General features: G+C 45.1%; 1 long non-coding RNA gene and 1 pseudogene across 1 annotated transcript; both read left to right on the forward strand.

Moving 5' to 3' along the window:
* The first annotated feature begins 17,461 nt into the window (after positions 1-17,461).
* On the forward strand, positions 17,462-21,053 carry LOC140458704 (cyclic AMP-responsive element-binding protein 1 pseudogene; annotated as a pseudogene).
* An 8,762-nt stretch (positions 21,054-29,815) lies between these two features.
* Positions 29,816-60,548, forward strand: LOC140458781 (uncharacterized). Its single transcript, XR_011953697.1, has 5 exons — positions 29,816-29,884; positions 34,582-34,664; positions 36,418-36,517; positions 56,864-56,993; positions 57,529-60,548. It is a non-coding gene; the product is annotated as an uncharacterized lncRNA (long non-coding RNA).
* Positions 60,549-67,940: the final 7,392 nt, after the last annotated feature.

A 67,940-nucleotide genomic window follows, 5' to 3' on the forward strand; every position in this document is an offset into this window, starting at 1 on the left:
GGGGGGGAACAGGGTTGTGGGGAGAACGGGGTTGGGGGGCAACGGAGTTGGGGGGAACGTTGTTGGGGGGAACGGGGTTGGGAGGGGAACGGGGTTGGGAGGGGAACGGGGTTGGGAGGGGAACGGGGTTGGGAGGGGAACGGGGTTGGGAGGGGAACGGGGTTGGGAGGGGAACGGGGTTGGGAGGGGAACGGGCTTGCAAGGGTTTGGGGAGAATGTGGTTGCACGGGGTTGGGGAGGAATGGGGTTGGGGGAACGGGGTTGCAGCGGGTGGGGAGGAACGGGTTTGGGGGAACGGGGTTGGGGGGAACGGGGTTGCACGGGGTTGGGGAGGAATGGTGTTGGGGAACGGGGTTGCACGGGGTTGGGGGGAATGTGGTTGGGGTTTTCACGGGGTTGGGGGGAACGGGGTTGGGGGGAACGGGGTTGGGGGGAACGGGGTTAGGGGGAACGGGGTTAGGGGGAACGGGGTTAGGGGGGAACGGGGGTTTGCACATGGTTTGGGGTGAACGGGGTTGCACGGGCTTTGGGGCGAACTGGGTTGCACGGGCTTTGGGGCGAACTGGGTTGCACGGGGTTGGGGGGGAACGGGGTCGTGGGGGGGGACGGGGTCGTGGTGGGGGAACGTGGTTGGTGGGGGAACGTGGTTGGGGGGGGAACGTGGTTGGGGGGGGAACGTGGTTGGGGGGGGAACGTGGTTGGGGGGGGAACGTGGTTGGGGGGGGAACGTGGTTGGGGGGGGAACGTGGTTGGGGGGGGAACGTGGTTGGTGGGGGAACGTGGTTGGTGGGGGAACGTGGTTGGTGGGGGAACGTGGTTGGTGGGGGAACGTGGTTGGTGGGGGAACGTGGTTGGTGGGGGAACGTGGTTGGTGGGGGAACGTGGTTGGTGGGGGAACGTGGTTGGTGGGGGAACGTGGTTGGTGGGGGAACGTGGTTGGTGGGGGAACGTGGTTGGTGGGGGAACGTGATTGGTGGGGGAACGTGGTTGGTGGGGGAACGTGGTTGGGGGGAACGTGGTTGGGGGGGAACGTGGTTGGGGGGGAACGTGGTTGGGGGGGAACGTGGTTGGGGGGGAACGTGGTTGGGGGGGAACGTGGTTGGGGGGGAACGTGGTTGGGGGAAGTGGTTTGGGGGAACGGGGTTACACGGGTTTGTGGGGAGCAGGGTTGGGGAGGGAACAGGGTTGTGGGGGGGACGGGGTTGGGGGGGAACGTGGTTGGTGGGGAACGTGGTTGGGGGGGAACGTGGTTGGGGGGAATGGGGTTACACGGGGTTGGGGGAACAGGGTTGGGGAGGGAACAGGGTTGTGGGGGGGAACGGGGTTGGGGGGGAACGGGGTTGGTGGGGAACGGGGTTGGGGGGGAATGGGGTTGGGGGGGGAACGGTGTTGTGGGGGGAACGGGGTTGTGGGGAACGGGGTTGGGGGGAACGGGGTTGGGGGGGAACGGGGTTGGGGGGGAACGGGTTGGGGGGGTACGGGGTTGGGGGGTGAACGGGGTTGCATGTGGTTGGTGTGGAACGCGGTTGCACGGGGTTGGGGGAACGGGTTTGCACGGGGTTGAGGCGGTAACGGGGTTGTACGGGGTTGGAGGGGATGGGGGTCGGTGAACCGCGTTGCACGGGGTTGGGGGGAACGGAGTTGCACGGGGTTGGGGGGATGGGGGTGGGTGAACCACGTTGCACGAGGTTGGTGGGAACGGAGTTGCACGGGGTTGGAGGGGATGGGGGTGGGTGAACCGCGTTGCACGGGGTTGGGGGGAACGGAGTTGCACGGGGTTGGGGGGATGGGGGTGGGTGAACCGCGTTGCACGGGGTTGGGGGGAACGGTGTTGGGGGGAACGGGGTTGCACGGGGTAGGGGGAACGGGGTTGCAAGGGGTTTGGGGGAACGGGGTTGGGGCGGAACGGGGGTGATGGGGGTGGGTGAACCGCGTTGCACGGGGTTGGGGGGGTGGGGGTGGGTGAACCGCATTGTACAGGGTTGGGGGGAACGTGTTTGCACGGGGTTGGGGGGATGGGGGTGGGTGAACCGAGTTGCACGGGGTTGGGAGGGAACGGGGTTGCACGGGGTTGGGGGGGAACAAGGTTGCACGGGGTTGGGGGGAACGGGGTTGCATGGGGTTGGGGGGAACGGGGTTGGGGGGACGGGGTTGCACGGGGTTGGGGGGATGTGGGTGGGTGAACCGAGTTGCACGGGGTTGGGGGGGATGGGGTTGGGTGAACCGTGTTGCACGGGGTTGGGGGGGCAATCGCGTTGTACGGGGTTGGGGGGGCAACCGCCTTGCACGGGTATGGGGGGCAACCACCTTGCACGGGGTTGGGGGGATGGGGTTGGGTGAACCGCGTTGCACGGGGTTGGGGGGCAACCGCGTTGCACGGGGTTGGGGGGGGATGGGGTTGGGTGAACAACGTTGCACAGGGTTGGGGGGGCAACCGCCTTGCACGGGGTTGGGGGGGAACCGCGTTGCACGGGGTTGGGGGGGAACCGCGTTGCACGGGGTTGGGGCGGAACCGCGTTGCACGGGGTTGGGGCGGAACCGCGTTGCACGGGGTTGGGGCGGAACCGCGTTGCACGGGGTTGGGGCGGAACCGCGTTGCACGGGGTTGGGGCGGAACCGCGTTGCACGGGGTTGGGGCGGAACCGCGTTGCACGGGGTTGGGGCGGAACCGCGTTGCACGGGGTTGGGGCGGAACCGCGTTGCACGGGGTTGGGGGGGAACCGCGTTGCACGGGGTTGGGGGGGAACCGCGTTGCACGGGGTTGGGGGGGAACCGCGTTGCACGGGGTTGGGGGGGAACCGCGTTGCACGGGGTTGGGTGGGAACCGCGTTGCATGGGATTGGGGCGGAACCGCGTTGCACTGGGTTGGGGGGAAACCGCGTTGCACGGGATTGGGGCGGAACCGCGTTGCACGGGATTGGGGCGGAACCGCGTTGCACGGGATTGGGGCGGAACCGCGTTGCACTGGGTTGGGGGGAAACCGCGTTGCACGGGGTTGGGGGGGAACTGCGTTGCATGGGTTGGGGTGAACCGCGTTGCACGGGGTTGGGGGAATGGCGTTGCATGGGGTTGGGGGACGGCATTGGTGGGGATGCCATTGCATGGGGTTGGGGGGACGGCGTTGCGTGGAGTGTGGGGGAACGGTGTTGAACGGGGTTGGGGGAACAGCATTGGGGGGAACTGCGTTGGACGGGGTTAATGGGAACGGCGTTGCACAGGGTTGGGGGGGATCAGCATAGCACGGGGTTGGGGGGAACGGTGTTGAACGGGGTTGGGGGAATGCGGTCGGAGGGTTGGCATTGCATGGGATTGGGGGGAATGTGGTTGCACAGGGTTGGGGGAACGGCATTGCACGGGGTTGGGGGGAATGGTGTTGCACGGGTTTGGGGGGAATGGCATTGGGGGGACAGCGTTGGAGAGGGTTGACGGGAACAGCATTGCACACAGTTGGGGGTAACAGTGTTGCACAGGGTTGGTGGGACGGGGTTGTGGCGAACGGCGTTGCACAGGGTTGTGGGAATGGGATTGGGGGAACGGCGTTGGGGGAATGGCGTTGCACGGGGTTGGGCAGGGGTGGGGCTGCATGGGGATGGGCGGGGACGTCGTTGCACAGGGTTGGGGGTAGGGCGTTGTGGGGGCGGGTTTGGGGGGGACGGTGTCAGATGTGGTTGATGGGAGCACCGTTGGACGCGGTTGGGGGTGGGTGGGGGGACAGGAGCTCCCTGTAAATTGATGTACATCCCACCCAGCCCCTGAGAGCCCCTGTACACATTGACACATTCCCCCCACCTCACCCCCCCACCCCAGATCCCCCTAGAAACACTGACACATTTCTCTGGTGTATTAAGCCGTTCCTGAAAGTTTGTATAAACATCCCCACAACCACGCTAAATCAGCTTATCTCAAGCTCCCACTCACAATGAAAGCTATAGTCCCCTCCACAAATGGGTAAAATGAACAATCCAAATGATACCCTTACATTCCCTACATCAAAGCAGCGACTACTCTTCAAGCTGACCATCTGGGCCTCCAATCAATCTCTCTGTTCTCGGAATTCACTGAGCAAATATTAAAGAAATATCCATTATGAACCTGACTGACCACCTTTCAGGGATTCCCCCTGAGGGAGAATGTGCATTGTGGGTATCTCCTGAATTGTCCCAATGGCTGGAAGTGTTTCTCCATCGAGATCCTCTGGTTCAGAGTCCAGAAACTGGGGTGTGCGGAAGGACAGGACTGTGTGAGCTAGTGTATACCACATCTGACTGTGTCAGTCACAAAAATAAATCTCTCGGTTTGAGTCCTGTCATGGTCAGTGTGGATCAGTAATGGACGTCTGATTCCCTGTCTGGGAGAAAATATTCCTGTTTTGCAAGATCAACATTTTAAATTGAATATTCCCACGTATCAGAACTACCTCCAGAGTCAGCGATGAACAACGGACCCTAATTTACACCCAGACATCAATGAGACATAGAAAAATAGTCCTTGCTCTTTCAATAGCATAATCACAGCGCCACAGTCAAGCAAATGAGGGGATTGTTTCTCCCAAAAAAAACTTTAGCAACACAGACAGAACGATACCATTTAGGCCCAGGAGCCTGACTGCAGCTTAATAACATTTTTTGTTCTGATTAAAAGTTTGTAGGCAGCACGGTGGCACAGTGGTTAGAACTGCTACCTCTCAGCGCCAGAGACCCGGGTTCATTTCCCGCCTTAGGCGACTGACTGGGTGGAGTTTGCACATTTTCCCTGTGTCTGCATGGATTTCCTCCGGGTGCTCAGGTTTCTTCCCACAGTCACAAAGATGGGCAGGTTAGCTGAATTGGCTGTAGTGTTAGATGTAGGAGAATGGGTCTGGGTGGGTTGCGCTTCGACGGGTCGGTGTGGACTTGTTGAGCCGAAGGGCTTGTTTCTATACTGTAAATAATCTAATCTAATCAAATGGAAAACATTAACTCTGCTTCTCTCTCTCTACTTTACCTGCCAGTCTGTTTCAAATTTCCAGCAGCCACAGCATTTGTGTTCATTTTAGTAGCATCATCGTTAACTTTTCAGAACTCACCCAGTTTCTGCAACATCTTTTGATCCACTTTGTATTGCAAACATTGCAAATTATTCTCTGGAATGTAGTCAGTGATTCCGTTCTTGAAGTGGAAATGATCACAGATTCCCATGTGTTTGAGTGAAGTCATTTCTCCTTATCTCAGTCACTCAGGCTGCTCTCCAGTCCTGAGACTGTGACCCATTGTTCTCGATTCCTATCAGCAGAGACAGCTGCCAACATCAATCCTGCCAATCTCTTTGGTCATAATATCCAGTTCAATGAAAACACCTCTTATCACATGCAGTACAGGATCTCTGAATCTCACCCACTTAGTCAACAATCTCCGGAACCAGGAATAAGCCGGTGCCCCTCAGTTACAAACACTCTGATGGCAACGTGTGCTTCCTTCAGTGAGGAAAACAAATTTGCAACCATCTGTGTCCGTCTGTCTGCCTGAGGTTCCAATAAGTGCATTGATGGAAATCACACTGGAAAACCAAATCCCTTTCCAGGTGTTCAAATCACTTCATGCAGAATTTACAGACAAAGGAAATCTGTGTTATCGGGAGCATAATCTTATTAGTGACAGTCTGTTGCACACAGCAACATGATCTTCTCACAAACACAAGCCATTGTTCTATGTTGAAATTGAAATGTGAAGCCAAAAAGGTCATGTAAACAATCCGCTGCTCGTCACTTTAATAAATGAACTTGCTGATAAGATAATGCTCAAAGTGTTATAAAGTTGAAGGTGTGTACTGTATCTTTAAGAGGGAGAGAACACTCTTCTGAACTGAGAGCTTATAACTGCCTGTGTACCGTATATGACTGGCCAGCAATCCCAGAGTGTACTGGGAAAGCAAACAAATGTAACATTTGGCTGTGAAATATAGACCTGAGTTGGTTGCTATTTTGACAATAATTCAAATTTAATCTATCAGTTTAAATTATACCCCAAGATTCCAAAACCCAGTCGAATTTGTATTTATTGTTTTGCCAGCATCAAGCCAATGAGATGATCTGTTGGGGGCATATAAAGTGCAGACATTTTAAAAATTGGTCAGAGAGTAACTGCTGTCTGGGAGAGTTAACATCTTGCTCGCCAAGAAATTAGGAAAGTCTCTCAATCAAAGGGTACCTTTTCATATGAAACATACTCAGAATAAAAGAAGACAACGGCCCAGGGAGATTCTCAGACAGACGAAGAAAGACACAAAAGACAAGAGCCGCTATGTACTTTTGAAATTAAGTTGATGTAATTTTAATAAGTGTCTTATTGAAATAACATATTGTTATATAGCTGGAAGCAGATAATAAACAGTGAAGAGAAAGAGGGAGCTTAGATTTATGATTAGTTGTTTAATATTCACTTTTCAAGTTAAAAATAATTTGATGCTATTTTCTTTAAATAGTGGAATTTGTGAGTTTTCTGTCACTCAGACTTTAACAGATTACGTGGGGAGGTGAACTTTTCTGGGTGTTTGGTTTAATTAACAGAGGGGTTCACCGTCATGTTGTAACAAAAGAAACACAACAAAGTACAGCACAGGAACGGGCCCTTCAGCCCATAATGTTGTGCTGAATGTGACACCAAATTAAACTCATCCTTTCTGCCTATCTTTGTTCCACATCCTTGCATATCCACATGCTTACCCAAAAATCCCTTCAACACCCCTCTCATATCTGCCTCCTATACCATCCCTGGCAGCATGTTCCAGATTCCTACCAATCTCTGAGGAAAACATATTAGCCCTCACATCTCCTTTGAGCTCTCCCTCTTTCACCTTAAATGCATGTTCCATAGTAAAGATATTTTAGCTCTGGGTACAACATTTTGACCGTTAACCCTGTGCATATCATGACGCTGCGCTGACTGTCCCTAATTAGGTCATTCTTTCCCAAATGCGCATAAATCCTATCCATAAGAATTCTGTCCAAAGCTTCCCAACCACTGAGATGAGACTCACTGGGCTATAATTTCCTGGATTGTCCCTATTTCCCTTCTTGAAGAAAGGAACACCAGTCCTCTACGACCTTTCCAGTGGCTAGCGAGGACTCAAAAATCTTGGCCAGGGCCCCAAAAATCTCCTGTCTTGCCTCTCTCAATAACCTGGGGTAGCTATCATCTGGCCCTCGGGATTAATCCACGTTAATGCTCTTCAAGAAATCCAACGCTTTTTTCTCGACCTCAAAATTGCCCGAGCACATTAGCCTGCTCCACACAAATCTCAGTATCCTCTATATCCTTTTCCTGGGTGAATGCCGATGCAAAGTAATTATTTAGGATCTCGCCCACTTCCAGTGACTTCAAACACAAGTTCCTTCCTTTCGACTTGACTGGCCTGACCTTCTTCCTAGTTATGTGGAAGCTGTGGAAAGGGTTCAGAGGAGACTTACTGGGATATGGCCTGGTATGAAAGGAAGGTCTTAGAAGTAAAGGCTGAGGGAATGGAGGCTATTTTAGTTGGAGAGAAGGTGGTCGAGAGGTGACTTAACTGAGATGTATAAGATAATCAGAGGGTTAGATCGGGTAGCTATTTTTTCCGCGAATGGTGAAGGCTAACATGAGAGGACATAGCTTTAAATTGAGGGGGGATAGATTAAGGACAGATATTAGGGGTACTTTCTTCACTCAGAGAGCAGTAGGCACGTGGAACGCCTGCCTGCAACAGTAGTAGAATCACCGACGCAAAGGGCATTTAAATGGGCATTGGACATCCATATGGGTAATATTGGAAGGGTGTCTGTTAGATAGGCATCAGATTATTTTCACAGGTCGGTCCCACAGTGAGGGTCAAAAGGCCTGTACTGTGCTGTAACGATCCATGTTCATATCCTCTTGTGGGTAATTATCTCCAGAACGATTTGGGATTCACTTTAACCCTACTTGTGAAGGGCATGGCTCCTCCTTGCTCTGCTCATTCCCTGTTTGGGTTCCTTTGAGCTTTTGTTTTAAACATTTCTCACATGCCATGCCAATTCTAGCTTCCCAAAATTTGCATAGGCTTGTTTTTTTCTCCCTTCTGACTAAATTCCCAGCCTCCGTCGTTATCCAAGGAGCCCTTACATTGCCAGCCTTGTTTCTCCTCCCTCCTGAAACATGCTGGTCATGAACTCCGATCAGAAAGCTTTAACTAACTCCCACGTGCCCAATGTGGCATTGTCTGATGACAGCTGCTCCCAGTTAACACTGCCTAGCTCCTGTCTAATACTGACATCATTTTCAATCCCATAATTTAGAAACATCCCTCAGGGTCCTGTCCGTATCCTTATTCGTAGCTACCTTAAAAAAACTTAAGTTGTGATCACTGTTTCCAAAATGGTCTCCCTCTAAAAGGTCAGTCACCTGGCCAGGCTCATTCTGAAACAATGAAACCCTGAAGTGTTGAGCAGCCAGGTCTGTGCTTCTCCCAACCACATTTCTGGAATGGCCACAATATCGGATCGGAGTTTATCTACCTTAGCTACGTTGCTCCTTGTGTTGAAATTAACACACTTCAGCCCATTCGTACTATGGTGTTCATTTCTCTGTACTCCCTTTCTGATTGACTCGTTTACATCTTCCTTCCTTCCTTCTTCATCCCCCCCCCCCCCCAACGTGCTGCCCTGCTACTGTGGTTCTCATGCCCTTGCCATTCTAGTTTAAACCCTCACATGTAGCAGGAGCGATCCTCCCTGTGAGGATATCAGTTCCCCTCTAGTTCAGGTCACCCCCTGCTTCAGAAGAGGTTCCAATGATCCAAGATCCTGAAACTCTCCCCCTCTACCAGCTCTTCAGCCATGCATTCATCTCTGCTATCTTTCAATTCCTTATCTCACAAGCACATGGGACTGGTGGTAACGCAGTTATTACTACCCTCAAGGTCCTGCTTTTCAGTCGTTCCCTACTTCCTATGCTTACTGCTCAGGATCTCATCCCTCTTTCTACCCGTGTCGTTGGTAGCAATGTGCACCATGACCTCTGGTCTCCCATTCTCCCAATTCAGATGCAAATGCTCAGAGATGTCCTTGACCCAGGCACCAGGGATACAAGACCCCATCCTGGAGTCTTGGACACAGCCACAGTAACACCTGTCTATGCCCCCAACTAGCAGCTCTCCTCCTATTTTCGCTCCCTTGGATTTTGCCCGACCTTGTTCTACAGCAGAGTCAGTTATAGAGACATAGAGTCCTACAGCACAGAGAGAGGCCCTAGGAGCCAGACTGATCCCTGGCAACCATAATGTCCATCCATGGCAACCCCATTTCCCTGCCCATGCCCCATATCCTTCTAATCCTTTCCTACCCATGTATTTGTCCAAATGCCTTTTAGATGTTGTTAATGTACCTGCCTCAGCCACCTCCACTGACAGCTCATTCCGTATGAGAATCAGTATCTGTGTAAGAAAGTTGCTGCTAACGTTCCCTTTTATTCTTTCCCCTCTAACCTTAAGCTGATGCGCTCTAGTCTTCAATTCTTCAACCCTGGGAAAAAGACTGAATGCATTCACCCTATCCATGCCTCTCATGATCATCTACATTTCTATAAGATCGCCCTTATGTCTCCTATGCTCTGAAGAAAAATGTCCCAGCTTGTCCAACCTCTCTCGATAACTCAGGCCATTGAGTTGTGGTGTTATAGACCTGGCTACCGCTGTGCTACTCCCCTGAGAAGCTATTCCCAACAATACACCAGCTCTCTCTTCTTAAACATCCGCATCCAACCCCATCTTTATCCCCTGTATGATCCTCAGTGTGTCCTGCTGTTGCTCCAACCCGACCACGCGGACACCCACCTACCTGATGGAACCTGGATGTTTGGACTGGACAAGATCAGGGGTGTATTTAAACACAATGAATGGAATTCTGAAATTACATTTGGAGTGAATGTAATGTAGAGCAGCGTGAAATGGAGGTGGATGACCTACGTGACTCGCTGTAAGGACACAGACAGTAGAATCTGAGGTGATCATGAATATATGGAGGTAGAATGTGGGAGACAAGCTGGGACTGTGTTGGGTAGTCATGGTCAGAGGGAACAAATGCTGGCTGGAGGGTTTCAGCAGCTGATGGACTGACACTGAGGTGAACCATCGGAAACTGAGCAAGTGACCACCATCTAATAGGACAGAGAAACTGATCCATCAGCCTGAAACTGACTGACCACGTGGCTGTCAGTGACTCCAACACAAGTGAATGGAAACATTGCTCAGAGCCTGTTTCTGTAACATTCAACACAACCAGGAAATGGAAAGTGAATAATTAGCTGAAAACAAGGCCACTGCTCTGTTAGAGTCAAAATCATTCAATGTTCAGTCACTGAATATTCTAACCTGCAGAAAGGAATCTCCCAGAATCACAGCAGAAGGAGAAAACAAGCTTGGCAGAGACAGAATGAAGCCACCGCCTGCATCACAACAGCTCAGAATAAAGAGGCTGAATTCTCCACCAACTGACACGCAATACAGATACTGTCAGAGTTACAGATCGAGTTCAGAATTATTCTGGAAACAGACTTACCAGATACACTGGTCGGTGGGGTGTGCCAAAAATCCATGAAATAGCCTTGTGATGTGCCATTTTTTCATTGAGAAATGATTCTTTGTTTTCGCGAAGAAGAGTGGATGTGTAGTTCACTGATCACTAGATTTACAGACAAAGGAAACCTGATCAAGGATTCACAGGTCAATTACACTGTTAGTGACAGTCCATCGCACACAACAACAGCCTGTTACACAGAGAACAGAACAGATTCTAGTTTAACAGAGACACTCTCACAATGAACATCTGTTGCTTTAATAAAAATGTTACCTGTTTGAAGAAAAGGAACATATCACCAATACAGCGAGACTTTTAAATTGCCCAATGTAACTGCGGAGATTTTAACCAATTCAGTGATCACATTTTCTATGTACTTTGAAGCTATTTTGAGCAGTGTATGTATCGTGGGTCGGTGTGGACTTGCTGGACCAAGGGCCTGATTCCACACTGGAGGGATTCTATTCAATACAATTGTCAACCTGTCCCACAGCAGGATGGGTAAGGCCCGAGGGGACTCATTACCGGACAGGGGTTGTGTCCCTCAGCAGGATGGGTATGGTCCAAGGGGACTCTGTACCGGACAGGGGTTGTGTCCCTCAGCAGGATGGGTAAGGCCCAAGGGGACTCTGTACCGGACAGGGGTTGTGTCCCACAGCAGGATGGGTATGGTCCAAGGGGACTCTGTACCGGACAGGGGTTGTGTCCCTCAGCAGGATGGGTAAGGCCCAAGGGGACTCTGTACCGGACAGGGGTTGTGTCCCACAGCAGGATGGGCAAGGCCCGAGCGGACTCTGTACCGGACAGGGGTTGTGTCCCACAGCAGGATGGGTAAGGCCCAAGGGGACTCTGTACCGGACAGGGGTTGTGTCCCACAGCAGGATGGGTAAGGCCCAAGCGGACTCTGTACCGGGAAATGGTCATGTCCCACAGCAGGATGGGTAAGGCCTTGGACAAGTCTGGAACCGGGATGGGTAATGTCCGAGGGAAATCTGTACCGGGGAGGCATTGTATCCCACGTTAGGGTGGGTGAGGCCGGACGGGAATCTGTACAGGGGAGCGTGTCCCCCACAGCAGGATGGGTAAGGCCCGAGGGGAGTCTGTACTGGGGACGGGTTGTGTTCCACAGCAGGATGGGTAAGGCCCCAGGGGAGATTGCAACAGGGAGGGGTTGTGTCCCACAGCAGAATGGGTAAGACCTGAGGGGAGTCCAACCCGTAGAGGGGTTGTGTCTCACAGCAGGGTGGGTAAGGCTTGAGGGGAGTCTGTACCGGGGAGCGGCTGTGTCCCGCAGCAGGATGGGTAAGACCCAAGGGAGGTCTGTACTGGGGAGGGGTTGTGTTCCATGGCAGGATGGGTAAGGCCCGAGGGGAGTCTGTACCGGGGAGGGGTTGTGTCCCTCAGCAGGATGGGTAAGACCCGAGGGGGGTCTGTACTGGGGAGGGGTTGTGTTCCATGGCAGGATGGGTAAGGCCCGAGGTGAGTCTGTACCAGGGAGGGGTTGTGTCCCTCAGCAGGATGGGTAAGGCCCGAGGGAAGTCTGTATCGGGGAGGGGTTGTGTCCCACAGAAGGATGGGTAAGGGTCTGTGTCCCACAGCAGGATTGGTAAGGCCTGAGGTGAGTTGTACCGTGGAGGGGTTGTATCCCAAGCAGGATGGGTAAGGCCCGAGGGCAGATTGCACCAGGGAGGGGTTGTACCCCACAGCAGGATGGTTAAGGCCAGTCAAGAGACTGTACCGGGGAGGGGTTGTGCCTCACAGCAGGAAGGGTGAGGCCCGAGGGTACTCTGTACCAGGGACGGTATGCGACCCAAAGCAGGACAGGTAAGGCTCAAGGGTAGACTGTACCGGGGAGGGGTTGTATCCCCCAGCCAGACGGTTAAGGCCCGAGAGGAGTCTGGACCTCAGAGGGGATGTGTCCCACAGCAGGAAGGGCAAGGCCCGAGGGGAGTCTGTGCCGGGGAGGGGTTCGGTCCCACAGCAGGATGGGTAAGGCTCGAGGGGAATCTGTACTGAGGAGGGGTTGTGTCCCACAGCAGGGTGGGTAATGTCCGAGGGGAGTCTATGTGGGGAGGGGTTGTGTCCCACAGCAGAATGGGTAAGGCCTGAGGAGTGACTGAGAGCAAAGATTTACTTAGAGAGCTGAGGGGCAACATTTTCCACAGAGGACGGTTCATATACGGAATGGACTGCCAGTGGCGCATGGGAGAAACAAGAACAATTACAACATGGAAAAGACATTTGGGCTGGAACATGGAGGGGAGAAGGTTTGAAGGGCCATGGGCCAAACGCAGGGAAATGCAACTCATTCAGTTCAGGAAACCTGGTCAGCATTGATGACTTCGGCCAGAGAGTCATGCAGCACAGAAACAGACCCTAAGTCTTGGGTTATTGGGGGAGTGGACTATCGTGACAAGGCATGTTGTCGAGCCTGAAGTAAGTTAGAGTGATATGTATGGTCGTCTGGACTGGAGCAGGTTTCAAATGTGTGAAGTGATTGCTAAGAGGGGAGGAAAGTACAGAGATAGGAACTGTTTTTGGCATTAGAATGATTGAAGACACTGATCCACAAGACAAGCCATAGATACAGTGTGGGAGAGGGAATACAGAATGGAACATTCCCAGAGAGCATTCCCACCCACTCGTGGAAGGTCTGCTTTCCCCTCTTTTGTACTGATGCTCACTAAGACAGCACAGGCTTGGATTGATAACTGTGACACTCCCGATGTTATCTTAGTACAAGAAAACTTGCAGTAAAGGCAGTGACTGAATCTGGGGTGTGTCTGTACTGTGCTCCCCCTCCAGCACTATAGCTATATCATGTCCTGTTAGCTGATGTTTGGAGCCCTCTCATTGCTCTCTGCTCTGTGCACTGTGAGTGATCTTACCTCACTGCAGGATTTATTGAAGGCTCCAGATCTCCCTGCCCTGTGTCTCTCTGGCTGACAAATCATCTTCAATGAGGGATGGATGAGACACCCAGCAGCTGGGAAGTCTATTAGTCAGGACCTTCCTGAGTACCTACAGACAGATTAGCAGAATGGGAAATTAGACTGTTGCAGTGAGGGCTACTCATGTCAAATGGCACTGAGTCCCACAGAAATCTGGAACATCCCAGTCTCCATCGTCTATCTGGAGTGGAGAATTCTGTTTGCTCAGGATCTGGAGGAGCTACAAGAGCGAGGGACATTGACAGAGGCAGCAATTAGACCCACACAGTGAGGGATACCACATGGAGAGATACTAAGTGATATCACCAGAGTGCAAGATCAAACAATTGTGCAGGAAGAAAGGGTTTTGATTCATGTTGCACTGGGATGGGCAACCTGTGAGCAGGCGAAGTGATGGTCGAGTGGCATTAAGTGAGACAATTTATCCAGAAACTCAGCAAATGTTCACTGGACACAGGTCCAAATCCCACCATTGCAAATGAGAAAATGAGAATTAAATGCTTCAAAAAAGATGTAATTAGAAACCTGTGCATATTAAACAATTGCTGATGTTAAGAAAAATCCACCGGGTACATTCATGTCTTTAGTGAAGTAATCTCAGGTGGGTCTTTCCTCCGATTGTCCTGGACCCCGATAGCCCCGCCCTCCTGCACATTGACCTTCTCAAGATGGCGGCTCTGAAGCCCGCGCTCCCTCTTCCCTCAAATAAATGGCGGCCGTGACCCTGGGCCGCTTTCCCGACAGAGACCATCATCTCCTTATCCGGGTCTGGAGGGTCTTTTTCGGATTTTTTTTCACCTATATCCGCGTCTTTTGTATTCTCTCCGCTCCTTTCTCCCAGCAAGTCTCCCACACACCGCTCTCTGAAGCCGATCGTAGCCACACCCGGAGAAAGCTGCTCCATGACTCGCCGTGTCTTGGTTAATGTGACACTGTGCATGCTCTTCATAGAAACCAAACTGCGCGTGCGTCGGAGGTTGTCAGTGAGTTTATAGAGAATATTCATATCTACACAGAATCACGGGGGAAATATCCGACATTAACAAGTGCTCTGTCGAGTTACAGTCATTGAGATGGTTAATATGCAAATAGATTATTTGGTCCAATTTAACCAGACCAGCCAGGTATGTAAATTACCAATCGTTCTGGGAGTTTGAAAATAAGTTTGTTACTCAAGTTGTATAAGTCGATTGGAAATATGTTCATTGTCAGATTTACATCTGAACTATTTCTTTAAAATCTCACATTGGTTTATGAGAGGTGTTTAATGCTCCGCTATGCCGTGGCAATGATCAATCCTGCAAAGCAGTTTGCTTTCTGACCAATCCTGAAGCGTTCACTCCACAGAATGCATTGGCCCGCTCCTCCCTCACTCTGGTTGGAGGACCGGCCGCTGCTCGGTCCTTCAGTTCCGCCCCTTCCTTCCAAAAGCAGAGGTGATTCAGGTGCGACTCAGCAGTTAAGCAACAGAAACATTAAGGGACAAGGGAAGTTGGAGTCGATGCCTTGTGATGCAGGGAAAATATCCCGAATCTTGGACCGAGAGACCGGCGTTCAATTCACAGGTAGTGCAGGTGTGTGTAAAAACAACTTTGAACAGGTTCATGAGGGAAAATAAGGGAAGTCAGGAACCGAGTAAAAACAATAGAAAACCCATACAATGTGGTGGTGCTCTCAATAGTCAGATGATTTTAGTCTTTACCAAGTGTTTCAGGGTCCCAATACAGTCTGTTCCATTCCTCCTTGTGCACATATACCACGATTGTGGGGTAAAGTGTTGTGGTGGGATATAAAGGTGCTTTTCTAGAACTCACTCGGTTTTGGAGTTAAAAATGGGTGAGAAAGAGTAGGGTTTTGGATGGAGTTACCTGTTCCCCTCCGGCTGCAGCATCTCATTATTGTGCTGACTCTACCTCGTACATGTTTGGTAGAGAACACTGTCATTTCATCAGCCCACAATACAAGATCCGTCACTCTGTTTAAGACAGCAGAAATCTCTTTTAGCACTATAGTCATGACATGCATGAACCTGTTGCAGTGCTTCAAACTCCATGACAGGCTCGGTCTGGAACCTCCTCTATCCTTAAGACTTTATGCACTGCTTGCACTTTTCCATTTCCCCTTTGCATGTTCTCTTTCCAACCCACCCCACCTGTATCATTCCACAGCTGGAGCTGTCAAGGGCAGAAGTCTGCGGAATAGCCTCCCTAACCTTCTCTATCTTCCTTTTAAGATGTATCTTAAAATCATTCTCTTTAATCAATGTTTTGATCATCCATGAAGCACCTTGGGAGATTTGCCATTGTGAAAGTTCCATACAATGCAAGTAGTTGTTGTTATTGCCATACATTAGGTGAAACAGGAATGATGCAGTCAAAATTCTAACAAGAAAATCACTGATAGGCGCAATGTAAAGGCCACCAAATAACTACATCACATTGGCATGGGCAATAAACAAATAAATAACTAATGCCTGTACAAATGGTACAGCTATTATCGTCGATGATTTTAATCTATATGTAGATTGGTCAAACCAGCTCAGTCAAGGTAGCCTTGAGGAGTTCACTAAGTGTATTCATGATAGTTTTTTGAACAGTATGAAATGGAACTGACAAGGGAGCAAGCTATCCAAGATCTGGCCCTGTGCAATGAGGCAAGAATAATTAATGACTTCAGAGTTAGGGATCCCCTGGAAAGAAGCGATCACCGTATGGTTGAATTAGAGAGTGTGAAGATAAAATCTAATAACTGGGTCCTGTGCTTGAACACTGGGAACTACAATAGAATGAGAGAGAATCTGGATAACGTAGACTGTAAACAAAAATTTTATGGTGGGAAGATGATCAGCAGTGGAAGATTTTCAAAGACATTTTACAAAGTGCTCAGCAAAGATATATTCCAGTGAAAAGGAAGGACTGTCTGAAAAGGTATTCTCGGCAATGGGTATCTAAGGAAACTGATCAAATTAGACCCTAAGAACAAAAGACATAGGAGTGGAAGTAAGGCCATTTGGCCCATCGAGTCCACTCCGCTATTTAATCATGGCTGATGGGCATTTCGACTCCACTCACCCGCATTCTCCCCGTAGCCCTTAATTCCTTGTGACATCAAGAATATATCAATCTCTGCCTTGAAGACATTTAGCGTCCCAGCCTCCACTGCACTCCATGGCAATGAATTCCACAGGCCCACAACTCTCTGGCTGAAGAAATGTCTCCGCATTACTGTTCTGAATTTACTTCCTCTAATTCTAAGGCTGTGCCCACACGTCCTAATCTCCTCACCTAACGGAAACAATTTCCTAGCATCCACCCTTTCCAAAACATGTATTATCTTGTAAGTTTCTATTAGATCTCCCCTTAACCTTCTAAACTCCAATGAATACAATCCCAGGATCCTCAGCCTATCCTCGTATGTTAGACCTCCTATTCCAGGGATCATCCATGTGAATCTCCGCTGGACACGCTCCAGTGCCAGTATGTCCTTCCTGAGGTATGGGGACCAAAACTGGACACAGTACGCCAAATGGGGCCTAACCAGAGCTTTGTAAAATCTCAGTAGCGCATCGCTGCTTTTATATTCCAACCCTCTTGAGATAAATGACAACATTGCATTTGCTTTCTTAATCATGGACTCAACCTGCATGTTTACCTTTAGAGAATCCTCGACTAGCACTCCCAGATCCCTTTGTACTTTGGCTTTATGAATTTTCTCACCATTTACAAGGTAGTCCATGCTTGTATTCTTTTTTCCAAAGTGCAAGACCTCGCATTTGTTCACATTGAATTTCATCAGCCATTTCCTGGACCACTCTCCCAAACTGTCTAGATCATTCTGCAGCCTCCCCACTTCCTCAGTACTACCTGCCTGTCCACCTAACTTCGTATCATTTTCAAACTTCGCTAGAATGCCCCCAGTCCCTTCATCTGGATAATTAATATATAACATGACCACGCAGGTAACCATGCCTGGGATCCAATCAACGACAAGTCCAGCAGTAACTTCAGTGCATTTGCCGAATGGGCAGACTCTTCAAGTGCAAGGAGTTATCCAAGCAGCTCAGTCCTCAGTCATACAGTCCCCTCCAGTTCAGACTGTCCAGATCTCTACTATATCTGAATGTGAGGACTCCAAGGAATCTGTGGATAGCATGACTGACTCTCAGAAATGTAGAGAAACCCTATCGAGATGGCCTTCATTCAGGAAAATCCTGAATGAACTTTCTTCTGATCCCCTGGTGTGCCAAGAAATTGATGAGGAAAAATCAGAAGAAGAGTCTGTCTCAACTGTTACTACAATGACGATGCAGACACCCATCTATCAGACTATCAGCAGACAATACATTGCTATCACACAGCGGGGGAGCAATTCAGCTGGCCAACAATGGTTCAGATGGAGTGCAAGTACTCCAGACACTAACAATGACCAACGCAGCTACAGCCAAGGTTTGAGCAGCCATTGTACAGTATGCACAGAGCCCTGATGGACAGCAAATCTTTGTTGAAAATGTGTTGCTGGAAAAGCGCAGCAGGTCAGTTAGCATCCAAGGAACAGGAGAATCGACGTTTCGGGCATAAGCCCTTCTTCAGGAATCAGGCAGCATCCAAGGAATAGGAGAATCGACGTTTCGGGCATAAGCCCTTCTGTGCCAGGCAGCCAAGTGCTTGTACGAGGTGCTGCTGAAGATGTCCAAACCTATAAGATCCGTACAACTCCTAACTCCACTGCTGGCCAGGGAATGGTTATGGCATCTTCACCAGTCCTGCAAAGCCAGTCCCAGAATGCTGAAGAAACCACTCATAAATGTGAAATCTGCCTCATGAAAAACAGGGAAGCAGCTCGAGAGTGCCGTCGCAAGAAGAAAGAGTGTGTGAGATGCTTGGAGAATTCAGTTGCTATTCTGGAAAATCAAATTGAAAGAGAAGGTGTACAAAGTGGTCAAAAACAGCGTGAAACTAGAACTGGGAAAACGTTAAAGGTCAACTGAAAGCCACAAAAGAGCTATAAAGAAAAGTAATATAGAATATGAGAAAAATAAACTCGCACAGACTATAAAGACAGAGAGCAAATGTTTATATAAATATATATAATGAGAAAAGAATGGCTAAAGTAAATGTTGGTCCTTTGGAAAATGAGAAGCATTTAGTTATGGGATATCACAGTGGAGGATACTAATATCTTTCCGGTAAGTAGCAAAGAGACAAAGGTAGGTGAGGATTTGGAAACTATCATTATTACGGAACAGCTAGCTTTAGACTGTTTGGAGGTAATTGAGCTAATGATAGAAAAGTCTTCTGACCTTGATGGAATGCCTCCCAGGGTACGAAAAGAGATGCCAGGAAAAATAGCAAATGCACTGGCAGTAATTTTCTAAAATTCACTGGACTCTGTGGCAGTCCCAGCAGATTGGAAAACAGCAAAAGTGATACCACTGTTTTAAAAAGGAGGTGGACAAAAAGTGGGGAATTATATACCAGTTAGTTTATTCTCTGTAGTGGGAAAGATGCTTGGGTCTATTATCAAGGAAGAAATAACAGGGAATCTCGATAGAAATTGTCCATTGTACAGATGCAGTATGGGTTCATGAAGGGCAGGTCATGCTTGACCAATCTTTTGGAATTCTATGAAGACATTTCAAGCAAGGTGGACAACAGAGACCCAGTGGATGTAGTGTACCTGGATTTCCAAAAGACCATCAACAAGGTGCTGTGCAAGAGGCTGTTGCACAATATAAGGGTGCATGGCGTTAGCGGTAGAGTATTAGCATGGATAGAAGATTGGTAAACTAATAGGAAGCAAACTGTTGGGGACAAATGAGTATTATTCTTGCTGACAATCATTGACACGTCGTGTGCCTCAGGGATCAGTGTTGGGACTGCAATTATTTACAACTGATACAGATGATTTGGAGTTGGAACTACATGTAGGGTGTCAAAGTTTGCATGTGATACTAAGATGATTAGCAGGACAAAGTGAGCGGAGGACTGTGAAACTTTGCAGAGCAACATAGATACATTTGAGTGAGTGGGTAATGGTCTGTCAAATTAAATAGAATGTTTGTAAGTATAAAGTTTATACTCTTTGGTTGTAGTAACATTTAAAAATAAAATCACTTGAATGTTAAAAAGTTGCATCATTTGCTCTGCAGAGTGACCTGAGCATCCTTCTGCATGAAGGTTGGTCACCAGGTACAACAATCAGTTCAGAAAGCAAATGGAATTTTGTCCTTCGTTGCTGAAAGGAATGTGTTTAAAGGCAGAGGTTATGTTCCAGCTGTATTTGAGTGCTGGTGAGGCCACCCCTGGAGTACTGCATGTAGTTTTTGTCTTCTTACTTGAGAAAGGATGTACTGGCACGAGAGGGGGTGCAGAGGAGGTTAACGAGGTTGATCCCGGAGTTGAGGGGTTTGGCTTAAGAGAGACTGAGTAGATTGGGATTATATTGATTGGAATTCAGAAGAATGGAAAGATATAAAAGATATAAAATAATGAATGGAATGGATAAAATAGAAATAGAGAGATGTTTCCACTGGCAGGTGAAGCAAGGACAAGACAGCATCACCGCAAGATTAGAGGCAGCAAATTTAAGACTGAATTGAGCAGGAACTTCTTGACCTCGATGGAATTCATTGCCCAGGGAAGTAGTTGATGCTAGTTCAGTAAATGTTTTTAAAGCTAGGTTAGATTTATTGAAACTTAATTAATTAAGTTTCAATAAATTTAAGGGGACATAAATTTAAGGTGAAGGGTGGAAGGTATGGGACATAAATTTAAGGTGAAGGGTGGAAGGTATGGGACATAAATTTAAGGTGAAGGGTGGAAGGTATTGGGACATAAATTTAAGGTGAAGGGTGGAAGGTATAGGGGAGATGTCAGGGGTGGGTTCTTCACCCAGAGAGTGGTGGGGGCATGGAATGCGCTGCCCGTGGGAGTGGTAGAGTCAGATTCATTGGCGACCTTTAAGCGGCATTTGGATAGGTACATGGATGGGTGCTTAATCTAGGATAGAAGTTCGGCACAACATCGTGGGCCGAAGGGCCTGTTCTGTGCTGTATTGTTCTATGTTCTATGTTCTAATGGACACGGTGAGAACGTGGGTAAATGGTTCTGTGTAACGAAATGATCAGCCATGATCTTATTGAATGGCAGAGCAGGCTCGAAGAGCAGGCTCGAAGGGCAGGATGGCCTTCTACTGTTCCTAGTTCTTCTGTTATACATCCCTCCCTCATTCGTGACTTGGAGGTGTTGGTGTTGGATTGGGATGGACAAAAGTAAAATTCACAGAACACCAGATTATTGGTCAACACGGTTATTTGGAAGCACTAGCTTTTCTGCTTCTTCATCAGGTGGTTTTGAGATGCTGTGGTGTCATTTTTAACTCTTGTAACTCATGAACAGCAACAAAAGCCACGACGCAATCCGTGTGCTCCAGCCAACAATGGGTCCCGGGTGATTGATGTCAGAGGCGGACCAATGGAAAGGCAGGGACGGCGCTGGAGGACCTGGCGAGGCAGTTGGTCCTCCGATCAATCAGGATGAATGAGGGGCGGGAGTAGACTATACCACGTGATCACCCTCGCGGTCGGTTCGGAATGTGTGGAGGAGAGCTGTTGGTAAAGATAGAAATAAACAGCAGGAAGCGGGAGGGAAATGGTGTTGGCATGGGTTGAGAGGGTTCACAGACATTTGGTGCAACATCGGAAACTACAAATTTGAAACTTAGAGTCCCGTTTTTGTAGTACACGGGAAAATGCCTCATCTCGCGATTGACTCGAGTAAGCAACACCATCTTTATTCGGGGCAACAATTAACTGGGCACGTGCAGCCGCCAGCTTTGTAGGGGGCAAAGTTCTGCGGGACGCATGTGCAGCCTTCTCTGGTAGACAGTCATAGGGCAGGATTTACATAGAGCATATTCACACCCAGAGAAATGGATTTTTTTTTTCTTGATTTGTTTTGTCATTCATTTAAATGATTTGGATGTGAATAGAGGCGGTACAGTTAGTAAGTTTGCAGGTGAAACCAAAATTATTGGTATTGTGGACAGTGATAAAGGATGTCTCAGGGTACAATGGGATATTGATCGGATGGATCAATGGGCTGGGGAGTGGCAGATAGGGTTTAATTTAGATAAATGTGAGGTGCTGCATTTTAGAAAAGCAAATCAGAGCAGGACTCACACACTAAATTGTAAGATCTTGGAGAATCTTGCTGAACAAAGAGACCTTGGAATGCAGGTTCATAGTTCCTTGAAAGCGTCGCAGGTAGATAGGACAGTGAAGAAGGCATTTGGTATGTTTCCCTTTATTGGTCAGAGCATTGAGTAGAGGAGATGGACAGGACATTGGTTAGGTCACTTTAGGAATATTTTGTGCAGTTCTGGTCTCCCTCCTTTCAGAAGGAGGCACCGAAACTTGAAAGGTTTGAGAATTGATTTTCAAGGATGTTACCAGGGTTGGAGGATTTGAGCTGCAAGGAGAGGCATAATAGACTGGGGTTATTTTCCCTGGAGTGTCATAGGCTGAGGTGTGATGTTATAGAGGTTTATAAAGTCGTGAGGGACATGGATAGCAGAAATAGACAAGGGTTGGTGGAGCCCAGAACTAGAGGATATAGGTTTAGGGTGAGGTGAGGGGGGAATTCAAAAGGAGCCTGAAGGACAACTAAAATTGTCACATTTCAAAGGCATTTGAATAGGAAGGTTTCACAGGGATGTTGGCCAAGTGCTGGCAAATGAGAATAGATTAGGTTAGAATATCTGGTTGGCATGGATAGGTTGGACCGAAGAGTCTGTTTCTGTGCTAGACACCTCTGACTGTGGGATCATAAAAGTGAACATTGCTCTGATTCATCTCTGGGCTCCTTGATGTCCATTTGTTTGTTATCTAGCTTCCTCAGTCTCTCGTGTGTATTTTTGCTCTGTGTAGTATTTTACTATTACGATCACAGACCTCTTTGTAAATGAATTGTCCCCTGCTGCCTGGCTCCTGACCATATGCTCCATTATCAGGTTATTTTTTTCCACAATATCTTTGACAGTCAAGAGTTCTTTTTCCCAATAAATGAGTGGATTTTCCTTCCATTTCTGACAGTCAAATTCTGCACCATTTTCATTCCCTGTAAATCATATTGCACTCCCTGAAACATCATGTGTATTTCTCCTTCCACAGATACCAGTGATCAAGGCCAAAGCTCTGTTTCCTGTTGAGAAGGTGATGTTTGACTTCCTTGTACTGCTGCAGTTGGTCTGGTGAAGGTGCTCCCACAACGTGGTTGGGTAGGAGACATTACAGTTTATTCACTCAGAGATAGTGCAGAGTTAAAGATATCTGTACAAATCAACACGTTTTAATTTCACAAAAATATTGAATTTTTGACATAAGGCCACAGATGGAGAATATTATGTCCGGTGACCAAAACTTTTGCGAAATAAACATTTTTTCAGGAACGACTTAAAGGAAGAAAGCAGATCTTAGAGGGTTAGGGTGGGAATTCGAGACCATGTTGCCTTGGAATCTATAGAAACAGTCACACAGCTGAACTCAAAAATAAACACGTCATTGGGAGTCTGAACTAAAATGAGTTATTGAGATATGAAAGGGTGTGTGGTGCAGGAAGATAGGAATGATTACAGCCAGGAATTAAACCAAGGGTGTGAAAGTAGATTGTTGTTGCTTATAAATGGGAGCATTTTGATGGATCAGCAAGTTCTGGTACAAGTGAGCACTTGGGCGGTAGTGTTTTCAATATTCTGGAGATTATAGGGAGGGTGATTGTGGGATGCTGGCCAGGAGTGGGTTTAGGTAATGAAATCTAGAGTTAACAAAATGAATGAATCAGTGTTTCAGTAAATGAGCTGAGACTGTGGTGAGGTCAGGTGATATCACTGAAGTCGAAACAGTGGTCTTGGAGTGGGACTGGGTTATCACCCTCGCCTCACCTCTGGAATTCAGCTGTTTGTCAGTTTGTGAAACAAGTCTGTGACAAGACCAGGATCTGAGTGGCCCTGGCAGAACCCAAACTGGGTGTCACAGAAGGTTATTGCTGAGCAGCTGCGTGACAGCACTGTTGATGACACCTTCCATCACTTCACTGCTAAGCGAGTGTCGACTGATGGAGGGAAATTGGCTGGGTTGGCTCTGTCCTGCGTTTTTGTGTTGAACATCCCTGGGAAATGTTCCACAATGTCAGTAGGTGCCAGTGCTGGACTTGTCTTGGTGGGCAGCAATTTCTGGAGCACAGCCATCAGTATTATTGCCACAATGCTGGCAGGGCCTTTATACTGCTTCTCCATTTCTTGATCTGATTTGAAATAAGTTTTCAACCAAGTTGATTCACGTCTGTGATGTCAGCGACCAATGAAGGCTCATCCACTTGGCATTGCTGGCTGAAGATTGCTGCAAATGCAGTTGTCTTGTCTGTTGCATGGATGTGTGAGACTCCTCCATCAGTAAGGGTGGGGATATTTGTGATGCTTCCTGCAGGGAGTTGTTTAATTGTCCATCACCATTCCTGACTAGGTGTGGCAGAACTGCAGAGCTCAGATCTGAACAATTGGTTGTTGGATCACATAGTTCTATTTGGTATTGCTTGCACTGTTTGGCATGCAGGTTGGGTAGCTTCACCAGGTTTGCACCACATTTTTAGGTATGCCTGGTATTGCTCCTGGCATGCCCTGTGGAACTCTCCATTGAACTAGGGTTGATCCCCTGACTTCATGTTAATGGTTGAATGGGGATATACTAGGCCATGAGATTTCAGATTGGGCTGGAGTACAGTTCTGTTGCTGTTGTTGGCCCACAGTGAGGCCGAAGTTGCAGGGTTAAGAGGCTGATTGTGTTGTTGTATTTTCCAGTGCATTGGTAGATGTAATGTGGTCCATTCAGTTTCATTCCTTTGTTAGACTGTGCAGTGATTAATACAGTGAGTGGTTTGGTGGGCCACTGTCAGGAATGCAACTCTTAAAAAACGGTTTTGTGATTTACACATGAAAGAAGTGAAACGATCATGGTATTCGAACAGATGAAAGACTCAACAGACAATCAAGGTATTTTTCAATGGAGAATTTCAGTTACATCACACTATAAATTTTTGCTATAAATTCTGTGCCTTAGAATTGTGCTCTCCACAATCACCTGATGAAGGAGCGGTGCTCCGAAAGCTAGTGTGCTTCCAATTAAACCTGTTGGACTATAACCTGGTGTTGTGTGATTATTAACTGAGAATATGACAGTACTACTAACAGGACTGCATGTAAACAGGCTCAGTCCAGTTAATCAATACATTCAGAAGGATTTCCTCCAAGTTTGATGACGCAATATTAGTCAAAACCGTCAACTTCAACCTGCAATGATGCTCGTAATACAAACTTCAGGCTGACACAAAGCTCCACACCCCACTGCAATGTGGTAACTAGGCCCGGCGCAGGAACTGGAACTGTGACTCAAAACTGTGATCTCAAAGGAAGTGAGCAAACATAATTCTGACAGAGTAGCAAGTTTGAGACAAGGCAGGTGGTATGCCTTCTTGCATTTAGCTTAACTGCATTCCTTATTTACAGTCGTGTTTTGCAAAGTATAAAGAACTGTTTTTTTCCATAGTTGGGGAGTTTTATTCTCATTGATCACAATTGCTGCCTCCCACTCCCCAAGTCAAATCATAGGATCTATAACAAAACAATACACTGCAGATGCTGGAGATCTGAACCCCAGAAACCAAGTGCTGGAGAAACGCAGCAGTTCTGAGGGCATCGGTGAAGAGAAAAACATGTTACATTTCAAGTTCACTGACTCTTTGTCTGAACGGACAAAAGGTCATGAGACTTTGAACTTACAATGTTTTTTTTCCCCTCAGAGCTGCTGCTGGACCTGCAGTTCTCCAACATTGTGCTTTCTATAGTGAACTTTATTTACAAAACAGATCGGAAAATACTAATCTGCAAAAGTGAAAGGTTCATTGTAAACATGAGGGTAGTGTCCACACTTGCGTTACACAAGCACGCCTCAGTTTAAAAAACAAGATTTAACTCTGTGACATTCCACCTAAAAATTAGCCAAGTTACACCAGTAATAAAGCTCCTCCACCCAATGAGGCACTTCAGTACAACATCCTGCAGTATTGCACACAGCCACCTTTACCAAAGAATGATCACATGTCACAAAATTGAAGGCAGAGAACATGTCTCTTTAAAGGAGCTGAAGTCAAACTCTCAGTTTTTGGAAGACCTTTTATTAAAACTGAACATTTAAATCTCAGAGCATAATCTTTGCTTTTTAAAATAAAGTGTGTGGGAAACATCCCACATCTTGTTAAAGGTTCTGTTCAGTCTGATACATAGAGCCAAAGGTCAAGCAAACATCACACTTTCCATTCACTTCTACAAAGGGCTGACATCACATTTCTTCAGGATTTAAAGTATTTTGTAAATTGTTTGTAAAATCATTTGTCACGTTAAAGAACTGGACAATAAATGTCATTGTATACAATAAGAGTGAAGCCTGTGACAGCATATTTAGCTTTGGAGGGCAGTGTATGTGCTTTCTAAATTCTGGGAGCACTTTGGGAGACTGCTCCCAGATGGTGATAGTGAGCATATCTCGAATGCACTGTTTAGATTTGGGAATCCATGGGAATCAATCTGTGGTTTCACTAATACTTGGCTTGCGTTGTTGGCGTACAGTAAGCAATCCATAAAGTTACTTATGTATTGTTGTTGACTACCTGAATGGTATTCAAATCTGCCAGGTTGCCTTCAACAGTGTGAATGCATCTATTGTAAATATTTGGAATATTCCAGAACTGCTCAGTGCTTGGCAAATTCAGGAGGGACAAAAAATAACATTTGAGTAATTTGAAATTAAGAATCTAAGAGGATGTAACCACTGAAGTATTCAATTCAAATAGTTAAATGGAGTGCTCACATTTAAAATACCTCTTCTCCATAGGAATGGATGGACTGACAGAATTGGGACCAAATTCCTAGCTGGGACGTGTGAAATGTGTTTTGATAAAGTCACCTGCATTTACCAACAATAAATTGGAAAGCTCGGAAATTTAAAAAAAACTATACGAGCTTCATTGTTGTTTCAGTCTGGTCCCAAGCTCTGTGAAAAAATAACAATGTTCAGGTTTATTGCTCACACTCTGAAACACATGTTTCTTCTACAGATCCTGCAAGTTTCCCCAATGAGCACAGTCCATCCAAATGATGTTGCTAACTTTGGCCAACTCGTTTCTTTCCTAGCCTCTATAGCCTGAAGAGCGACCAGAAGCAATTACTCCACATATGTGAGAACAGTACCAACGAGGATTCTTTCCTTCAGAATTGACTTCCATATATTCAGTGCCCAGAACAGATAAAAAGCTTGTTACCTTTTATAGAGCAATGATTCAGTGGGAGTAAAACCTGTTCTTGCTTAACAATCATGCTGTCTAAATTTTAAACATGAACACTTCTTAATAGTTCACTAGATCCTAATGAAATATTTGGTGCGAAACAAATCACATGATACATAGTTATTCAGATAACAAAACAAGTTTGTTCATTGAAGAACCCAGAGGAAAAGGTCATGAAACAATGTGATATACCTCAATCATCATTTCAAGTGCATTCTCTGCATAAATTCTCCTTTTCTTCCTCGAAGTATTCAACTTCTTGAATAATTGAGAGAATGAAGTCGCAGTTGTACAACACGAAATCAAACCCTTCAGTCCAACCTGCCCATGCTGACCAGATATCCAAAATTAATCTAGTCCCATTTGCCAGCATTTGTTCCATATCCATCTTAAACCCTTTCTATTGATTATCAGTTTGTTTTACTTTATCAGCACTTGAAATACTGACATTTTCTTTTCTCCCAACATTGGTTAAAGAAATTATAAGTTCGTTCATCCAAGTTAATTTTGTAATCTTTCACAAAGAAACAAGTGAGGACAACATACAGCTGAGTGCAAAACAAAATACTGCAGCTGCGCGATATCTGGGAACACTCTAAAGGTGAGGCACTGATACTGCACAAGTTTGTCAGCATGGTTTCAATTACTGACAATTTTTAGTAATGTCTTAGCCTTCACAGAGTTAAGGTAAATGTGAGATATCTGAATTTCATGAATTCGTTCCTATCGCACTTTGATCAACAAAAATTATTCTTGGTTTAATCTACTCAAAGGAGAAAGTGACGAACAAAGAAGCTGGACATCAGAGTCAAAAAGTGTCATGCTAGAAAAGCACAGCAAGTCAAGCAGCATCCGAGAAGCAGGAGCATAAGCCCTTCATCAGGCATCACAGGCTTCAGAAAAATAACTGGCATAGACTTATGCCAATACATATGTAGACGGGTCAGACCATGTTCCTATCAGATTAGAGACTAATTTCAGATTTGGTACCATTCAGTGCAACATTTCAACATGATATTTACATATGTACCTAAAAGAGAAGTTGTCGAAAATTACAAGCTCTAGAATGATTTTACGATTAAACTTGGAAATAAAGCTGGTGAACAAGAATGGCAAAGTGAAGTCCCATCAGTATCGCCTTGGGCAGTGTCAAGTAAGAATTTGACAACAGAGTTGCCACTTTAGTGTAACCTGCAGTCTGGCCAAATTGCAGCAAAAATGTGTTCAATTTTATCTGCAAACTATTGAATGCAAAATCCTCCTTGTACAGTAATGAGGCAGAATTTTGGGATGTCATTTTTAAAATATATTATTTTCAAAGTTACTCACAATTAAGAGTGATCATTTGGTGCTGTCTGCATAACACAATATGAAGAGGAATTAACAAAAAAAAACATTATAACCCAAATTCAGAGTCACTAATTCATTGATATTGCATGGGTCCAGCATTTATAAGTAATCAATTTTTAAAAATAAATACAGATACATTTACTAACTATATTGGAGTACAGTCAAGTTTCTTACTGAACTGTGACAGGATTGGACAGAGTCCACATGGATTTAAGAGAGGGGAATCATGCTTAGCAAATCTACTGAAAGAATCTACAGAGTTGAATATTAAATTAAGAAATTGCAGGACAATTAGAAAAGCTTATCAATAAACATGGTAGACTGGGTTTTGTGAAAGAGAAACTATATTTGACAAACTTATGACAATTCATTGAGGAGATAACAAGCAGGGCTGATAAAGGGCAATCCAATGATGTTCTGTATTTGGATTTTTAAAATGCAAATGATAAGGTGTTACATAAAAGTTAATTGCACAATTTCGCAGCTCATGGTATCAGGGTAATGTATTAGAATGGAATGAGGATTGGTTAACCACACTGGTTGTTGCTGAGTCCTCACTTGCAGTGCTGTATACAATGTTAGCTCCCATATTTAATAAAGGATAAACCAACATCGGAGACTATTCAAAAAAGATTCACTTAGCTACTTCGACGACGAAAGGGTTGACCTGCCAAGAATAAATAAGCAGGTGTGATCTTATGGAAACAAGATTCTGAAGAGTTTGACAGGGTGGATGTTGACTAGATCTTCTAGCACCAGTAAAGTCTCAAACCAGGGGACTTTACAGAAGGGATCATTGATTTTAGAAAAAGTAAGTGTTTTTTTCTCTCATTGAATGGCTAGAATTTTCTCGCCCGAACTTTTGTGAAAGGTAAATGCGGGAGGGGAATGGTTGGCTTACTCTTCGGAGGGTTGTTCTGGCTTGTTGAGCTGAAGGGCCTGTTTCCACACAGTAGGGAATCTATGATTCTATCTCAAATTATTTTAAAAGAGGGCAGATAGATTTTTGAAATATTGAGAAGTTGAGGGCTATGCGGATCAAGCATAAAAGAGGTGTTGATGCCTGGGTTGGCCTAGCCATGATCTGATAGAATGGGGCAACAAGCTGAAAGAGGTAAATTGCCTACGCCTGCTCCGATTCCTTGAGGCTCCGTTTCATGTTTTTCTTGTCTCCACAGAAGTGTGCGATACAATGTGCTAAAGATCTCAGATGTTGTGAAAATGGGGTGTTTATGTACTGATTCAGATGGTATTGACTCATCAATCACAGCTATACAGTCATGAGTAGGAAGGCAATTCCCTCCATGAATAAAGGAAATCTACTGCAGCGCTCACACAAAGGGAATTCTTACCCTCAGTAAACCCCCCTATCACTTTACCCAACACATCAGCAAAAGTAGGACACACTGCGCATGCTCTATCCAACAAAGGGCCCTCGGGGATTGATATCTACACTGGACCAATGAAAGGACGGCGGGCGGGACTGGAGGACCAAGGGGCGGTTGGTCCTCCAACCAATCAAAGGGAATGAAGGGCGGAGCTAAACTAAACCATGTGATCACCCTCGCGCGCGGAGCAGATTCGCCATAATGAATGCTCGGGAAGTTATGGAGAGAAAGGTTACGGTAAGGAAAGAAATAAACAGGGAAACGGGAGAAAAACTGTGTTGCTAATAGCGGAGACGTTATGCAAATTGTGCACGTCGGAAAACACAAACTTGAACGCCCCAGTACCGTGTTTGCAGTAAATAGAGAGTTGCCTCAGCGGCTGCAGGCCTGAGTGTGCGCCGCCATCTTTATTCGGGACAAAGATTCACTGGACACGTGCGGAGCCGCCATCTTTGTAGGGGGCAAGGTGCAGTCAGGCGCATGTGCAGCCTTTCTCGAGTATAGCGTCATTGGGATCATAGCAGCCAATACTGCTCTGATTCACCTCTGGCCTCCCTCATGACCACTTTGTCAATATATAGCTTCCTCAGTCTCGAACCGTAGGTGTATTTTCGGTCTGTTTACTACTGTATTATTACTTTTACAGACCCTTTGTTAATGAGTTTTTCACTGCGGCACAGCCCCTGACCATGTACTGCTCTATTATCAGATTACTTTTTTCTTGAATATTTTTGACAGTCAAGAATTCTTTTTTTCCAATAAGCGAGTGTATTTTCTTTCCATTTCTGACGATCAAATTCTGCACCATTTTCATTCCCTGTATTCTATTTTGTACTCCCTGAAACATCAACTGTGTTTCTCCTTCCACAGAAACCAGTGATTAATGCTAAAGCCCTGTTGTCTGTGGAGAGGGTGATGTTTGACTTTCTTGTACAGCTGCAGTTTGTGTGGTGAAGGTGATCCCACAATGTGGTTGGGTAAGAGACATTACAGAGTGTTCATTACAGCAACATTGATTATTTGAAGATAATGTCCAAATCAAGAACGGTTTGTAGTTTTATTATCATGCTTATAAATTCACAAAAATACTATTGAGAGTTTTAGATATAAGTCCAGAGATGGAGATATTAGGTCAGGTGATCAAAAGCATTGCCAAAAAGCAGGTTTTGTGGGATGTCTTCAAGGTGGAAAGCAGACCTGTGAGGTTTTGTCTGCAAATTCCAGACCATGTTGCTTTAGCAACTGTAGAATCAGCCACACAGTTGAAGTAATGAATTAACAAATCGTTGGGAGTCTCAAAGAAAATGGGTTGTTGAGGTCTCAAACGATGTGTGGTGCAGGGAGCTAGGGATGATCACAGCCAGGAATCAAATCAAGAATGAGAATTTTAAATTGTTGTCGCTTATGAATATGAGCCTTTTGATGGATGAACATGTTTGGGGAGAAGTGAGCACGTGGGCGATAGAGCTTTTATTTTTTTCTTGAGATGACAGGGAGGTTGAATTTGGGAGGCTGGCTCGGAGTATGTTTGGATAATTAAGTCTGGAGATAACACACGATGTATGAGAGTTTCAGTATATGAGCTGAGATGAGGGTAGAATCAGCTAGAATTAGTGATCTTGGAGTGGGACTGGGCTGTCACCCTCACTTCACCCCTGGGATTCAGCTGGTTGTCAGGTTGTGAATCAGGGCGGTAACACAATCAGGAGCTGAGTGGCCCTGGTGGAGCCTAAAATGAGTGTCGCTCAGCTGCCTGTTGCTGAGCAGCTGCTGCTTGATAGCCCTGTTGATGACATCTTCCATCACGTTACTGCTGATCGAGTGTGGACTGACAGAGGGAAATTTCCTGGGTTGGATTGCTCTGTGTTTTTGTGTTGAAGATCCCTGGGCAATGTTCCACATTGTCGGTCGATGCCAGTGCTAGAGCGGTACGTGGCTTGGTGGGTGGTTAGTTCTGGAGCACAAGCTATCAGTATTATTGCCAGAATGTTAGCAGGGCCCATAGCCTTTACACTACTTAACCATTTCTGGGTATTATTCGAACTAAATTGAACTGGCTTAAAGTTCACACCTGTGACGTTAGGAACCACTGGAGAAGGCTGAAATGGATCATCTCACTTTGCATCTGGCTGAAAATTTCTGCAAATGCTGTCATCTTATCTTTTGCATGGATGTGTGAGACCCCTCCATTAGTAAGGATGGGGATATCTGTAGTGCTTCCTGCAACGAGTTGTTTAATTGTCCATGACCATTCACAACTGGATGTGGCAGAACTGCAGAGCTCTGATCTGATCCATTGATTGTTGGGATTACTTAGCTCTGTTGCTTGCTGCTGATGCTGTTTGATATGCATTTACTAAGGGGAGGTCATGCCTGACAAACCTGTTGGTATTCTTTGAAGAGGTGACAAGCAGGTTAGACCAGGGAAACCCAGTCGATGTGATGTATCTAGACTTCCAAATGGCCTTTGATAAGGTGCCACATGGGAGGCTGCTGAGCAAGGTGAGGGCCCATGGTGTTCGAGGTGGGCTACTGGGATGGATTGAGGATTGGCTGTCTGACAGAAGGCAGAGAGTTGGGATAAAAGGTTCTTTTTCAGAATGGCAGCTGGTGACAAGCGGTGTCCCGCAGGGTTCAGTGTTGGGGCCACAGCTGTTCACATTATATATTAATAATCTGGATGAAGGGACTGGGGGCATTCTAGCGCAGTTTGCCGATGATACGAAGATAGGTGGACAGGCAGGTAGTACTGAGGAAGTGGGGAGGCTGCAGAAGGATCTAGACAGTTTGGGAGAGTGGTCCAGGAAATGGCTGATGGAATTCAACGTGAACAAATGCGAGGTCTTGCACTTTGGCAAAAAGAATAAAAGCACAGACTACTTTCTAAACGGTGAGAAAATCAGAAAGCCAAAGTGCAAAGGGATCTGGGAGTGCTAGTCGAGGATTCTCTAAAGGTAAACATGCAGGTTGAGTCTGTGATTAAGAAAACGAATGCAATGTTGTCACTTATCTCAAGAGGGTTGGAATATAAAAACACCATTGTGCTACTCAGACTTTATAAAGCTCTGGTTAGGCCCCATTTGGAGTACTGTGTCCAGTTTTGGTCCCCACACCTCAGGAAGGACATACTGGCACTGGAACGTGTCCAGCGGAGATTCACAAGGATGAACCCTGGAATGGTAGGTCTAACATATGAGGAATGGCTGAGGATCTTGGGATTGTATTCATTGGAGTTTAGAAGATTAAGGGGAGACTTAATAGAGACGTACAAGATAATACATGGCTTGAAAAGGGTGGATGCTAGGAAATTGTTTCCGTTAGGTGAGGAGACTAGGACCCGTGGACACAGCCTTAGAATTAGAGGGGGTAAATTCAGAACAGAAATGCGGAGACATTTCTTCAGCCAGAGAGTGGTGGGCCTGTAGAATTCATTGCCACGGAGTGCAGTGGAGGCCAGGACGCTAAATGTCTTCAAGGCAGAGATTGATAGATTCTTGTTGTCTCGGGGAATTAAGGGCTACGGGGAGAATGCAGGTTAGTGGAGTTGAAGTGCCCAGCAGCCATGAATGAATGGCGGAGTGGACTCGATGGGCCGAATGGCCTTACTTCCACTCCTATGTCTATTGGTTTTATGATATGCAGGTAGTCCTGCTTGGTAGCTTCACCAGTTTGGCACTTCATTTTTAGGTATGCCTGGTGCTGCTCATGGCATGCCGTCCTTTCCTGTCCATTGTGATGGGTGAGTGCGGGATGTACAAACCCATGAGATTACAGATTGTGCTGGAGTACAGTTCTGCTGCTGTAATGTTATCCCACAGTACCTCAGAGAGATCCAGTTTGAGTTCCTACATCTGTCCCATTTAGCACAGTGATAGTACCACTCAGCACAATGGAGGTTTTTCTCAACTTTCAGGTGAGGCTTTGTCTCCAACAAGACTGTGGGATGGTCGTTCTTACCGATACTGTCATGGACAGATGCATTTGCAGCTGGCAGATTCTTAATGATAAGATCTAGTATGTTTTTCCCTCTTGCTGGTTCCGTTACCACCTGCTGCAAATCCAGTTGAGCAGCTATGTCCTTGAGGACCCGACCAGCTCAGTCAGTCATCCTGCTGCTGAGCTACTCTTGGTAGAAGACATTGAAATCCTGTACTCAGAGTAGGCTTGTCACCATTTTATTGCCTCAGTGCTTCCTCCAAGTGTTGTTCAACATGGCGGAGCACTGATTCATCAGCCGTGGGAGCACGGTACGTGGTACTCAGCAGGAGCCATGAGACTTCCTGGTGTCCAAAGTCAATGCTGAGTACTCCCAAGGCAAATGGTTCCTGTGTGTACACCACTGTGCCATCACCTCTGCCTGGTCTGTCCTGTTGGTGGGACAGGACATATCCAGAGATTTCAGGAGAAAGTGAAGACTGCAGATGCTGGAGATCAGAGTCAAGAGTGTGGTGCTGGAAAAGCACAGCAGGTCAGGCTGATGAAGGGCTTAGGCTCGAAACGTCGATTTTCCTTCTCCTCAGATGCTGCCTGACTTGTTGTGCTTTTCCATCATCACACTCTTGATATCTAAGGATGGTTATTGTGGTGTCTGGCCATTATCTGTAAGGGGTTACTCTGTGAGTATGACTATGCCAGGCTGTTCCTTGACTAGTCTGTGAGACAACTTGCCAAGTTTTGGCACAAAAAAAAACAGATGTTAGTGAGCAGGATGTTGCAGAGTCGAGAGGGCTGATTCTGTGGTTGTATTTCCTAATGCCTTGTTAAATGCCAAGTGGTCCATCCAGTTTCATTCCTTTGTTGAGACTTTGCAGTGATTAATACAGTGAGTAGCTTGTTGGGCGACTGTCAGGTTGGCAGGAATTTTTTCGCCATTGACAATAGTTCCATGGAGATCAGGAGATTCCTAATTCCAGTTATTTTTTTCTTGAATTCAGATTCCACCATCTGCCGAGCTGGGATTCGAACAAGGACTTCATTTGTACATTTTAATATTCTGGATAAAAGTTAAATACATTAGGTTTGTTCACTCATTTTAAATATCACTAACCCTGGTTTTGTTTCTTTGTAAAACTGTCCATCATCCTGTGTCCATCACCCTGTCTCCTTCATCCTTCCGTCCAACAAGAAGAGCAAGGAGCACATTGAGTTTCTCTGTCACTAAGACTGAGACAATCCGATAGTTGCTTCTGCTGCTTCCCTCCCTCCCACTAGCCCACCGAGACAAACTGCCTCACGTGGTGTTCCTGATTTTTGTCCCAAACTTACATCTTTCTCCAGTCTCTTCTCAAGCCTTATCAGAGCTCATCTTGATCTTTTACTCGTCTCGCTAAATGACAGACATTCCAACTCTGTTTCCTCCTCATCACTCCCCCTCCCCAATTCACAGGTATTGTTCCTTGTTATGTCTGTCTGTCTTTTCTGGTTATGTCCTTCTCATCCATTCTGCAAAAAAACTAACATTTGATCTCGCCGTCGTTTGTAAATCCTGCTCCATCTCCTCTCTCCCTTTCCCTTCTGAATTCCTTGTATTTGGTGTCCCTCAAGGATCTATCCTTGATCCCTCCTGTTTATCACCTACGCACTACCAGGAGGTGACATCGTCCAAAAGCACAGTGTGAGATTTCACATGTACACTGACGATGTCCTGTTCTCCCTCCCCACCATCCCTCTCCTTTGCTCCACTGTTACTCAGTTACCAAACTGCTTATCACATTCTCACTACTCGATTAGCTGCAATTTCCTCCAATGAAACAATGTTATGTTAAACCCATTATTTTCAGTTGCTATTACAAATTCCTTTCCCTTACTGCTCAGCCACTCCCTCTCACTGGGTGCAGTCTGAGGCAGAACTGCACTCTTCACAACATTGCTCTCATATCTGTCACCCCAAGGTGACCTTCTGATCAGACATCTACGCAATCACAAACACCAAGAATTCCAATCTCTAAAATATTGGTTGTCTCCACCTCACCCCACCTCCATTGCGACTGAAACCCCATACCCGTGTCAGTGTTACCTTAAACTTGATGAATCTGAAATGAACCCTTGATTTCATGACTGACACAGAATCTGCTAGCTTTCAATGTTTTCTGCACAATTACCCCCCCCCCCCGATACCTTGTGGTGCAGTTTTCTACAGTTTTCACCATGTAAATAGCACTCTGTTCTCCTATTCTCCCCTCCAAAATGACCGAAATCACTTTTTCCCAAATTATACTTCATCTGACAACTTGTTGCCCCCTTCTCCTGTGCATCTCTCCCTCTTCACAATCCTCTTAGAACTTTACAGTTATGCCGTTTCCAGGAGCCGCCCCCCCCCCTCCCCCATTCTTCTAAACATTTACTGGGAGCACTGGGCAGTGTGAAGCATGCAGAGTTGCTCTGTTCTTTGAGATACTCTATGGGAGGAGTTTGCTGCCCATTGGTCAGCATGGAGGCAACTTGCCCATCGAGCTGCATGAGACTTTCACCCCCCATGTCTTATTGATGAACCACAGCAGCAACACGGAAGGGTAAAAATGAAGCAAATCCTGCTCTACACATCTCACTGACTCTTGTAATATTCAGTCCCATGTGTCAAAGATCTGCCCTGTTCAATCACATGAAATTCCAAGGTGGAAACTCCTAGAAACCCACATAGATTTCCACCTGAACTGACTGCTGACCTCCACAAGGGGTAATGTGTCCAGTCATCCTGGGCCAGGAGGAAGGGATGGTGTGAGTTTCTAACCTGAACTGACAGTGATGGATTTTATAAACTTGTATTACAGGATACTACAGGTGGACATTCAGATGGTAATCTCAGTGATTGTAACACCTAACTCTGATTGAATTAGTCAATTCATCAGGACCTGGATATTTACATTGTGTGTGAGTATTGTATTCCATCTGAATCCCATTTGATGCATAAAAGTTCTCCTTTGAATCTTCCCAAACCTTTAATGTGTGTCCTGTAATCCTTGTATAATGAGCTGATGGGTATAAGGTTTATTATTACAACATGTAACTTTTCTAAACCACTCTTTCACAGCTCCTCTTAATTGCCTTTGCTACAAGGAGAACAATCTCAGTTTCCCCAAACCCCTGATTCCCCAATGTCTCTTTGTTGTCGAAAAGGCACACATCAGGATTGTGTTTGAACATTCTCCACTTGCCTGCATCAGTGCAGCACCCAACACTATTAACGAAAGTGAACATCCTCAAGGACAAAGCATTGTGCCTGAGTAGTGTCCCATCCACCACCTTCGGCATTCCCTCTTCCCATCCCAGAGACACAGTGGCATCACTGTGTAAAAGGTAAAGGCAGCATTGTCCTGCCAGACCATCGGGCTGCTCTCTCATTTGGGAGGAAACTGGAGGACCTGGAAGAAACCCATGCAGACACTGGGAGAATGTGCAAGGCCCACAGAGACAGTTGACCAAAGCTGGAATCGAACCTGGGGCCCTGGCAGCAGTGTTAATCACTGAGCCACTGTGTCACCCTAAAATTGTAATTTGATTCACAACTACCACTTCCTCTGATAGTTCATTCCTCACACAAACCATTATGTGAAGAAAAATTTAAAAAAAATTCCGAACGCCTTTTTAAAGCTGTTCTGCTGTCACCTTAAAATGTATGTACCCAGTCTTGAATCGTGTCCCTTCCTGGTAAGGACGCCTGTTCACATTACTGATACCAACCCTCCACGATTTGAGAAACGTCTAATAAGGTCACTGCTAAGCCTCCTGCACGCCAGTGAAAGAAGTCGCAGCCACCCCGCCTCTGCTTATCATTCAAACTATCCATTCCCATCAACATCCTGGTAAATATCTTCTGAATCCGATTCAACTACGTAATGTCCTCCCGATATCAGCACGACCAGAACTGGACACAGAATTCCAGAAAAGGCTTACCCAACATCCAAAATAACGTCCCAACTCTTGTACTTAAAGGTCTGAGCAATGAAGGCAAGTGTGCTAAGCACCTTCTTAACCACCCTGTCTGCATGTGACACAGACTTGAAAGACCCGAACCCCTCGGCCTCTTTGTTCCATATCACTACTCGAGGCCCTGTTTTTAATTAGTGTTTGTTTTATCAATATGTAATATTTTGCATTTATTTCAATCCAAAAATCCAAAAAAAAACCCTGAGCATTAAAGACAGTAGGAGTATACTTCAGAGGGAAATCAGGAGGGCAAAAAGGGGACATGAGATAGCTTTGGCAAATAGGGTTATGAATAATCCCAAGGGTGTTTATAAATACATTAAGAACAAAAGGGTAACTCGAGAGAGAATAGGGCTCCTCAAAGATCAGTAAGGTAGCCTACGCATGGAGCCGCAGGAAATGGGAGCGATACTAACTGAATGTTTTGCATCAGTGTTTACTGTGGAGTAGGACATGGGCAATATAGAAAGTGGGGAAATAGATGTCGACATCTTACAGAGGAGGACGTGCTGGGTGTCTTGTAACCCATAAACTTGGTTAATCCCCAGCACCTGATCAGGTGATCCTGAGAACTCTGGGAAGCTGGAAATGTGATTGCTGGGCCTCTTGCTGAGAGATTTGTATCCTCGATTATCACAGGTGAGATGCTGAAAGACTAGAGGTTGGTTAACGTGGTGCCGCTATTTAAGAAAGGTGGTAAGGACAACCCAGGGGACGATCCACCGGTGAGCCTGACATTGATGCTGGGCAAGTTGTTGGAGGGAATCCTGAGGAACAAGATGCGCATGTATTCTGAAAAGCAAGGACTGATTAGTGATAGTCAGCATGACTGTGCGTGGGAATCATGTCTCTCAAAATTGATTGAGTTATTTGAAGATGTATCAAAGAGGATTGATGAGGGCAGAGAGGTGGACATGATCAATGCAATTCAGTAAGGCGCTCGACAAGGTTCCCCATGGAAGATTGGTTAGCAAGGTTAGATCTCATGGAATACAGGGAGAACTAGCCGTTTGGATACAGTATTGGCTCAAATGTAGAAGTCAGGGTGGTGGTAGAGGGATGTTTTTCAGATTGGAGGCATGTGACCAGTAGAGTGCCGCAAGAATCGGTTCTGGGTCCACTACTTTTCGTCGTTTACATATATATGATTTAGATATGAACATAGGAGGTATAGTTAGTAAGTTTGCAGATGATACCAAAATTGGAGGTATAGTTGACGGTGAAGAGGGTTACCTCAGATTACAACAGGATGTTGTTCAGATGGGTGAGAAGTGGCAGATGGAGTTTAATTCAGATAAATGTGACGTGCTGCATTTTGGAAAAACAAATCTTAACAGGACTGATACACTTCGTGGCAAATTCCTAGATAGTATTGATGAACAAAGATATCTTGCAGTGCAGGTTCATTTTTCATTGAAAGTAGAGTTGCAGGTCGATCGGATATTGAAGAAAGTGTTTGGAATACATTCGTTTATTGATCAGAGCATTGAGTACAGAAGTTGGAAGGTCATGTATAGCACATTGGTTAGGCCTCTTTTAGAGTATTGTGTGCAATTCTGTTCTCCGCCATTCGGAAGGATGTTGTGAAACTTGAAAGGGTTCAAAAAAGATTTAGAAGGATATTGCCAGGGTTGGAGGGCTTGAGCTGCAGGAAGAGAGCAAAAAGGCTGGGGCTTACTTTCCCTGGAGCATCAGAGACTGAGGGATGACCTCCATAGAGGTTTATAAAATCATTAGTAGCATGGATAGGGTAAACAGACAAGGTCTTTTCCCTGAGTAGGAGAGTCCAGAAATAGAGAGCATAGGTTGAGGGTGAGAGGGGAAAGATATAAAAGGGAACTAAGGAGCAACTTTTTCATGCAGAGAGTGGTGCGTGTATGGAATAAGTTGCCAGAAGAAGTGGTGGAGGCTGACAGTTATAGCATTTTAAAGGCATTTGGATACTTGACATGAATAGGAAAGATTTAGAGGCATATGGCCCAGGTGCTGGCAAGAGGGATAAGATTAGGTTCAGATATCTGGTCGGCATGGACAGATTTGACCAAAGGTTCTGTTTAGTGCTGTTCATCTGTGACTCACAGCTCGGTAGGTTTCAGTCTCTTCAAAGATAAATCTTCGTCTGTTTTATTTTAGTAGAGCTACAACATTCAGTAGGGCGACGGTTTATTTCTTTAAATACACATCTTATACTTTGATTAAGTTTTTAAATACAAAATATTGGTCCTAATTTATTCTCGAGTCGTGTGTTGTAAAGCTGTAAGACTGTGTGCCTTTTTCTGAGTCTGTGGACTGTTCAGGTGCGGAGATGGCCATTTGTACAGTGATGTGCTCTTCCAGTTGGACATAGGAGATTAAGGAAAGTTTCAATGATCCTGATTGTCTGCAGGAAGTGAGGATGCAAATCCTGTAGGATTTCATGGATCAGATGGAGCGATGGTTAAAGGTAATGAAGAATTTACAGGAGCCGGGGGGTGTGATAGGTGGCAGTATCAGAAAGGTAGGAAAACTGCCGATCCAGTCAGGTAGATGGGTTTCCTCTCGGAAAGGGAGGAGTTGAGGGCAAGTAGTGCAGGAGTGTCCTGTGGTTATTTCCATCTCAAACAAGTGTACTATTTTGGGAAGCGTCAGGGGTCACAGACTCTCAGGGGAATATCGCACTGACAGCCAAGTTACGAGTGTAATGTGAGGTATATCAGGTTCCACGCGATCGATGGTGATAGGGGGCTCTCTAGTCTACAGCACAGACTGCAGTTTCTGTAGCTAACAGTGAGACATCAGAATGGGGTGGTGCCTCCTTACTGTCTGAGTGAAGGATGGCTCCGAGGGTGCAGAATATTCTGAAAGGGGAGAATGATCAGTGGGAGGTCGCTGTACACTGGTACCAATGACATAAGTGGGAATAGCAGGGTAGAGCAGATGAATGCGTGGCCAAGGATCTGATACAGGGGAGAAGGATTCACGTTTTTGGATCATTGGAATCTCTGCTGGGGTAGAATTGACGTGCATAAAAAAGATGGATTAGACCTGAATTGGAAGGTGTCTAATATCCAAGCAGGGAGATTTGCTAGTGCTACTCGGGAGACATTAAACCAGTGAGGGCATGTGGGTAAGCCTAAAGAGATAGTGAGAAAGGAGGTAAGTCTGAGGCGGGTACAGTTGAGAAGTTAGACAGGCAAGGGCAAGGTACAGAATGAGGTAGGACTGACAAGGTACAATAGATAATAGGTGCAGGAATAGGCCATTCTGCCCTTTTGAGTCAGCACCACCATTCATTATGATCATGGCTGATTATCCACAATTAGTATCCTGTTCCTGTCTTATCTCCGTAACACTTGATTCCATTACCTTTTAACAGCTCTATCCATCTCTTTCTTGAAAGTATCCAGAGACTTGGCCTCCACTGCCTTCTGGGGCAGAGCATTCCATAAACCCACTACTCTCTGGGTGAAGACATTTCTCCTCAACTCTGTTCTAAATGGCCTCTCCCTTATTGTTAAAGTGTGTCCTCTGGTTCTGGACTCACCCATCCGTTGAAACATGCTTCCTGCCTCCAGAATGTCCAACCCTTTAATAATCTTGGGGGTCTCAATCAGATCCCCTCTCAGACTTCTAAACTCGAGTGTATACAAGCTCAGTCACTCCAATCTTTCAACGTATGATCATACCGCCATTCCGGGAATTGACCTTGTGACCCTACCCAACACTCCCTCAATAGCCACAATGCTCTTCCTCAAATGTGGAGACCAAAACTGTACGCAATACTCCAGGTGCGGTCTTAACAGGGCCCTGTACAGCTGCAGAAGTACCTCTTTGCTCCTATACTCAATTCCTCTTGATATGAGGGCCAGCATGCAGTGAGCTTTCTTCACTACCTGCTGTACCTACATGCTTGCTTTCATTGACTGATGTACAAGAATACATATATCTCGGTGTACTTCTTCTTTACCAAACATGACTCCTTTTAGATAGTAATCTGCCTTCCTGTTCTTGCTTCCAAAGTGGATAACCACACATTTATCCACATTAAACTGCATCTGCTATGCATCCGTCCACTCGCCTAGCCTGTCCAAGTTAACCTGTATTCTCATAACATCCTCCTCACACTTCACCCTGCCACCCAGCTTTGTGTCATCAGCAAATTTGCTAATATTACTTTTAATATGTTCATCTATATTATTAATGTATATTGTAAACAGCTGCGGTCCCAGCACCGAACCTTGTCATACCCCACTAGTCACTGCCTGCCATTCCAAAAGGAAACGTTTATCACTACTCTTTGCTTCCTGTCAGCCAGCCGATTTTCAATCACAGTCAATATATTCCCCTTTGTAAATCCATGCTGACTCTGACGAATCCTATTACTGCTATCCAAAGGAGCCATACTTTCATATCTTATAATTGACTCCAGCATCTTTCTCACCACTGACATCAAGCTAACCGGTCTATAATTCCTTGTTTTCTCTATCCCACCTTTCTTGAAAAGTGGGACAACATTAGCCACCCTGCAATCTGACTCTACGTCTCCTGATTCTGTGTCTCCCCCTTCGCAAGGGACTGAATGTCATCCCTCACCAACAGGGCCATTCCACACCCTCTGCCCATCAGTCTGTCCTTTTGATAGCACTGCACTGCAGTTATTTCAATGCAAGAGGTTTGACAGGGAAAGCAGATGAGCTTAAGATAAGGTTTTGAACAAGGGACTGGGATATAGTAGGTACTACAGAAACGTGGCTTAGTTTGGACAGGACAGGTAGCTTAATGTTCCAGGGAAGAGATGTAAGAGAGTAGTTGGATTGGTGTTTTTGATTAGGGATAACATTGTTGTGCTTATGGAAGATATTCATGGGAGTTCGCCCGTTGAAATTACTTGGGTGGAACTGGGAAATAAGGACAGGATGATCACCTTATTGAGGTTGTCTGTGTGGGTTTCACCCGGGTGCTCTGGTTTCCTCCCAAGGTTCAAAGATGTGCAGATTGGGTGGATAATCCAGGCTGAATTGCCGATATTGTTCAGGTATGTGCAGGTTGGGTGGATTGGCCATGTGAAATTGCCCATAGTTTTCAGGGATGTGCAGGCTAGGTGGATTGGCCATGAGAAATGCAGCGTTACAGGGGTAAGATAAAAGGCTCTGAGGGTCAGTGTGGATGTGATGGGCCGAATGCCCTGTTTCCACACTTGGGATTCTCTGACGATAATTCAACTAGTTTTAAAATAGTTGCAGAAAATAATAGACCAGATCTAAAAGTTGGTGTTCAAAATTGGACAATGATGAATTACGACGGTACAAGGCGAGAACTTTCAATTTTTTTTGCAACCCCCAGGTGAAGGGACGGCTGGAAAGTGGGAACATAAGAACAGAAGGAATAGGAGCAGGAGTAGGCCATCTGGCCCCTCGAGCCTGCACTACCATTCAATAAGATCAGGGCTGATCTTTTCATGGCCTCCGCTCCACATTCCTGCTCTCTCACCATAACCCTTAATTCCTTTGCTGTTTGCAAATCTACATTTTGCCTTAAAGACATTCAAGTTGATAATGTCAACTGCTACACTCAACAGGGAATTCCACAGATTCATAACCCTTTCACTGAAGAGGTTCCTCCTCAACTCTGTCCTAAATCAGATAACCTCTTATTTTGACGTCATGCTGTCTAGGTTGACCCGCCCCCTAATGGAAATAACCTCCCTGCTTCTATCTTATCTATTCCCTTCTTCATTTTATTTTTTCCAATACAGCCTCCCATTCTTCTAAATTCCAACAAGTATAGTCCCAGTGTATTCAGTCTCTCCACATAGAACAACCCTCTCAACTCCCGACTCAAACTAGTGACCCTCCTCTGCACCCCTTTCAGTGTCAGTACATTATTGCTGAAGTAAGGAGACCAAACCTGTACACAGTACTCCAGGTGTGGCCTCACCAGCATCCTGTACAGCTGCAGCATAACCATCCCTCTAGCAAGGAAGGACAATAGACTCTTCACCATCTCTTTTAGTCCCCTGGGATGCATTCCATTACGACCAGGAGACCCATGTACCTTTGGGCTGTTATCTTTCCCAACACTACCTCTTTACTGAGAATGACAGTTTCCATGTCCTCATTTGCCATTGACTCCATAGGCCTGTGAAAATGAGACAACAAGAGTACATAGACAGTCTGTTCCTGTTACGGCCAAGTCTGGTAGATGTAGAGAATGCTGTGTGTCTAGAGAAATTGACGGTCTGGTCAAAAGGATGATGGAGGGAGATGGCACGGACAGACAGCTGAGTTTGAGTGAATCCCTCTGACTATAGGGGCAGTAGGAGTACACTTGAAAGAAAACGGGAGGGCAAAAAGGATACATGAGATAGCTTTGGGGGGAAAGAGGTTTAAGGACAATCCAAAGAGATTCTACAAAACACTTAAGGACGAAAGAGTAACCAGGCAGAGAGTACGGACCCTCAAAGATCAACAAGGCTGTCTCTGGAACCACAGAAGGTGAGAGAGCTACTATCTGAGGATTTCATGTCAGCTTTTACTGAAAGAGAATATGGAAGCTAGAGACTTTGGAGAAATAAATAGTAATAACTTGACAACTATCCATATTAGAGGAGGTTGTACTGGATGTCTTATACATAAAGCTGAGTAAATCTGTGGGAACTGATCAGGTGTATCCCAAATCTTTGTGGGAAGTTACGGAAGTGATTGCCGTGCCCCTCGCTTAGATATTTCTATCACCGACAGCCACAGGTGAGGTGCTGCAAGACAGGCGCCATTATTTGAGAAAGGTGATGAGGAAAGGCCAGGGAACAATACACTGGTGAGCCTAAAGTTAGTGGCAGACAAGGTGTTGGAAGGAATTCTGAAGGACAGGTTTATATGTAATTGGAAAGGCATGAAGTGATTAGGGATAGTCAGCATGGCTTTGTCCATAAATCACTAACTTGGACTTCAGAAAGACTTTCAAAAAGGTTCCACATAACAGCCTGGTTAGCAAGTTAGACACCATGGGATACAGAGAGAACCAGCTATTTGGATACAAATTGGCTGGAAGGTTGGAGACGGAGGATAGTGCTTTTCGGACTGGAGGCCTGTGATGAGCAATATGGTGTAAGGATCAGTGCTGGGTCCACTACTTTTCATCATTTATATCGATGATTTCTATGTCAATATATGAGGTATAGATCGTCGGTTTACAGTGGACTTCAAAATTGGAGGCGCACTGGACAGCGAAGGTGACCTCAGAGTACAATGGGAGTTCAATCAAATGGGCTGAGGTGTGTCAGATCGTTTTTATTTCAGATAAATGTGAGGTGCTCCATTTTGGAAAAGCAAATTAGGGCAGGAATTATATACTTAATGGGAAGCTCCTGGGGAGTGATGCTGAACAAAGAGACCTTGGAGTTCAGGTTCATAGTTCCTTGAAAGCGGAAGCATAGACAGGGTAGTGAAGGTGTTTGGTGTACTTGCCTTTACTGGTCAGAGCATTGAGTAGTGGAGTTGGGACGTCATTTTGCGGCTGCACAGCACATTGATTCAGCCACTTCTGGAATTCTGCTTTCAGTCCTGGTCTCTCTGCTATCAGAATGATATTGTGAAACATGAAAGGGCTCGGAAAAGATCCACAAAGATGTTGTCAGGGTTGAGGGTTTGAGCTATATAGGTAGAGGGTGAATAGGCTGGGGCTGTTTTCCCTTGAGCATCAGATACAATTGTGAGGGGCATGGATAGGGTGAAATCCCAGGGTCTTATTCCCAGGATATGTGAGTCCAATGCTTGGGGGCACAAGCTTCAGGTGTGAGGGAAAAGATTTAAAAGGGATCTAAGGGGCAATGTTTTCAGCTGAACATCGTATGTGTATGTAATGAGCTGCTAAAAGAAGTGTGGATGCTGGTACAATTACCAAATTATGCTTTTGAGATGTTGTACGTGATTAGCAAAGGTTTAGATGAATATAGGCCAAGAGCTGGCATATGGGATGAGATTAATTTAGGATATCTGGTTGGCATGGACAAGTTGGATCGAAGGTTCTGTTTCTCTGCTGTACATCTTTATGGCACTACTAAAATTAGGATGGGTATCTCTTTTATGGAGAGTTAGCAGAAGGTCAGATAATTCTCCTTGGAGTTGAGAAGGCTAGGCAGTGATTTTGACCAGGAGCAGACTTGAATCCAGTATATTTAATTTACAGAGAGACAGAGGGAGAAATTATTAACGTCACAATTTTTAGTAACTACCTTCAGGTAACTGGCAAATAATGCAGGTTAAAAATGCGAAGATTATTTTACTCACTACGTTCTGAGCATCTGGAACAGTTTGACCGACAGCTGGATGCAGATTCAGTAGTTATTGTCAAAATAAATTTGGGATTTAACTTTTTTAATGAAGGATTTGGAGGGCTACAGGCAAATGGGAGGTGAGATGGGATAGACTGGCACCATCTCCAGAGGGAGAGAGTACAGCCCCAATGGGCTGAATAGCCCCAAACCCCTGTGCTTTGTGTTACTGCACCATTCACTGTGAATGATGAAGCTCATCCCAGGGCAGAGTCATAGACACCTACAGCATGGAATTAGACTCTTTGGTCAAACTGGTCCATGCCGACCAGATATCCCAACCTAATCTAGTCCCATTTGCCAACACTTGGCACATATCCCTCTACAAACTTCCTATTCACATACCCATCCAGATGCCAAGTGGTGTAATTGTACCAGCCTCCACCACTTCCCTGAACGGAAGATTCCATACACGCACCAATCTCAGTGTGAAAAAAGTTGCATCTAGGGTCCCTTTTAAATCTTTCCCCTCTCACCTTAAATCTACACCTTCTCCTTCTAGACTTCCCCACCCCAGGGAAAAGTCCTTGTCTATTTTTCCCATCTATACTCCTCATGATTTTATAAAGCTCTCTCCCCTCAGCATCCGATGCTCTTGAGAGGAGCCTGTCACAATGGGTTTCGGGTGATTGACAGCAGCTTCAGACCAATAGGAGAATTGGCGTGATCCTCCAGCCAATGGGAGTGAATTGGGGTGTGTCCAGCAGGCCAACACGTGGCCATGATCTGTGCAGGCGCAGTGTCACGGTGAGGGGGACCTAGTGAGTGTGAAGGGAGTGGGAGAGTCTGCAAAGTCTGGGGAAGAAAAGGAGCGATTGTGGACTAGGAGGGTTTATAAATGCACGGTTTTAGGCTGCTAGACCTGAATTAGAAATTCCTGGTAAATTAGAACCAAAAGAACTGCGGATGCTGTCAATCTCACACAACAACCAAAAGGGACTGGTAAAGCTCAGCAGGTCTGGCAGCATCTGTGAAGAGAAATCAGAGTTAAAACTTTGGTCAGCTGACCCTTCCTCAGAACAGATGTTACTGAAAAGAAATGTCGGTTTATATGGAGAAGGTAGGGGTTAAGGAGTAAATGATAGGTGGTGATAGAGTCCAAAGAGATGGGAGCAATTGGACAAAGGAGTGGATAATGATCTGGCTGGGGGAGGGTGAATAGCTGTTTATGGGGACTGTTAGTGACTAACCATAGTTAATGTGTAATGGTAGGCTGTAATAACAAGGCCTGGCATGTGGGTTAAGAGGCTAGGGCACTAGGACATTGGAGAGTTCAGGACCTAAAATTATTGAATTTGATACTGGGGCTCGAGCGGTGCAGGGTCCCCAAGTAGAAGATGAGGTGTTGTCTTCCAGCTTGCGTTAACGTGTGGCGCTGGAAAAGCACAGCAGATCAGGCAGCATCTCAGGAGCAAGAGAATCAACGTTTTGGGCATATTCCTTTCATCAGGAATGCCGGGATTAGAGGGGGAGGGGGAGTAGTAAGAGGGCTGAGAGATAAATAAGAGAGATGTGTGGGGTTGGTGAGAAGGGAGCTAGGAGGGCAATAGGTAGATGTAGGTGGATGGTAATGGAGAGAGGGTGGAGTGGATAATTGGAAAGGAAGATATGGGACAGCTCAAGAGGGTGGTGTCGAGTTGGAGGGTTGGACCTGCGATAAGGCAGGGGAAGGGAGATGAGGAAACCTTGATTCTGTGGTTAAAAGGTCCCAATGTGGAAGATGAGGTTTTCTTCCTCCAGACGTCGGGTGGCTGGGATTTGGTGGTGGATGTGGCCCAGGACTTGCATGTCCTTGGCGGAGTGGGTGGGGAAGTTGAAGTGGTCGGCCACAGGATGGTGGGGTTGGTTGGTGCATGTGTCCCAGAAATGTTCCCTGAAACATTCCGCAAGTTGGTGTCCTGACTCCCCAGTGGACAAGAGGCCACATCGAAAGCAAAGGCCATAATAGGTGGGGTGTTTGGATGTGCAGGAAAATCTCTGCTGGATGTGGAAGGGTCCTTTGGAGGTGAGGGGGGAGGTGTGGGCACAGGTTTTACACTTCTTACATTGACAAATGAAGGTGCTGGGAGTGGAGGGTGGGTTAGTGGGGAGCATGGATCTGACTAGGAATTCACAGGGAATGGTCTCTGTGGAATGCTGAAACGAATGGAGAGGGAAATATATTTGGTGGGATCTGATTGTAGGTGGTGGAAATGGTGGAGGATGATGTGTTGTATCTGGGTGGAAGGTGAGGACTGGGAGGTCTATCCTTGTTGCAGTTGGAGAGGTGTGGTTCAATGGCAGAGGTGTGGGAAGTGGTGGAGATACACTGGAGAGTATTGTTGACCACATGGAAGGGGAAATTGCAGTCCTTGAAATATGGGGTGTTCTAGAGTGTTCTGGCAGCTTGCATCAAGCTTCACTGGAACACTGCAGTAAGTATGAAACAGAGATGTTGGACAGGGAACAGACTCGTGTGTTAAAGTGATAGGCAACTGGAAGTTCAGGGTCTGTTTTGCAGCAGAATGTAGATCATCAGCTGCCATTTCCAGCACCTCCACTGAGATGCCGCCAGACGCAGGTTCCTGTCCCCTCCATTAACAGCTATGCACCCTCCCAGCCAGATTGTTATCCACTCCTTTGTCTTTCCAAATGTTCCTGTCTCTCTTTGGGCTCTGTCCCCACCTATTATTTACTCTTTAATCCCTATCTCCTGCAGTCCAAAGATATGCAGGTTAGGTGAATTGGCCCAGCTAAATTTCTCGTAGTGTTCAGGGATGTATAGGTTAGGTGCATTAGTCAGGGGAAATGTCGAAGAATAGGGTCAGGGAATGGGTTTGGTTGAGAAACTCTTCAGAGAGTGGGTGTGGACTTGTTGGGCCAAAAGGTCTGTTACCACACATAGGGATTCTATTTTTCCCAACTTCCGTCGGTTCTGAGGGAGGGTCATTATACCTAGAATGAGCCTTGGTATGTGCAGGAGGAGGAAACGGGAAATGGGAGTTGGATCCAGTTTAGATTGGGAGGGTTTAATTTCACTCTGTACAGGTAGTTAGGCCTGAATTAGAAACTCTTGGTCCCATGTTTACAGCAAATGGGAAAACGGCTGTGGGCCTCAGTCAGTGATAGGCCCTGGGTTATGGTCGCCATCTTTACTTGGGGCAAGGTACAGCGAGGCACATGGACATGTCCTCTTCCTGGGTGGGGAAGGGGTGATTTGAAGAGGAACATTTACACATCAAACACATACCAAGAGAAGTGTTTGCTTTCACTATTCATCTTGCATTGACTGTGAGCTTTGTTTTCTGAATTCATTTTACAGGATATTAATTGAGAATAATTGAGACAGGGATCTCAAAAGCAATTTTCTATAATCAGCAGGGTCATCAGAATCTGAATACCATTGACATTTAACTGTGGAAAGGGGAAAGGTTTGTCTGTTCTGTCTGTGGGAAAGTATCTTTTATTTTCGAGCAAAAATCAGAAAGATATTCAAATTTGTGGTTGGATCACCCTTTGGGTTTGTGCTCTATTCTGGGCCCTGCAGCTGTGGAAGGTGATATTGCCCTGAGAGGGAGCACAGATTTATCCAAATTACACCTTGTCTCTTTTTCAGAGATGTCAGATTTTGTCCCAGTCACCCACTTCATGATGTTAGCCTGTAAACTCCTTATTTTCAATTCCCTGCAAACTTCTCATTAAAATTCCTTGTGGACTCAAATTCCAGCACCATTTCAGGTGAAATGTCCCAGGTTCTGACAACTGTCTGTTCATTCAGAAACTGCTGAAGTCCATGTTGACTCTGGGATTACAAAGGGCTGAATTGAAAGATGAGGTGCTGTCCCTGAGCTCCCATTGAGATACATTGGAACAGTACAGGAGGCTGAGGGCAGTGGAGGTGTGAGAAGACCATGAAAATGACAGGGCTGCACTGTGAGGGCTGCTTGGCTCAATGAGTGCGTTTTGGAGTTGGGTGTAAACAGAGGGAGGGGAGACAGGGAGAAGGTGAAGTTCAGCTTCAGTTTTAGTTCAGGCTGTTCAGAAATTCACATGTTCCCAATGGGAACTGCCAAGTTGTAAGTGATACCTGCTAAGTTTACTTTAAAATAGATTCTAAAAGTGTAAAATGTCAGCTTAAGTAAAGATCGGGGCTTTTGATTATAAAGGACATGTTTGAAGTGAAGGAAGGTTGCTAGATCATTTATATTCTCTTAATGGGAGTAACAAGCTGAAACTAGAGAGACGTTGTGACAGGATACCTCAGACCCGTGGTGTGCTCCTCTTGCACAATATGGGAAATAAGGGACGCTTCCAGTGTCTGTGACGGCTATATGTGCAGGAAGAGTGCCCATCTGCAATTACTGGGAAACTGTTTTTCAGACCTGGAGCTGTGAGTGGACTCACTGTTGAGAATCTGCGATACTGAGAATGTTATGGACAGCACGTTTAGTGAGTTAGTAACACTGCAGGTGAGGGTTACACAGGCAGATAGGGAATGAGTGATCATCAGATCAAGTAAAAGGCTCAGGAAGGAAGTGCAGGACAACCCAGTGATCATTCCCCTTCTCAAACAGATATTGTGCAGCGGTTGGGGTTCTATACGAGTGGGGTGGACTCTCTGGGGAAATCAGCAACAGCCAGGTTCATGACACCACAGATAGCTCCGCTGCACAGAACTGGAGGAAGGAGAATGGCAGACCCATAGTGACAGGCGATTCAGTAGTCAGGGCCAGAGACAGGCGCATCTGTGGCCACAGACATAAATCCACGACAGTGGAATTGAACCCAGGTCTATTTATTGATAAGTGCACAGACCAATAAAGGTCAGCGTCCCAAATGCAGCCTTCAGCACTTGGTCACCCTGAAACTCCACTTTCCAGGGACTGTGCACTTGTTCTGAGCCCTTCAGAGGGATTGAAGGGGATGGGGAGAAAACAGGAACAGGGTTGTGTTGTAGATCTACAAAATAACGGTCACCCTCCGCTCTCGGTCTTCCCCCTCTATCTCCCACTTCCCATTGTGTCTCCTCCCAACCGCAGGGAAAAGACCTATCCATGCCCCTACTGATTTTATAAACCTCTTTTCAGTCACCCATCAGCCTCTGACGCTCCAGGGAAAACAGTGTATTCAGTGTCTACCTGTAGCTCAAATTCTCCAACCCTGGCAACATGCTTGTAATACTATTCTGGCCACTTTCAACTTTCACAATATTGTTTTGATAGGAAGAAGACCAGAATTGCACACAATATTCCAAGAGTGGCCTAACAAATGTCCTGTACAGCTGCAATATGTCCTCCCAACTCCTATACTCAGTACTCTGACCAATAAGTGAAAGCATACTAAACACCTTCTTCACTATCCTATCTATCTGCGATTCTGCTTTCAAGGAGCTATGAACCTGCACTCCAAGGTCTCTTTGTTCAGCAGCACTCCCGAGGACCTTACCATTAAGTGTATACATCCTGCTAATATTTGCTTTTCCAAAATGCAGCACCTCACATTTATCTAAATTAACCTCCACCTGCCAGTCCTCAGCACATTCAACCATCTGATCAAGATCCCGTTATACGCTGAGGTAATCCTCTTCACTGTCCACTACTCCTCCAATTTTGGTGTCATCTTACTAACATTACTTCCTATATTCACATCCAAATCATTGATATAAATTATGAAAATTAGTGGATCCAGCGCCGATCCTTTGTGACACCCCACTGGTCTCCAATCTGAAAAGCAACCTTCCACCACCACCCTCTATCTTCTACCTTTGAACAAGTTTGTATCCAAATGGCTAGTTCTCCCTGTATTCCATGAGATCAACCTTGCTAACCAGTCTCCCATGGAGAACCTTGTTGAACCCCTTATTGAAGTCCATGTAGATCATTTCCACTGCTTTGCCCTCATGAATCCTCTTTGTTACTTCAAAAAAAATGACTCAAGGACATGAGACGTGATTTCTCATACACAAAGCCATGATTAATATCCAGGACTTAACTTTGTACATTGGGATCTGTGTCGTTATGCGTGTTAATATTCTGGATAAAGTTCATGTACATCAGGTTTGTGTTAGTGACTGTGTGTTGAGTCTTGTTAATATCACCCACACAGGTAAGTTCCATTTGAAAGGCAGTCCCGATATCCCTAACCCCGCTCCCATCTGCTCTGTCTCCATCCCCACCATAGACAGTAAGTGGGAGGAGCTCATGGAGTTTCCATGTGAGAGAGATTGAGAAAATCTTCCCTTCTATCCACTAGCCCACCACGAAATTGTGTCCTTACCTCTGAACCAGGACAATCGACCTCAGAGTTGAGTAACAGCATCTTTGAAAAGGCTGATTGGAAAACGTGCCCAAGCCACCAGGCCATAATGTCTCCCAGCTGTCCCTGCCTGAGCCTCAACAGAACCTTCCTGTAGTTTCTCCCATTGCTCTCCTGTCAGACTCTCCCATTGCTCACTTTGTCCAGGATCCCCTCCTGCTGCTGCACTGCTCCTGTCCCTCACTGACCTGTCCATCCCCCAGTGTTCTCCACATTCATTCATTGTTTACAATATCCAGCCCTGCCCCCTCCACCCTATTGGACAGCTGCTGCTGTCAATCACCCAGCTTCGTGTGTGATCTGGAGCATGTGCGGCAGGAGGGGAGAACAGTGCACTGGCGCAGTGCTGGCCAATTGTTGGTGTATGTGCAGGGCGGGCCAGTGCCAGGAGGGAGGCTGTGCGTGTGTGGGATTAATCTGTCATTGGCAGTTTCCTCCCTCTGGGAACAGGACCCAGGGAAATGGCCCCTGCCCTGATATCTGACAAGTGGTCGGCTATCAGTGGGGGGAGCATTTTGCAGAAAGTTATCAGAACTCGGGTGAAGATTCAGGAATATTATGGAAAGGAACACAGAAGGGCCTGTAATTAAAGTTCTAATTTAGTTCATCTTAGTTCAATCAGATATGATTTGGCCAGTATGTACAGGATGGCTTTCATCAGAGGGTCTGTGTGGGGGAAATAAATAAAATGTTCCAGATTGGGGGAAAAAAAATCAGTTTGGTTCTGACCAGGAAGGAAACCTGGGAGGTGGGGATAGGATTCACCAACATCCAGGAGGCTCCGAGTCAGATTCATTGATTTGATTAGATTAGATTCCTACAGTGTGGAAACAGGCCCTTCGGCCCAACCAATCCACACCAACCCTCGGAAGAGTAACCCACCCAGACCCATTTCCCTCTGACTAATGCACAAAACACTATGGGCAATTTAGCATGGCTAATTCACCTGACCTACGCATCTTTGGACTTTGGGAGGAAACCTTTTTTTGGTTCTTAGTCTGCAGGCAGGAGCTAGGTAGCTGATTTCAAAGAGAAGAGAGAGTGTGTGAGAACTGGTTGTGGAGGAAAAAGGGTGAGGAGATTGGTTTGGATTTCAGTTCACAGAAGAGAGCAATTGTGAGACTGAGATTTAAAGCTTTGGGGGAACAAAGAAACTACAGTTTAATACTATATAATTGTCTTATGAATTTCCATCCTGTGTTAATGGCGGTGACTTGTTTTCTCTGTTGTGTGTACTGAAATGGCGGATTTGTGGATGAGAAATTCAAATTGAACTCCATGTTCAGTTTTGATAGTTACTTGATCCGTGCCGATCTGAATATCATTGGACTTTTCACGTGGAAGGAAAGGTGTGTATTCTGTCCGTGGGCGAATATTTCAAATGTCAGTGTGACTGGAAAAGTACTGAGACACAGCCAAGTCCATGTTAGAGTGGTGACTGTGGAGAGAGAGTTCATTTGTTGTTAAAAGTCTGAAAAAAAAATCATGGCATATTTCCCAGGAACAATTAAGCTGCAGATTTGTTTTGTATGAGGACAATTTTTTAATTAACCATACAACCAGACAGACACAAGGATGCCTGCACCATGGAAAAAATTATGAAAACGGGATTGTAGTAAAGGAATTAATTCTCGATCATGGTCTGTAATCCATTGACATTGTCACGTCGGTTCCAGTGCCATGGGGAGACACTGGAAACGTGATGAGTGCAGTGTAGGTTTCAGTTATTAAACTGGAAAAAGTGCAGAAGAAATTTACAAGAATTTTTGCCAGGGCTCGGGTCTGAGTTATAGGGAGAAGTTGGACACGCGAGGAATTTTTTTTGTTTAGAGCAGAGGAAACAGAGAGGGGAATCTTTTCTGGATGTGTATAAGAACATGAGATGCTGAGGTAAGGTGAATGCACTCAGTCTCTTTCCCAGGGAATCAAGGAGTGGAGGGCATCAGTTTAAGGTCAGAGGAGAAATTATGAAAGGGTACCTGAGGGACAACAGTTCTACACAGAGGGTGGTGTGTATATTTGGAATGAGGTGCCAGTGGAAGTGGCTGAGGTGGGTGCATTAACAACATGTAAAAGACATTTGGACAAATACATGGATAGGAAAGGGTCAGAAGCAGACGGGCCAAGTGCAGGGAAATGGGGTTAGCATGGATGGACATTCTGGTTAGCATATGGGCCAGTTTGGGCCAAAGGGCCTGTCTCTGCTGTAGGATTCTGACTCCAAGTATATTTACTATTTCTCCCACTATCTCTGGTAGCACCCTGGGATGTATTCCATCAGGGCAAAGAGACTTGTCTACCTTGCGCTCCATTAGCTTGCCTAGCTTTAACACTTTCGTGATAATTATTGTTCCTTGCTCCTCACCTTCCTCAGTTTCCTTATCAATTACTGGCATGTTCTTCGTATCCTCCACTGTGAAGACTGACTGCTGTGTACTCATATTCCTGAACTCTGCTGGATAGGAATAACTGGGCACAGAACTCTGAGAGGTCTTCTTTGAGTCTTTATTGATGAGACATGGCAGTTACCTGGATAGTGTACATGCAAAACGCCTTCAGGCAGCATCAGGTAACTCCCTGCCTTTCCGATGTATGGCTCCCAAAATATACCTTTGTGGTTTGTGGTTTTCAATGGACGCTGTCTCTCAGTATTATTTCCATGGCAACGGCAGTTTAAAAAGTCGAGTTCAGCTCAACACTTTGTGGTTAAACCACATACCCCTTCCTCACGCCCCTGTGGCTCAGTCAGATATCTGACCGGCACTTCAGTTTCAGTGGGGCTGTCTGTCAGGATTCTGATGTGGAAGATCAGGTATTGGAGTGGGGTGGGCAAAGTTAAAAACCACACATCACCAGGTTATAGTCCAATAGGTTTATTTGGAAGTACAAGCTTTTGGGGTGTGCTATGATTTTGAACTTGATCAGGATTATCTCTATGGTAACAGTTAAGTGCTTCAACAATTACAGAGGCCATATGTTCCCTACACAATAGGTTCCCCTCTAGCAATATAAACAGCTATTCTGGCCCTGGGGATAGCTACTCATCACTTTTCTCCCCCAATCCCATCTAGCTTTCTGTTGATCTTTAAAGTTTTTCTCATCTCCTCGATTCTCCTTGGTCTTTGCCAATTTGAATGCTTTCTATTTCAGTTTGATAAACTCCCTTATTTCTTTAGTCACCTAGGGCAGATTACTCCTTTTCCTACAGTCCTTCCTTTTCACTGATATATACTTTTGCTGAGCAGTTTGAAAAATTCTTTGATATTCCTCCACTGTCTCTCAACTGTCCCACCCTAAAGTCTTTGCTTTCAGTCTACATTAGCCAACTCCTGCCTCATCCTATTGTTTTAGCACAGGAGCGTGGGATTGGATTTAATCTTCCCGCTTTCCAACTGTATTCGAAATTCAACCAGACTTATCACAAGTCTTTTATCAGATTACGAGGTGAGATGATGTTTCCTGGGTGTTTTGGTTTTCATCGCCAGAGACCTTGGCTTTGTAATTAAGTACAGGATAGATATTCACAACAGAGTATTCTGGACGGTGTGAATGTACTACACAGTTTAAAACCATAAATTACCGTCTCCCCTCAGTTTACATGATTTGGAGATGCCGGTGTTGAACTGGGGTGTACAAAGTTAAAAATCACACAACACCAGGTTATAGTCCTTCAGGTTTAATTGGAAGCACACTAGATTTCGGAGCATTGCTCCTTCATCATGATCAAATTAAACCTGTCGGACGATAACTTGTGTGATTATTTAACTCACCTTAGTTTAAAATTGCAAAATCATTATCTCCTACACGCTTCCTCACTATCTAAGTTTGGAACGCTAATCCACCTGACTATCCTGCTTTTTCCGAAAATCTCCTTTGGTGAAGGTGGTGAGTTTTGGATTCAACTTACCAGTTATTACTGTAAGAAGATAAGCCCTGGGCACAGGGGAGGCAACGCAGCCCTTCGAACCAGCTCCACCATTTAATACGGTGATGATTGAGCTCACCTCGGTCTCAGCTGGATTTTCCCACCTGCTCTCTCTCTCTCACCCTTCAACTCATTGCAAATTCAACATCTGTATCTCTTCAGTAAATTTGCTCATTGTCCTGGCATCCACTGCATTTTGAATAGGAAATTTCACAGATTCACAGCACATTGATATAGGTACATTCTTCTTCATGAGAATAGAATAGAAACAGGGTAATCGTCCATAGAGTCCACACCAACCCTATAATCCATCCCATTCAGTCTCACCCATTCCCTGTATTTCCCATAGTTAATGGCTTAACCTGCACAGGCATGGACACTGTGGGAATTTAGCATCGCCAACCTACTTAACCTGCACATCTTTGGACTGTGGGATGAAACTGCAGCACCCAGAGGAAACTTGCACAGACACAGGGAGAACGTGTAAACTCCACACAGTCACCTAAGGCTGGGATCAAATCCAGGTCCCTGACGATGTGAGTCAGCAATGCTAACCATTGAGCCACCTCTGCATAAAATCTGCTCCTCCTATTAACCACCCCACTCCACAGTTGGCTAAATCTATATTCCTTACATCAGAAATCAGGTTGTGGAAGCAGATGTCTCAGTAAAACCCAGTGGCGGTCCATATGTTCTGTGTGTCTGAATGTGGATCCGATACACAACACCCTCCAGTCCACACTTTTCATTCACTTTCCAGAGACGGGGCTCCAGTGGCTTCATGGGGACTACAACTTCCACAATCCCTGAAGCAGGGCCCACACGTGTGTGGGGAAACCTGGCACTGTACATGTACAGAAAGTGGGCCGATTTTGCAGCATGTGCTTTGGGTAAGTATACTTTGCAGAAAGTATTTCACACTGTGATTGGCTGGAGGAGGAATGCATCTGCTCATAGTATTGATCTGTTGAGGGGTCAGTGTCACCACATCCATATAGGACCATCCTCCATCCCCAACTCATTGCAATGATGGGAATCAACTAATGAGGAACGAAGAAGGATCTGACCCATTCTCCCAGCCTGAAGGTTCCTCTTCTGTCCAGGATCTGCCACCTCCCTTTCTGTTTCCGTCTGTTTCATTCTGCTGTTACATTATTGACTTGCAGCAACTGAAGGGAAAGGAAGTGAACCCAGAAAGGGTGCAGAGTCTAACCAGGGACGGGAAGTGGTGGCATGGATCTGTTTATCAGTTACTCCATGAGAATGAGGAGGGTGTACATTAGGGGGTAGCAGAGTCAGAACGGTGGGAGAGAGTAAGTGGTCTGGAGGGTTACAGCTTCGGGGGAAGAAAGGGGAAAAAGATATTCCAGAGAAATTAGAATAGTCAGCTCTGAATTTCTAATCTGTACATATTCCTTTATTCAGGGTGCTAGATGGTGAAGATTTGCAGACTGAAATCTCAAAATCATGTGCAGATTGTGATTAGATTAAACAACATTTGAAGAACCAAAGATGGAGAATCACTCGGCCAAAATCCTGCAACACTCTCTCTCCCAGCGTTGTCGGTCTCTCTGTGCCAAATGGACTGTGAATGGTACAAGACAGCAGTTCACTACCATCTTCTCAATGGTAACGAGAGATGGGGAATAAATGCTGGCTGAGCCAGTGATGCCCATATCCTGGAAACGGTTTCTATCTCTAGTTGCTGAAACCCATTGATGTTCCTGCAGGATGAAGAGGGACGCTGAGTGTATCGTCCAGGAGGCAGCACCATCACATTACCACTTCCTACACCCACACAGTAACACCGCAACATCACTGGAACAAAAGACAGTGAAACCAAAGGAGGACTTAGATATAGTCTTTGAGATAACGTCATGAAAGGGGATTGGAACAGAGCAGGAACAGGAGACTGAGCTGGATGGTCAGCTGTTTCCCATTGAATGGTGGAGCAGGATTGAAAGGCTGAATGGTCTCCTCCTGCTGCTATCTCCCAGGTATGTATATAGCCATGGAGCCCGGGTAGGAAGAAGTGGGCAGGGAATCTCCAGAAGATTGCACTTCCACAACAGTTTTCAGTGATGGATGGTTTGATGGATTTTATTTAACATTTATCTTTAAAACAAGGTTTGTAAATTTTGGTTTTAAAATGTCGTAAAAGCTTTTTGCACAGCAAATAAAATTAAAGAAAATAAATTAAACTGTCTGAATATAACAGTTTTAAAGTTTTCAACCTTTGTAAAACAAAATCCTGTCTGTTCCCAGACACCATCACTTTCCAGTTCCTCAAACTCCAGGGAAATATTCCCTCCTTATCTGAACCTTTGGTTTGATTTAACTGCTTTTCAGTTCTCGTTCTGTGAGCTGTGAAGCGTTCTTTTTCCCTATTTCTCCGACCCAGAAATGTGATCACAGCGACCTTCCCACCATCAAAATCATCATTATGCCATTTTGCTTTTGGTTAACATATAATCACCAGCAGTGCAAAAGTGAGGACTGCAGATGCTGGAAACCAGAGCCTAGATTAGGGTTGTGCTGGAAAAGGCCTCTCGCCAAAACGTTGATTTTCCAGCTCCTTGGATCCTGCCTGATCTGCTGTGCTTTTCCAGCACCACTCTAATCTAGACATATAATTAACAGCAGTAAACCATTGGTGTAACCAAATAAATATTTCCAAACAAAGCCCATTACAGGCCAAGCAAACCATTACAAGTGACAGAGTGAGAAGGGATTAAATCAGAGTTGTGAGGAGGGGGCAGTGGTGGAGATAAAGCACTGTATCCCCTGCGGTGCCCACCTCCATCTAAAGGCATCCAGAGCACTGATGCACACCACATGCTTCTTCTCCAAGGACACCCTGCTGTGTAGCCTTTATCCTCAATCATAGAATAAAATCCCTACAGTGTGGAAGGAGAGCATTGGCCCATCAAACCCCACCGACCATCCGAAGAACATCATGCCCAGAGCACTGTAACACTGCAGTTCCCATGGCTGATCCACCTAGACTGCACAATCCTGGATCCTGTGGTCATTTTAGCACAACTGATCCACCTGACCTGCACATCTTTGGACTGTGGGAAGAAACCAGAGCACCTGGAGGGGACCCACACTATCATGGGGAGAATGTGGGAACTCCACACAGGCCGTTGACCAAGGCTGGACTCCAACCTTGTACCTGATGCTGTGAAGCAGCCGTGCTACAGTCACAATTTAAATCAAAGCAGATGATACCTGTTTATTGTCACATTGCTGTTTGTGGAGACTTACTGCCTAGAGAGACATCCTGAGGTTCAGAAAGTGGCAATGTAAGTTCAGTCACCTCCAGCCCAGTAAATGTGGTTATCAACAACATCAATACTCCAGCAGTGTCATCATGTACAAGGTCCACTCCTGACTCTGATGGACAGTAACATCAGAATCAGAGTCCTGCAGTCCACATGGAGCAGGGGGATGACCACTTCCCTGTGAGCACTCACTGGGCTCTCAGTCGGGTTGAAGACGCAGCAAATCCCTTGTAACACATAGGGGTGAACAGCTCCTACCCAGTGTGAACACGCTGGGGTCTCAGGGGGTGGGATGAATCACTGAATCCCTTCTCCCACACTGACCATCTGAATGTCCTCTCCCCTGTATGGCCTCACTGGGGTCTCAGTGGGGCAGGATGAATCACTGAATCCTCTCTCACACACTGACCATCTGAATGGCCTCTCCCCCTGTGTGGGCTCACTGGGGACTCCGCAGGTCCTGTATTTGAGTGAATCTCCCCCCACACTGGGAACAAGTGAATGATCTTTCCCAAGAGTGAGCTCGCTGGTGTTTAAGCAGGTCAGAGGACTGATGAATGCTTTCCCACACACTGAGCAGGTGAATGGCCTCTCCACGGTGGGAATGCAGCAATGTCTCCGCAGGTGAGAGATTTGAATGAATCCTTTCTCACAGATGGAGCAGGTGAAGGGTCTGAACCAACTGTGCCATCTCTGGTGCCTCAGCAGGTTGTAAGATCGAGTAAATCCCTTCCCATACGTCGGGCAGGTGAATGGCCTCTCCGCAGTGTGACTGTGTCAGTGAGTGTCCCACTGGGAGGGTTAAGTGAATTCCTTATTCTGATTGAGCCCGTACTCCTGTTTCTCTCAGTTATTATTGACAATCTCACACCAGAACCTGTTCCAGAGTGTGTTCCAGAAGATGCAGAATGGTCAGCTGCAGCTGGTCACCTGACCGGTCACTGGTCCTGAAAGGTTCACTCTCCACAGATGCTGCCAGATCTGCTGAATTTTTCCAGCGATTTGTGGGTTTTTTTCTGATTTCCCAGCATTTGCAGATGTTTAGTTTTCCAATACTCCTCTTGTCTGTTGCAGAGGAGTTTATTGATGAAATTAGAGGGTTTTGAAAATTGTACGTTAGGTCACACATCAGCTATGATCATCATGAATGGCAGAGCAGAGTTGAGGGGCTGAATGGCCTCCTCCTGTTCCAATGAAAGTTAACCATTGTCAGCTTGTGGCAACATTTCCCCTCACTGCTCAATTCACCTCCATGTCTAACACATTGTTACTGACTGAACAAACCTCCTGTGTTTGAAATTAACTTGCTAATGTTCAGTGGCTCCCTTTCCTGCCACCCGGATTTAACTCTCATCATGGAATGCTGTCTTGTATTACTGCAGGAATGCTTACAAGGACTAATCCTGGAGTCTGGATCCCCTGGGATCCACAAACCCCGTTTATTTCCTTCTTCCTATTTCATTCGGGCTATTGAACTCTCGGTTTCAATCCAATCTCCTGTCATGCTCTTCAACATGTCCATGTGGGTGGACTAGAGGCAGCTGGGATTTAATGAAGGGAAGTGGGGATGAGGCGGAAGCATGAAGAAAGGTGACAGCAAATAAAGCTCTCATTGTAACCGCAGAGTTTCTCCATGACCCAGTGAGTGGTGAGGCACCTGAGTTTGTGGGCGGAGACAGTTTCAATCAGCGATTTGGTAAGACACTCAGACATTGACCTGTCCATCTGATTGTTAACTCAGACAGATAGAAAGAAAGATGCACATTTAGACAGCACCTTTGATGATCTGGGGCAATGAAACATGCTTCCACCCAATAATTTCAACCTCAAATCTCTGAAAACACAGACACAAAGCTTTCTACTTGTAACAGGTTGTCTCTCAGTGTCCTCTTTTCTTGTGAAAAGCGTTTTGAGCTGTTCAGCCATTCCTGGTGATTATAACCGTTAATGTTCCTGTAAGATTTGTGACTGAACCTTTATTTTCCGCTTCCTTGTGAGTGATGAAAGTAGCAGAAACAGTTCCCGACCTGTGAGGGGTTTCGTTTGGAGTATTTATATTTACAAATCCATTCCCACCCTCACATACAGTGTGAAATTGATGTAAAACTGAAGGAAATGAGTGAGTGAGCACCCACAGAATCATAAAGGAAGCATATGTATCTGAGTTGAATGAACCTGGCATGAGGAAAACATGACAACAATCACAATTAGTTAGAATCACAGAATCCCGTGGGTGCAGAAAGACTCTATTCGGCCCATCGAGTCTGCAATGACCTGCTCACCCACGCTACCGCAATAACCACACATTAACCATGGCTAGCCCAACCCACCTAAATTGCACACTGCAACCATGTTAGCATGTCCAATCCAGTAACGTTACACATCTGTGGGAGGGTCACAAATTACATCCAAATGCTAGGAATTGTGGATGAAGGCTCACAAATACTTGACTCTGACAGAAATGCTCTGCTTTTCAAAATAAAATCTGGGGGACACCGCAACCGGAAAAAAATCTGATTATCTCAGGAGGAAGAGAATTCAAAACTCGCGCCATTCACCCAGGGGATGCAGTGAAAGTTACAGAGGTCTGGGAACCATCAGAAATGTAACAGGTTGTGAGCAAGGTGGGGGTGAGACAAGGATATAAAGACAGTCTGTCACATGGGGGAAGGCAGGAGAGATTAAATAGCAGAAATGGTCGTCCCTCAAGGCCACGGGGAATGGAGTTAGACCTGGGAAAGAAACAAGGAAACAAGGTGTCCAGCTGCCAAAGTAACATGTTAAAAACAGATTATAAAAGCATAGAGGGCAGAGTTCAGTCTGAAATCGTTGCTCTCAATGGTGAGTACAAAAATCTGTAAAGCCTGGGGAGTTCTATTACAGCCAACACATACCCAGGATTGGCCAAGTGTGCTGTAAATATCTGATATTTCTTTTTCTGACATTTGTAGTTCAAGTCTGATGGCGCTAGTAACTTTTCAATTTGTACTGGAGTTTAATATTCTGGAGAAATGTCAAATAAATCACACTGATCATATTCTGCAGATCTTAGTCCATTACCCTGCATGTTCCTGCATTTCAGTTACATCCATGTCCTGCCGGTGGGACAGGACAGACAGGGATGGTGACGATAGTGTCTAGGGCATTGTAAGCTATGATTCTGTGCGTATGACTGTGTCAGCTTGTTGCTTGACTAGACTGCGTTCCAAATCACCCAATAAGATGTTAGCAGGGTGAGACACTACAGTTGGAGCTCCTCTGCTCGCCAGTTCCTTTCCTTTCTGCTTTTTCAGAATTTCTTACTCTCTCAATCTCCCCTCTGCAGACTCTGACACAAGTGTCTCAACCTTGAATCATGACAATTTAAAAACAAATGTATCTACAAGAAAACCAATGGAGGAAAATATACTATTCTTGCATCAACTGCATTTTTAAACAAAAACAATCCTGCTCAATAGACACTGTCTCATTTTTTCCTTCAATTCAATCAATCAATATTTTGTCCCTCAGTTTACCGATCTTCATAAATATCCAATCAATTTCAGAGGAACGTGCTGATAAAGTATTGAACCAATTTATCTGTTTAGGTTTTAGCATTAGTTATCAAGTCATTACCATTACAATAATTGCATAATAATTGGCCTGGGTAACAAGTGTACGGAGGTTCACAATTTAATTTATTGACTTTTTGAAAAATGGTGCAATATATCCTTTTTTCAGGATTCTAACAGTAACTGTTAATGCATTTGCATGACAATAATTATAGTATGCTTTAGTTTAGTCTTGCTAACAACTACAGTGAAGTTTATATTTGAATTTAATCCAATCTTCCCTAGTACCTGTACAGTAATATAAAAATCCACTTTATTTCCAATCATCACACCTACAAAAGAATCCATTATTTCTGATGCAATGCGCACAGTCAAAAATATGACTTTTGCTCATTTGAATGATCTGTGTAATTCCAGCTTTATAAATTTAGAAAATCCTAATTACTTTTCCCTGCAATAATTCCGTTCATTTCTGCAGATAGCACAGTCAAATAACAAGATGAAATTTATCATTATTCTTAAGTATGCTAATAGAGTTTTGAAAATCTATATGTTGTTAATATAAAATAATTGTTAATTTCAATCCATAGAATATAGAACAGTACAGCACAGTACAGGCCCTTTGGCCACGATGTTGTTCCGACATTTTATCCAACTCTAAGATCAAACTAACCAACATGCCCTTCATTTGCTATCATCCATGTGCCTATCCAAGAGTCGTTTAGATGTCCCTGATGGATCTGAATCTACTACCACCACTGGCAGTGCATTCCACATACTCACCACTATCTATAAAGAAAATATCTCTGACATCTCCGTACAACTTCTCCCATTCATCTTAAAATTACGCCACTTTGTAGGGAAAAGTCTTTCATTATCCACTCTATCTATGTCTCTCATCAACTTACCCAAAGCTATCAAGTAAACTATTATCCTCTTTCATTGCAATGACCAAAGCCCCAGCTCTGTCAACCTTTAGTCATAAGACATGCCTTCCAGTCCAGACAACATTTTGATAAATCTCATCTGCACTTTTTCTAAAGCTTCCACATCCTATGTCTTATGAGGTGATCAGAACAGAACACAATATTCCAAGTGTAGTCTCATCAGGGATCCATAGAGCTGCAGCATAACCTCGTGGCTCTTAAACTCAACCTCCCCATTCATGAAAGCCAACACGCTATGCACTGTCTTAATAGCCCTATCACCTTAGATGTCAGCTATGAGGGATGTATGGACATGCACCCCACGATCCCTCTGTTCCTTCTCATTGTCAAGAATCCTGTATTTAATCTGAAAAATATGAATTCAAATTTGAAATTCCAAAATGAATAATTTCACATTTTCCGAGGTTGAACTCCACCTGCCACTTCTCAGCCCAGCTCTGCATCCTGTCAATGTCCTCTTGCAACCTACAAAAGCCCTCCACACTATCCACAACTCCACCAACCCTCGTGTCATTGGCAAACTTCCTAATCCACCCTTCCACTTCCTCATCCAAGTCATTTGTAAAAATCACAAAGAGCAGAGGTCCCACAACTGATCCCTTCAGAACACCATTGGTCACCGTGCTCCAAGCTGAAAACTATCCATTTAATCTCACCCTGTCCTCTATGGGTCAACCAATTTATTATCTAACCAGGCAGGTTTCCCTATATCCCATGTCTCATTACTTTCTGAATGAGCCTACCATGGAGAACCTTATCAAACACCTTGCTAAAATCCTTATACACCACACCCACTATTCTGTCCCCACCAATGTGTTTGCCACAACCTCAAATAATTCGATAAGGTTTGTGAGGCATAACCTGCCGCTCACAAAGCCATGCTGACCATCTCTAATCAATCTATACTTTTCCAAATAATCATAAATCCTGTCTCTCAGAATTCTCTCCAAGAATTTGCCCACAACTGATGTAAGACTGACTCATCGATGATTCCCAGGATCATCTCAATTGCCTTTCTTCAATAAGGGAATAACGTTTGCCACCCTCCAATCATCTGGTATGACTCCAGTGGACAGTGAGGATGCAAAGATCATTGCCAAAACACAGTAATCACTTGCCTCCCTTCCCATAACAACCTAGGTTATATCCTTTCTGGCCCAGGGCACTTATCTATCCCCATGATTTTTACATATTTTCAGCACATTCTCTGTCTTAACATCGACCTGTTCGACCATATCAGCCTGTTTCACGTTGTCCTCACAAGGAACAAGGTCCCACTCACTTGTGAATACTGAAGCAAAGTACTCAGTAAAGACCTCCCCTACCTGCTCAGACTCCTGGCACAACTTTGCTTCACTATAAGGGGTATAAATGTGGAATTATGTCTCAGCACTGAATTAATGTAAAGATATTGCAGTGTACAATCACTCGACTACTTTGAATATTGAATGGTATTTTAACTGAGAAAACACAGTTAAATTGATTTGCTTATGTTTCACTTCATGCTAACACTTATTGTATTTAGAACCACAATAAAAGTTTCCTTTTTACATATATGAAACTTACTTAAAATTCATCGCACGTTTATGTGAAGAAAATAGAATTAGCATCTGTTTGTTCCTTCCTTTATCAATGACTGTTCATTTTGAAATTGTGGAAGTTGTACGTTGTTGACAGGAAGGGAACTTGTCTTCGGCTGAATGTTCATATTGAATGACTGATGCATTTTTAAAATTAAAGTACAATGATCACGCAGTTTTGTCAATTTGTCTTTCAAAGAATTGTCATGAGATTCTCTTTTTTAAGACTATCATTCATGTATTCTATTGTTAGTGTAAAATATTGTTTAATTTCCAGTCCATTACACACAGAAACTACCTAATTAATTCCCATTCAAATTACTACAATAAACAGCTGATTAGTTTTCATTTGAGTAACCATATTAAACATAATATTGTAGTCCTGCCGGCCTGAGTGGGAACATTATGAAAGGAGCCTGTGGAGCTGTGGCAGTGTCTCTATTACTAAACACGAGGGAAGGTTTCAAATCACACCTTCACCACAAATATATCAAGAGCTATCTGAATGGAGATTAGAGAGTACCTAAGCACAGATTGAACTGCTTTTCAATCCAACATTAGATCTGTTTTTATCTATTATATCAATAATCACAAAATCTGATGCTTATTTGTGTCAGGTTACCAAGAAATATGTGTTGGAAAATTCGCTTTAGCCACTTTGCTTTTACAAAAGACTTACATCTGTCCCTGTTTTCTCTGACTGGAAGAAATCTGAAGAGGATTTTCACTTTTACAAAGAAAAGGGAAGGTGTTTCCCATATAAATTAATGCTTCTTTGACGAACGCCTTTTCAGTTTATGTAAGGTTTCATAATAACGCTTTACTTTCGGATAGTGGGGAGACCTGTATCTAATTCTGTCGCTTATAAATTCCTGGAGAATATGTGAAAATGTTGCAGAATTAAAGATTACGATGTCTAAGTAATGAGATTGATCCTTTATTGCTGCAAAGGGGCAAGTCCAAAAAATTGAAACACATTAAACATTATTCTGTCGTTGTATAAATTGAAAATAAAGTTGATATCTTCTTCAGTAAACTAACAAATGCTACCACGTATTACTTGTCAGTCAGCTGATTACCTACTTTGTTCCTAAATGTTGTGATTCATCTATATATTACTCTGTCCTTTGATCAAAGTGAATTTGTAATTGTTGTTCAGTTTATGAATTGTCAGAAATTTGTTTTTATTTTTCCATTCACCTGTTCATTTTGACCGTAAGATTGAAATGCTTTGGAAATATTGGAGATTGTTCATTTAAAAATAAGGTTTGCAGATCTGACTTCTTGTATTATGATTCAAGTATGTTTTCTGGAGGAATTCTCGGAAATATCAAACATTTGTTGGCTTCAAATAAGGTCTTTAACACCCAGTTACCAATCTGTTGTTAATGTTTCAGCTGTTACATTGACATTGATTAGGTACTCATTCAGAGAGATCAACTGACAATTATAAAGTTGCAGGATTATTGAATTGAGAAAAAGATACAGACGTGGAAACATTTTTTAGAAGGAATTGCTTTTTCATTCAAATGTGTAGGCTTTTCAAGAATTCTATATCGCCTTCCATTGGTTTTCTTGTCGAGAACGTACATTTATAATTCATGTGAATTTTAATGTGTTCTGTATTTTGAAATTTGTATCAGATTTAAGAAGAAAAAGAGGAGCAATTAACATCAAACGTTCAGTGAATAGAAAGCACAGTAAATTAAATTGATAGAGGTAACTTTTAGTATTGTCTCTGAATATTTAGTCAAATATTTCTAATGGCAAGAGCATTGTGCCGGTAAAGCACAGCAGGTCAGGCAGCATTCAAAGAGAAGCAGAATCGACGTTTTGGGCATAAGCCCTTCATCAGGAATCTTTTCGATACTCCTGCTCTTTGAATGTGCCTGCACTTTTGCAACACCACAGCTTTCCTCACTTTCTCCAAATATGCTTAATAAACATGAACTGAAAATGTTAGCATCAGCAGCTGAACAATACCAAATAAACACATTTTTTGCAATATTTATAGTGAAAACTTGTTTGAGAACATGCATCAAATCAGATCGAACAACATCTCTTGCCGTTACAACACTTGGCCCTTCATAATAAAGAATAACCATGCTTTGAACAACCAGTACGGTGTATAACGACTGAACTGAAATACCAGAGGACAACGATTGCATTTATTGAAGGGAATGATAACCAGATACTTACTGTGATAGTGCGATTGATCTCAGAAACAATAAAATTTTACTGTGATTATTCTCTGAACAGTAATTAAATGGTCATGAGGATCTTTGTGCGACTTTATGTGCAGTGTTTTGTTTGAACATTGATTTCAGTAACATAGAGATATTTTACATATTGACAATTGACAGTTAAAGGTAAGTTTTAAATGCAACAGTTTAAAAAAATTGTCAGTTTTGTTTAGCGAAACACAATTCTAAGTTTATACAATCCCTACTGTGTGGAAACAGGCCATTTGGCCCA

This window comes from Chiloscyllium punctatum, chromosome 34 (genome assembly GCF_047496795.1).
Source record: "Chiloscyllium punctatum isolate Juve2018m chromosome 34, sChiPun1.3, whole genome shotgun sequence".
Classification (NCBI taxonomy): Eukaryota; Metazoa; Chordata; class Chondrichthyes; order Orectolobiformes; family Hemiscylliidae; genus Chiloscyllium; species Chiloscyllium punctatum.